Raw genomic sequence first — 59045 nt, 5'->3', positions numbered from 1 at the left:
TCCAAATGTGGGTAGCTATTTTCTTCTCCCGTTAAAATTTTGCTAATGTAATAAATGGAAAATTGCGTACCTTCATCCTCCCGGACTAAAATCGCACTTACCGCAAATTCTGAAACCGCGAGGTAGACTAGCAATGTTTCACCTTCTTTTGGTTTCGAGATAAATAGAGGGCTTGATAAGTATTTCTTCAGGTCCCTCAAAGCCTGCTGGCACTCCGGTGTCCATTCGAAATTACTCTTTTTTTTAAGCAATGTGAAGAAGCGATGACATTTTTCCGACGACCGGGAAATGAACCTGCTCAAAGATGTTAACCTTCCTATGAGTCTTTGGACTTCCTTTACATTTGACAATTGATCCGGGATATCGTCTATGACCTTGATTTTGTTGGGGTTTACCTCAATTCCCCTTTGTGAGATCAGAAACCCCAGGAACTCACCATAACTAACCCCGAAAGCGTACTTCGCGGGGTTAAGTTTCATGTTATGCCTCCTCAGGATGTCGAATGTTTCTTGTAAATGCTTAAGGTGGTCACCTGCATTTAAAGACTTAACGAGCATATCATCTATATAAACTTCCATGGTCTTTCTTATTTTGTTTTTCAAACATCTTATTTACGAGTCGTTGATAAGTGGCTCCTGCGTTTTTTTTAACCCGAAGGGCATTACATTGTAACAATATGTATCGAAATTCGTTATAAATGAAGTTTTTTCCTGATCTTCCGGGTTTATCTTAATCTAGTTATACCCGGAATAAGTATCAAAGAAACTCATAAACTCATGCCCGATCGTGGTATCAATCATTTGATCGATATTTGGCAGTAGGAACGAGTCTTTCGGGCACGCCTTGTTAAGATCTTTATAGTTTACGCACATGCAAAATTTATTGTTCTTCTTAGGAACTGCTACTACATTAGCTAGCCAGTCTGGATATCTTACCTCTCTGACCGAACCAATTTTAAGCAAGCAGGTTACCTCTTCTTTGACTAATTTATTCCTGGCCTCGGCAATAGGGCATTTCTTCTGTCGTACCGGTGGTATGTTGGGATCCAAACTCAGCTTGTGTACGGTTATTTCAATCGGGATACATGTCATATCCTCATGCGACCATGAAAAACAATCATCTTTAAGTTTAAGGAATTCAATAAAACCAGACCTGAGCTCAGGGTGCAGTCCCGTCCCCAAATGAAATTTTCTTTTTAGGAATTCTTCGAACAATGCCACTTGCTCCAGTTCCTCCGCCGTGGACTTCGTTGCGTCCATCTATTCTGGAACTTGGAAATATCTCGGCACCTGATATTTTTCTGACGACTCTGCTCCTGGGCTAACTCCTTCTAACTCGGGAAAAGGCGTTGGTTCTTATAATTGCTATTCCGTGCGCTTCTTCCCTTTGCTACTGAAAACTGAGATTACATTCATCTCCCTTGCTGCCGGCTGATCACCTCTTATTTGCTTGATTCTTTCGTGCTTTGGTAACTTTAGCAATTGGTTATATGTTGAAGGTATAATTTTTATCTCGTGTAACCATGGCCTACCCAGGATGATGTTGTATCCCATATCACCATCTACTACTTCGAAGAGAGTAGTTTTCATTACCCCTTCAGCATTCGTGAGCAGCAAGATCTCTACCTGGGTCGTCACGCTCGCAAGGTTGAATCTAGCGAGGAGCTTTGTTGCAGGAATAATGCTTCTGGTGAGTTTAGCTTGTTCCAATACTCTCCATTGTATGATATTAACCGAACTTCCTATATCCACTAGAACACATTTAATCTTAAAATCTAACACATTTAAAAAAATACCAGTGCGTCATTGTGTGGTAACAACAATCCGTCTTCGTCCTCCTCCGTAAAAGTGATATCATCTTCCCGGAGTCTTTTACTATGAGTTATCGATTCTTTTGTCTTCTTTGCTGCCAAAAAGGTGACCCCGTTAATCTCATTCTCCCCGAAGATCATATTGATCATTTGGCGTGGGGGTTCTTCTCCTACTTTCAGAAGTTCTGCGTTGTCTCTATTACGACTATAATTATTCTTAGCTCGGTCACTCGAGAATTATCTGAGGTGACCATTCTTCAATAATGTTGCCACCTCCACTCGGAGGTGTCGGCAGTCCCATGTCCGGTGATCGTTCGTCCCAAGGTACTCGCACCATAAGTTAGGATCTATCTGGATGGAATTAGATCTCATAGGTCTCGGGAATCGTGCATCTTTAATATTTCTCATGGCTGACACCAACTCCACTATACTGAAGTTGAAGTTATATTCCGATAACTTGGGGTAAGAAGGATCCCGAGACCCCGACGTCTCCTTATCCTGGAGTGATCTATTGTTTCAACCACGATCGGTTCCTCTATCAGAGATGAACTTATTCTCTTCCCGGAAGTTTCTGCCACGGGATTCGGTCAGCTCGTAAGGCAAAAACAGGCCCTTCGAAGTCCGTCTATCTGCGTCGTAGTCATCCTTTGTTTTTTCTCTACTTTTCTCCCATCCTTTGGTCGATGATGTAGAATCGACCTAGTCATCTTCGATCCTTATCTTTGACTCGTACCGGTTGTGTACATCCACCAAAGTTGTTGCTTGAAACTCAAGCATGCTCTCCTTCAGCTTCCGGGAAGTGTCTGAACTTCTTGGTGAATACTTCGACTGCCCATTCATCCGAGACGGACGGGAGAAACATTCTTTCTTTTTGGAATTGAGTAACAAACTCTCGTAATAATTCAGATTCTCCCTGTGCGATCCTGAATATGTCGGCCTTCCAGGCTTGCACTTTTATGGCCCCGGTATGAGCCTTAATAAAAGAATCTGCGAGCATCTCGAAGGAATCTATGGAATGTAATAACGGATATCATGTTAGAGCTCCCATCGTGAGAGTTTTTCCAAATTTCTTTAGCAACACAAATTTAATTTCGTGAGGAGCTAAATTATTTCCTTTCACCGGCGTTGTGTAGGTAATAGTATGCTCCCGTGGGTCTGAAGTTCCATCATACTTTGGAATTTCAGGCATTTTGAACCGCTTCGGGATTAGTTCTAGTGCCGCACTCGGCTTGTACGGTAATTGAATATACTTCTTTCAGTTCGGGTCTTTCAATACTGGTGGTGTGCCTGGGATTTGATCCATGCGGGCGTTTACTTCCTTCATGAACCGTAAAAGTTCATCCTTGAATGAATCGTTCTCGTTGTTGAGACCGGATTTGCTCCCCCCAGCCCCGTTAGAGCCAACTTCACCCTTGGGAGTGTTGTTGTCGACTCTCTGCGTTGTTTGGTATGCGGGAACAACGGGAGGAATTGGATCTCATCTGTTTGCATTATTCAAAGCACCTGATAAAGCCTACTTCAGTTCCGTCATAACCTGATCCTGCCACGTGAGATGGCCTAGAATGATTGCATGTTGCTCATGCAGGCCCCTCACCATATCCGCTACATGCTCCTCGTCAGCATCATCGGGAGTTGCCTCCCGAACCTGTCGAGGGTACCGCCTGTCATGCACCGACATGGCGTCATTCCCCTCACTACGGGTGTCCCTGATTGAATCCTCGAAATGAGGCTGATCCTCTCGAATTTTAGGGTTGCGTGTGTCGTTAACAATGTTATCTGCCATTTTTCATGATTTTCTTCTAATACAAAGTAATCAAAACACATGAGTAAAATAAGGTAAGGATTAATTTAATTGCACGGATATCTAGGCCTCACTGTGGGCGCCAAACTGTTTACCCGTAAAATGGTACGGTTGAATTTATATGTGGTTTCTAGACAAGTGGACTAATTTGACCTTGAAATAATGCAATAATTGAAGAAATACACAATACTTAGCCTTAGAATGTAGATGAAATAGCAAAGATGATGATTCCATGAACACGATTTTCGGGTACAGCGATGGTGAGATCAAAAAGCAAGAAGTAAAATTATATAAAGTTTTGTATAGAATAGAATGTAAGTTTAGCCAGAAAATTTGTGTCCTTTACAATGATAACTGAGCTCTCTATTTATAGCTATTTCTAGGGAAGGAAGTTCTAGGATCATGTCCTCCTTAAATATCAATTATGAGGATCATTGATGAATACGTAACGGTGAACATAAATGCCAAATTCTTTGTAACGGACCGTCGCTCTTAATGCTACAGAATATTTTCTATTAAATGTTACCGGGCGCAGAACATTTAAGCACATTATCTTTTCCGGTGACAAGCAGAATGGCTGCGTTCGATTTTTGACCATCCCTGTCTTAGGTTCCACTTGTCCTCCATTTAGGCGATCACGTGTCATATCATATTTCAACCTATACACTTCTCTTCTTGTACTGTTTTGTTCAAGAGATGCAAAGTATTATTTTTCTCCAGCTTGGGGAAGAAGACGTTTCCTGTTTCCCTGAAATGGGTCTTGTTAGTTTTCCAACTGAAAGTTAACTTTGGACTTATCTATTCACTTTTAGATACTGTATACGGTCAAAATAGATTTCGGCCTTCTTATGTTCGATCGAGTTCGAGTGTTAAGAAGTCGGAATGAGATTTTGGGAGTGAGCTTTGAGGTCGGTACTAACGAACCTCGAGCCCGAAGGTCGCTCGAGGAGGCGGCTCGATAATCTTATCGAGCCCGTGACCGAATCGATCCGCTAGGCACTGCTTTGAGGTCGGAAATGCGCGACGCCCATCTCGAAGGTCGAACTCGATCTAAGACCGAAGGGCCCGACCCGGTAACGAGTTCGAGCTAGTATCGAGCTCACAGACAAGAGCCGTTGCAACCACACCAAGAGAGAGAATCTTGGCGGGAATCAAGGAAGAGACAAGTCATCATGGGTCTTCCACTACATGTTTTACTTTATTATATTTTGGTAATGACCCTCTTCTATAAAAGGGGAATCCTTGTAAGCTAGAAGGGGGGAGAGAAAAAGATCACTTCTTATATTGATAGTTATCCCTTTGTGCTTGTTTTACTTATTCATTCTTTTTGCTTATTATTTTCGTTCTTACAGTCAACAATACACATATTTTCATTTCTCTACGCGATTTATATAAAATTGTATCGCATATCCTTAGAACCATCCACAAATCTAACGTTATCCGATTTTTCCGGTAAACAGTTTGGCGCCCACCGTGGGGCTAAGGGTAACAGTGATCGTTTGATATAAACCTAAAGTACACGCCAGTTTGCAACTTCAAATTAGCAATGGCTTCACCTATCGACCACGAAGCCGGCCTTCAAGATGAAACCAACAACTTGGCAACGGGGCCGGAAGGCCACTCGATGAAGGCGCTGAGGCTCGAATCGAAGCACCCGAAATTCAAGCTGAAGTATCATTGGATGTCAATTCACAAATAGCTCTAAAGGCGAATAAGTGTTCCGATTCGGAAAGAAGCATTCAGGGCGGTACTCGATCCGTAGCTCGAAACACCCATAATGTGGAGGAGATCGGAGTCAGCTTACGGATGATCTTTGAGATGCTACAAGCCCAGCAAATAGCGATAGCTCAGTTGCAGAGCCAAACTCAAATTGCTTCGTAAAAGCTCATACCGGAGCCATAAAGGTCGAAACCAAAAAGTCGGACCTATTCAAGGTAATGCAAAAGGATAACGAGATGCTAAGGGAGTTCGTAGCTCGTTTTCAAATGGAACGAATGGATCTGCCACCAGTCACAGACGATTGGGTTGTTCAAGCTTTCACTCAAGGTCTAAATGAGCGGAGCTCGAGGGCTTCGCGGCGGCTGAAGCAAAATCTGATCGAGTACCCAGCTATTACTTGGACCGATGTGCACAATCGATATCAATCCAAAATAAGAGTCAAAGATGACCAGTTGACTTCTAGGACCATTACGAAAAAGCAAAAGTCGACCAGAGATCGATACCAGCCATATAGTAGAAACGATACTACTGCTGAGTATCCGAGGCCTCTTTAAAATCAACCTCGTACATAGGGGGGCTTTATCATTGAACGCATCTGTGATGATTATCAAGTTCGGTGCAAAGGAAGTTACTTCGTTATTTCATGACAAACAGTGTCTCAACGGGAAACGTTGTAAGGGCCAAACGGTCAAAACGAACCATGCTTATATAGTTGGCCCCAGCCCTGACGCAAAACATGAACCCATGTGTAATGACCTGCAAAGAAAGCTCTCTTCTTTACAGATATTCTATGTTCAAGATTTATTATGCAAACAGGATCGAGTCCGAATCATTCACTCGATTGCCAAGCCTACGGGCTACCTTTATTTCGAGTTCGAGCAATCACTCGCTCAACCATTAAGCCTACGGGCTACTTTGACTATTATGCCTACGGGCTACATTGCATCGAGTTCGAATCATTCGCTCGATTGCCAAGCCTACGGGCTACCTTTATTTCGAGTTCGAGCAATCACTCACTCGACCATTAAGCCTACGGGCTACCTTTATTTTGAGTTCGAGAAATCACTCACTCGACCATTAAGCCTACGGGCTACATTGCATCGAGTTCGAATCATTCACTCGATTGCCAAGCCTACAGGCTACCTTTATTTCGAGTTCAAGCAATCACTCACCCAACCATTAAGCCTACGGGCTACCTTTATTTCGAGTTCGAGCAATCACTCACTCGACCATTAAGCCTACGTGCTACTTTGACTATTACGCCTACGGGCTACATTGCATCGAGTTCGAATCATTCACTCGATTGCCAAGCCTACAAGCTACCTTTATTTTTAATTCGAGCAATCACTCACTCGACCATTAAGCCTACGGGCTACTTTGACTATTATGCCTACGGGCTACATTGTATCGAGTTCGAATCATTCGCTCGACTGCCAAGCCTACAGGCTACCTTTATTTCGAGTTCGAGCAATCACTCGCTCGACCATTAAGCCTATGAGCTACTTTGACTATTATGCCTACGGGCTACATTGCATCGAGTTCGAATCATTCGCTCGACTGCCAAGCCTACGAGCTACCTTTATTTCGAGTTCGAGCAATCACTCGCTCGACCATTAAGCCTACGGGCTACTTTGACTATTATGCCTACGGGCTACATTGCATCAAGTTCGAATCATTCGCTCGACTACCAAGCCTACGGGCTACCTTTATTTCGAGTTCGAGCAATCACTTGCTCGACCATTAAGCCTACAGGCTACTTTGACTATTACTCCTGCGGGCTACATTGCATCGAGTTCGAATCATTCGCCCGACTGCCAAGCCTACGGGCTACCTTTATTTTGAGTTCGAGCAATCACTCGCTCGACCATTAAGCCTGCGGGCTACCTCGACTATTACGCCTACGGGATGCATTAGTTCAAGCAAAACTACTCATTTCTTCGAATTAAAACAAACACTTGACTATTTAAGCTGAAGGACGCTCGAACCAGATAAAACAAAGGGGACTACCCACGAGGCCCGAAGGCAACAGAGATTTAAATTCAAACTGTTTATTTAGTTTGAAAGGCCATTTCTCTTCAAAAAAAAAAAAAGAAGAAAGATTTGTATTTACAAAAAATTTGCACAGAAGCGGCGAAAACGCCATCAGAAGTTATCCGATTCAAAGCATGTTGGGTCTCGTTGAAAAGACAGGAAGCCGCTCCGCATTCATCACTGATTGATCTTCTCCGGTCACCAAGGACCGAAGGTAACTGGCAATTCCCACCGGGGAAGAGAAAATTCGGGTATCCTCAATGAAGTCGGGGACTATAAAGACGCATAAGATGATCGAGCATTACATACGTCATGGTCGGGATCGATAAAAACATTAGTGTATATCTGATCGAGCTGCTGGGAAATCATATCGTTTCTCGCTACATCCTTTTCCGAGAAACGAGGGGACTATCTATATACGGTCGAAATAGATTTCGGCCTTCCTACGTTCGATCGAGTTCGAGTGTTAAGAAGTCGGAATGAGATTTTGGGAGTGAGCTTTGAGGTCGGTACTAACGAACCTCGAGCCCGAATTTCGCTCGAGGAGGCGGCTCGATAATCTTATCGAGCTCGTGACCGAATCGATCCGCTAGGCACTGCTTCGAGGTCGAAAATACGCGATGCCCATCTCAAAGGTCGAACTCGATCCAAGACCGAAGGGCCCGACCCAGCGAGCTAGTATCGAGCTCACAGACAAGAGCCGTTGCAACCATACCAAGAGAGAGAATCTTGGCGGGAATCAAGGAAGAGACAAGTCATCATGGGTCTTCCACTACATGTTTTACTTTATTGTATTTTGGTAATGACACTCTTCTATAAAAGGGGAATCCTTGTAAGCTAGAAAGGGGGAGAGAAAAAGATCACTTCTTATATTGATAGTTATCCCTTTGTGCTTGTTTTACTTATTCATTCTTTTTGCTTATTATTTTTGTTCTTAAAGTCAACAATACACATATTTCCATTTCTCTACGCGATTTATATAAAATTGTATCGCATATTCTTAGAACCATCCACAAATATAATGTTATCTGATTTTTTGGTAAACAGATACATTAAGTGAAATACATTAAGGATGCACCTAAGCTTTGGCGTATACTTCTGTGCTGTTAAAAACTCGGTGATTGGAATCAAGGGAAGTAAAATTGCATATTAAAGGGAAGTAAAATGCTTAAGGTGTTATGCCTATTCATGTACTCTCCCTTAACCTTAAGTAGTACTACCAGTAATAAAATATTCAAGTACAATCAACTGATCAAGTTTGTTCGCTTTGTAGAAAAACTAGTACTATAAACTGTGAATGATGAGAACCATTTTTTTTATATTTGAAAATGACTACTTCAAACAAGATTTCTGTTGAATGGAACAAACGTCGATCCACAATTCGACTCAGGGGCGGAGCTACAGTAGTTGGTGCGGGTTCAGACGAACCCAGTGATTTTTTCCGAAATCCTGTATTTGTATTGAAATATTTACTAAATCTATATAAATATATACTGTCAAACCTAGTAACAAAAGGGATGAGGTTCAACGGTAAGGGTTGTGGGTTTGTTGGGAAAGATGGGGGTTCGATTTCCCCTAAAAATAATTTTTTATTTTAAAATTTAGAACTCACACACTTAAATCCCTAATTCCGCCTCTGATTCGACTATATATGAAATATTATAGTTTATCAATCCTGTCACTATCTTCGTTTACCAAAAACCAATCCCTCCTACATAGTCATTAAGAGATCGGAGCTCGACGTTTATCCAACTCCATCAATGAATACTGATATGTATAGAATGTAGTCTAAATGAACGCTAAAACAAAATCAAGTAGAAGAATGTAAATTGCAACACTTAAGAGTCCTTTTGGCCTCACCTTTACGGATAAGCAGTGTCCTGTTCAGACTTGGCTTTAGCTTTCTTTAGCCAAGTGGTCTAAAACCTTTTAGCACACCAGGAGAAATGAATACAAACAAATTAAACTAGTTCAACCACTCACGTCTTCATGGGAATTGACATCTCGTGATTTTGCCATGTCCATCTTGGACTTGGTATTGGGAGTTTTTGCATAAGACCACGGCTTAATTTTATTGAAAATAGTTTTTTTTTATTAAATTCACTACATTATACGTTTCCTAATGAAAATATAACTCAACTTTATTTAAGTACCATGAAAGTTATTAAATTATTTTTGTAATTCAAAAATCACTCAACTTTATTTATATAAGGCAAAACGTCACGAGGAGGACAAAATTTTTCGTGGATATATAAGCCATTTCGTCAACACTCGTAACAAAGGGGCAAAGTGTAAAATTCAGGTGAGTCTAATGCTTTTAAATTTGTAAGGATTTTTATAAAGAAGTAAAAAGATGTGAGAAGAAAAAAGGGAAAACAAAGGTGAAACATCTTTTCCACAAAAGAAAACAAAAATATGTAGAGACAAAGAAAAAAGAGAGATAGAAGGAAACGAAACACTTGTGATAGCCGTACACCTGACTAGCTTAACAAGCAAGGTGTTTATAAATATTCAAAAAATAACCAAATCAAAAATAATCAAACCATTAAAATAATTGATACTCTTTTGATTTTGTTTTGGTTTTGAATTTTAAAAATCAGACAAATTTGATTTGGTTCCGGCTTTAATGAAAAAATAGCCGAAAAAATCGAACCGAACCAAACTCACTATAGAGGTAGCTATTTAAAAATTATTATTACACCTATATATATATATATGTACATTTTCAGATAAAATTTCTAAAAAATTATGGTACATGTTAGTCGATTGCACTTTTAGTCTAGTTTTTTGCTATTATAATAATATAGTTCTTTGCTTTTACATTCTAGTTGTAGTTTTCTTTTGCTAAGTACGGGATTTTTTTTTCATGTTAAAAATAATCTATTTTTAATTGAGTCCTTAAATTATTCATCACTATTTGATTCAATTATCCTCAATATATTACGATAAATGATAGATTTTTCAAAGAGCAATTGGTATGATAGTGTTAGGTTGAAAATGTAGTCGTCGAATATGTGCTTGGTAGTGTATGTTTCGTCTTTAAGGAAAAAAAACGATAAAAAAAAAACTGAAAAACCAATAAAAACTGACATAAACCAAATCGATAAAAACACGATTTAATTGATTTGGTTTGATTCCAATATTTAAAAATTAATTTAATTAATTTAATTTTTCTTTTAAGAAAAAACCGATCCAAACCATAAACACCTGTATTAACAACGAAGCAGAACCGGTAAGAGGATAACTTAAACAGCGGATGGTGCGTTTTGAACCCAAACGCAACCCCTCCCCCCAAAACCCCAAAGGCTTTTATTCGCACGACAAATTTCGATTATTGTTAAAATCGTTTTGGATGTTGGTAATTTGTATTCAAACACATATTTAGTGATTTTCTGTAAAAATAAAAAAAATAAAAAATAAAAACTCAAAACTCCATTATTAGACCTTATAAAGTGTTGAAGAAGCCAAAGTTGATCTTTTAATTTAATATTTTTTGACCAAATTGGTGATTGAGGATTGTTTGTGCTGGTATTTGGAAGCTTTATTTCAAATTTGAGATCATTTAGAGCAAATTTGAGGTGATTTAATCAAAATTAAAGATGCAAATTCGAAGAACACTTTGTTTAAAAAAACACAAAAAGGTTATGTCAATTGGATAAATTTCAATAATTAACTTAACAGATAGGTAGAATGAATATATCATAAGCTCTATTTCGTGAGCCCTCGTAACAAAGGGCCTTGAGTGTTTAAAGTGTAAAATTTAGAGTATAATGCTTTTAAAATTTTAAGTATTTTTAAAAAGAAGTTAAAATATGTCATAGAGAAGAAAAAACGGGGAAAAAGAAATGGTGAAACAAGTTACCCGAAAAGAAAACAAAATAGAGAAACGAAAAAAAAAAAAAAGCAAAAAGAAGAAGTAGGAGGAGGAAGAAGAAATGCAGTTGCGGGTTTATATGGAATAGTGTGAGTGCTTCCTTTGACCAAATTTAGTAGATTTACATAAGCAATTATCAAAAAATTTAGATAAGTATTAAGTGGACACTCACAACTAAACTCATTTTCTTTCTTCTTTTGAATTTTTTTTTCCGCAGGCACTCATGACTTTAAAATCTTGAATTCGCCACTTAAGAAATGAACACATTTGTGCTAGCTAGCTAGCCATACACCTGACCAGCTTAACAACGAAGCAGAACCCGTAAAGTGAACTTACAACTTATTTGGATGGTTGTTATGTATCGTTTCGTAATGTATTGTATTGTATTGTATCATTTTGATGTATACAATATTTGGATAAATTGTATTGTTTGCCGTCGTTTCATGATATCATGCACTAACATAAGAAGAATAAACTTATAATACTATAAAGAAAAAGTAAGGTACGAAATAGAATTATCATATAAAAAGGTAGGTTAAAAGATTAAAAAAAATTATTTAATTATAAGAAAGGGCAAGATGAGAGGAAAAAAAGAGGTAACGACGCGACCCCATCAAATTGGTCGTTCCATAAAGTGACAATTATCATCGTTGTGTAACTACGAATTTAATAATATGATACAATAAAATTTAAGTAACAATCAAAACAAATATTATATTAAAAGTACTAATAGGATACAATACAAACATGTAACACTCATCCAAACAAGTTGTGAAACAATGCACCAATGGGGACGGGACTTCCGAACCTCGCTCCTTCCCCCGTTGCTGCTTTGGACGACCAAAGCAAGAAAGTGCGAAAACCCTATACCATTACAAAGTCTCGAGAGAATGAGATAGAGTGGCCCCAAGCACTATAAGTTCCTCGAAGTTTTCATATATGATAGAAAATAGGAGTTTACCCAACAATATAGAGGACCAGATTTTTTATAGAGGACCAGGTTCTCTATCTATTTTACGGTAAATATATAGAAAGTAAAGAACACACAATATTTATGTGAAAAACTTCATGCTCACGGGATTAAAAATCATGATCTATCCTAGTAGTATTTCAACTTCACTAACTGAGCAAACTTCAGATTACAACCTATTGCACTCTAGGAATTAAACCATGAATCCCTCACCTCTTACAATAACTCTATTGTAAGTTCTTTGTAATAATACTATTACAAAGCTACACTCCTAATTAACTCTAGTCAAACAACCAGAGCAATAATGGTTAAATGTAGGGGTGTATATGGATCAGGTTGGTTCATTTTTTATCAAAACCAAACCAAACCAAACCAACGATATTAGTTTGGATTAGTTTGATTTTGTCGGATTTTTCGAATTTTCGGGTTTTGTTGTTATATGAATATTATTTCAATCTTACTTTGTTAAATATTTGATAATTAAATATATGTTTAATAAAAATTGAAAAAAATGACAAACATATGATCTATTAACATATTCTTATGGGAGAATTTTCTTTGTTGCATATGATAGTTATTTTTTTAGTCGCCTGACAATAATAATTCATTGATGTACACTTTCAAGGTTAACTAAATTTAATAATTAAACATAAAAATCATATGATACCTATATAATGATATATTCTATTTAATTTTAAATTATTGAAATATCACTTTAAATTAAAAAAAGATATAAGAATTTAATAGATTTAGACATATGAATATGGAAGAACAAAAAGATTGACGCATCTCACTAACACTTGATAAGAAAGTGATCGTACAACTAATTATTTAAAGTTAATAAAAGTAGTGCACTTCATATCTAACTAAATATTACATCATCGCAAATATTTCTAGATATTTTTAAAATAAAGTTTTATGAAAAGTCTTAAAAGTATATATAAAGATTATATATTTATATATCAGTTTGGTTCGAATTTTTTTACTCAATACCAAACCTAATCGGATTTTTTAATCGGCTTGGTTTGACTTACGGTTTGATGTGATTTTTCGGTTCGGTTTGTACACCCCTAGTTAAATGATGTCCAACTAAATACTTCTAAAAAGCCGTGTAGGAATACAAGTAAATAACAAAAGACAAAGACACAACAAACTAAAGGACTCAAGACATATTCAATGTTGAGATTTGTTACTTGGTTTATAGCGGCTTTGTTCTTCAATGTACCCGAGGAAAATAGAGGTGGTTGCACACTTGAGAGAATATATGTTTTTGGGTGTGCAAATGTTAGGTCAAAACCTTGTATCATATTGTCTATATATGTGAGATCATAAGAGAAGATACAAGGGTATTTCCGGTTTCTAGCAAATTGCAGTTGTGTTGTTGCAAGTACAGTGCAACAGTTTTAACAACTGTAGAGTTGACTTGCGCGACAATCTGAGGATCTCATCCTATATGTTGCCTTTGCAGTTCCCGTATCGGATTTCCTCGAGAATTAAATCAGACAACAGAGTATGTTACAATGAGCACAAGGGAACTAATTGTATCAGGTTCCTATCTGGTTCTTCCATAAAGTTTGACAAATCATGAAAATCATACTCGCATAACTTATCAATCTGTATGTTTCCATTTCTATCCCTATATTCACTGCTTTCCCTTTTTTTTCATCGAGCTAGTCACTAGTCAGTGTGTAATGTGGGAAGAGGAGAGTCATGTGAACTTGAATGCGCTTTTATTACTACCATGGTTTGATGAGTCTGTAATGTCAGCGAAGGGAATTTCAATGAGTTCAAAATATTCTCAATTTGACGAGGCATTATTTGATTGAATGCTACTTCACTCAGAAATATAAACACCAAATTGACATATTTACTTCTCATGTTGATTAAAACAAAATGAGTACGCTCCGATGTTTTCTGCTTTTCAAAATTAACAGGAATCCAACAGGTCTTCAAAGACATCTAATGACATTTTACATGTTATAGTTAGATACTTAATGATTCTGCAAACGCAGTAGCTTATATATCCTGTTTGTTTTTTCCTTCAATTGTTGGAACGTAGCAATCCTATTTTGTAACATGCATGCAGTTTTGACCGTGGGTGGAAAAAGATTGGAGCATTTGTGGGATCAAAAACAGTTATTCAGGTAATATAAGGTATATGATCTTTTTGCATCTACATTTCTGTGATCCGATATTTTGTTTAGCAATACTTAGTTGTATTGCTATATAATGCGAATGCGGAATGATTACGCCACCGTATTAGCCCCAATTGCTAATTTTGCCGATATACACATGAGTCATGTTAACTTGATATAGCACTATGGCTAATGAAGAGTGTTGATATATAGGTAATATATATATTCAACCATCAATTCACCTGAATTATTCATGTTACGTTCCTGGATAAAGCTGGTGATATGTGGTGTGCACATGCACGTCATAATTAAGTTCCAATCGTTATGATAAACGGCTAGAGGAGTGGGTACATTTTCCACGAGTCACGCAGCTGGAACCAACAGATTTCTTTGTTATACTAAAACTTTTATTTTGGGATTTAGTCGGAAGACAATTTACAGAGTCGAAATATAATTTGTCCTTGATAGGTTTTGCGTATGACAGTTCTAACAGAGTCACTTTCTATCTTGTAATGGGCGTGAAAGGAAACTTGTACAAGTTTACACATATTATTGTTCATTTTGTTCTGGTTGGACACCCCGTCCTCCCCCCAAACAAAACAAGAAATGGCCATGATTTTCTTGTGCTAACATCATTCCATTGAGTTGCTTCCCTCCGAATTCTAGAGTTGAGATTTTTAACGAACAATTCTATGGTGTTCCTGTTATACACGAAGCATTGAGATGTGTTTCAGAGCAAGCCTTAAATGTGGTGGATTACGTAGCCATGCACAGAAATATTTTCTGAAGGTCCAGAAGAATGGAACAAATGAACATCTATCTACATCTACCCCGTCTCGCCAAAAAAGGAAAGCTGCTCATCCTTGCTTCCAGAAAGCGTAAAAAAGTGGTAGGAACCATTTATCTATCATTTTGTTTAAATATTTTATCGTCAGCTTAACAAAGAAACAAGTAGTCATTTTCTTGTTCTATATTTGCAGCTCTGGCTGTCTCACCATTGTCTCCATCTTTTAAACCTTCCCGTTTGTTACCAGATCCTGGGTTTGCATGAAGGTCTGATTCTTCTTTGTTACCTAGCAATTCGATTATTGCTTCCATGCCGTCATGGACAGACCACACTGTGCAAGCTGGCAGTTTATCCCAAATGAAGAAAGGTTCAGTCTTTGTTGTATGCTCACATTTGTGGCATCTTGAATTTTGTGCTGAAGTAATTGTCTGTTCTTGTGTATAGGCAACATGCATGAGAGGAACATTTCAACCTGTGACCAATAACTACTGTATCAGTAGCAGTGAAAGCACTCCAACATCAAAATCAACACATGAACTGATAGAGGGGCACAGGGACCTTAAATGAGAGGTAGATACAAATATATGATCCGTTGACTTACCTATACAGATATAATGATGCAGTTTTCACCCATTGCTATATTTGCAAAAAGTTGAATCTGCTTCCATAATCATAGCTGTAGTGGGAGCTCCTTGTTTTGACTTCTCTCTTTCTATGCTTTGGTAGCTCCGTATTCGATTTTGCTTATGCCATCTTATCCTCTCTACCAACAGATGGTTCAATAGTCGGTTGATTCTGCACAATTTTAATTTCCTTTCCAACCAGCCTTTAATTTTGAGATAAAGATGATATCTTAGTTACATATGGTTAGTGATGTTTTAACTTCAATACCACACACAAGAGGAGGGTGATTTGTGTGGTGTCCAATTTTTCGCGTGCACAGATTATAGAAGGACCTGATTCTTCTATGTGTTCCTTATCCTACTGTTGCGGAATAATAAATGCAAAAATCAAAGAACACAAGTATTTTACGTGGAAAATACCTGGCTCAAAAGGTGAAAAACCATGACCTACTTCCCAGTAGGATTTTTTCAAACTCTCCACTAAATCACTGAGCTAAAAACTTCATTTATAAAATACTTTTGTAAACCTAGGATTAACTCTTATCCCATTGTGGCAACCAGCCTCTAACTGCTGCGACAACTTCAAGTTAACTCTAACTTGAATACTCTGAGTACCTATTACAATTGCCTCTAGATAAAGCTGAAAGGTACAATATGAAAACACCTACTACAATTGAACTAGAATAAAAGACAGACACTTGGAGCTGGTTCTTCTATCTGGTTCATGTAACTTCAGGTTCGCACACTTGAATCACACACGAACTGCTTGCAAAATGCCCTGCTATTTTGCTCTCAATTCACGTTTAACTTCTGCTTTTGTGCGTTACCTGTAGAGTGAGAACATCCTACAATATATAGAGTTAGTAGATGAAGAAATAACTAGAGTTTTAATGCTACTCTTCCTTGGTGGAAGAGTTCTAGTTAATCTCAACTCCTAACTCCTTCCTTGTCTTGGATAGTGTTCTCGTTGATTAAGGAGTCCCTCTCGTTATCATTTATGCAATCTTTTCGATCAGGAGATATCTATTATTATGCCAGATTTCGTTTATCTCCTGCATGTGCATCTCACATGCTCGAATCTGCCCATGTCTATGCACACAAGGGATGGACCTGATTCATGCTTGAGCTTCCTTTGTCAATCTTCACAACTAGCCTTCACTTAGGCCAACAAATCCCCCCTTTTTGATGATGACAAACTCTTTACTTTTCATAAGCTTAGGCCCTGTTTCAACTTAGCCCAACATCAACACAACGTTAGAACAATTTTCACTTATCATAAAGGACCAGGTTCATTAGGTTATAAACATCACTGTTCAAAGTGTAAAGCACAACCTTTTCCCCCCTTTTGGAATCATCGAAAAGTTGCATAAAAAATGTGAGATAACCAGATTTTAAAACTTACTCATGGCCACTGGGCTACTTCAAATGCAATCATGGATTAATCATCATAGATCAAGCTAAGAATTTTAAACATCAAAGAAATATAAACAAAAGTTAGAGAAAAAACAGTGAATTTCATTGATGATTGATAAAATTCTACCACAAAGCATAAAAAGAAATAAAAACACTGGAAACATGAGCAAAAAAAAAAATCCCAAACTGGGTCACTGGTTGATCTACACTAGGCTAGGAGCTTAAGGCTAGGAAGAACTATTTATCATTCTTCTCCTTTTCTCTTGCCAGCGTAGTTCTGAGAGCAACTCTCTCTGTCTCCACCTCAGCCAACCTTTTCCTCAGCCTCTCAATCTCAGCATCCTTAGCCCCACTTTCTTGCACCAAGGCTCACACCTTGCTATTCACTGGTACCTTCTTAGATGAACCACGTTCTTTAGGAGTGACATGGATTTCATAGTCACAAGCAGGCAGCGTATTTGCCCCAAAATGATCCTTGCTTATACCAAACTCCCTTTCTTCTTTGGATTATAACTTTCAGTCACTCTCTTCAGTAGGTCTGCGAGGGTTTCCTGTTCAGATGAAACAAGTTTATCTATATTTTTCCCAAGTTGAACCAGCCCTTCAGCGGCTTCGCCAGACCCACTTCCCTCTGTTTTCTTTACACTCTTCTCTACTACAGCATATTTTTCTCCCCAAATAACCATTGCACATGTGTCTTTGGTTAAAATCACAAGAGTGGGTGAAGAATCAACCACTCTTTTACCCTTTTCCCTCACAGCACTTCAAACACCCTTGCTCTCTTTTTCTTTTTCCTTTTTATTTTTACCACCAATTCCTCCAGACTCTGTAGTTTCAACATCTGCTATAGACCCTACTAGTACAAACCTATTCTCCAAATTTGTACCTGTTCAATTTCATAAAAAATAGTTTCTTCCCCCTCAGTAGCAGATTTGAATGATTCATTAGATTTCTGGGGTTCTTCTTCCTTACCCGCTTTTAATATTTATTTTCTTGATTTGTTCTCTCGTTGCAACAACCTTGCGAGCAAGCATCTTTACTCTTTTTTCTTTTTAGAGATTGGGGTGGTGGAAGGGATGAGAGTGGGTGTGGAAGTCTAATCAAACTGAATTTCAGTTTTGTAAAGACTTTGGAGTGTATCCCTAAAATCTAGGCACTTCAATTCGGTTGGGACTCTTTTGAACAGAACTGGTTCACTTGTAACGGATAAGTCCAAAATGAGTTTGGAATTAAGTAAGACTCTGCTCATGATCCAAATATTATTATTTCAAATTATGCAGAGTGTAGAAAACATACCGTGTTATCTTGATGAACCAGGTTGTTCACTGATAATTCTCTTGTGTAAGTCTAAATTTTCCAAAATAGAGAAAATATCATTAGAGATTAATGAGTCATTTTAATACATGGAACAAGAGTATACTATTGAAAGTATAAATTTGAGCAAAAATTAATCTAATTATATACACATTTTCAGATTTTCTAACCAAAAACAACAATTTGTTTTTTAATTTTTTTTTTCAATTTTTTTTTCGTTGTGAATTCTGAACTGATCCTTTTAGGTGATCTTAATCATCCCTAATTCTAACATGTTCCTTTCAAGGTGATCTCTACATAGGGCTTTTGTGAAGATGTCAGCTATTTGCTTGTCAGTAGCACAAAATTCCACAGTGATCTACCCCTTTTCATAGTTATCCCTCAAAAAGTGATGCCTAACATCTATGTGCTTAGTTCTCTTGTGACGAATCGGGTTCTTAGTCATTCTAATTGTACTAGCGTTATCACAAAAAATGGGAATACAACTAACATCAATTCCAAAGTCCATTAATTATTGTTTGATCCATAACAATTGAGCACAACATGAGGCAACAACAACATACTCAGCTTCAGCAGTAGATAAGGCTACTGAATTTTGCTTTTTGGTAGCCCAAGACACAAGACATCAGCCAAGAAAGTGTACCATACCTAAGGTGCTCTTTCTATCCACTAGAAAATCTACATAATCAACATCAGCATATCCCACTAGATTGAAATTACTACCTTTTGGATACCATAGACAGAGATCAGTGGTGCCTTTTAGATATCTCAAAATTCTCTTGACATCAGTCAAGTGAGACTCCTTTGGATTTACCTGAAATCTTGCACAAAGGCCTACACTTAAAACAATGTCAGGTCTACTAGCAGTGAGATACAACAATGAGCCAATCATTCCCCTATACAACTTCTGATCAACACATGAACCAGGTTCATCTATATCCAACTTTGTAGCTGTTGCAATAGGAGTGTCAATTTCTTTGGAATCTTTCATTTTAAACCTTTTAAGCAACTCTTTTACATACTTCTGCTGATGGATCATAGTTCCATTTGAATTTTGTTTAATTTGTAAGCCTAAAAAGAAATTAAGCTCATCCATCATGCTCATTTCAAATTCACTCCCCATTAGTTTAGCAAATTCTTTACTTAACTTATCAGTAGTTGTTCCAAAGATTATATTATCAACATATATCTGAACTACCAAGAGATCTTTACCTTTTTCTTTCAAGAACAAAGTATTGTCAATTTTACCTCTCTTGTAGTCATGCTCAAGCAAAAACTTTGATAATCTTTCATACCATGCTCTTGGAGCCTGCTTGAGCCCATAAAGTGCTTTGTCAAGTTTGTACACATGATCAGGACTCTCCTTGCCTTCAAACCCCGCAGGTTTCTTGACAAACACTTCTTCCTTTAGATAGCCATTGAGGAAGGCACTCTTGACATCCATCTGGTAGATGGTGAATTCCATGTAAGCAGCAAAGGCTATAAGGAGTCTTATTGCTTCCAACCTTGAAACTGGAGCAAAGGTTTCATCATAGTCTATGCCCTCATCTTGGCTATATCCTTGAACCACCAATCTTGCCTTGTTCCTTGTAACTGTTCCATCTTCATCAAGTTTGTTTCTGAAGACCCATTTTGTGCCAATTATTGATTTGTCCAAGGGTCTTGGTACCAGATGCCAAACTTGACTCCTTTCAAATTGGTTGAGTTCATCTTGCATTGCATTTACCCAGTCTGCATCCTGCAAAGCCTCAGCAATATTTTTAGGTTCAATAAGAGATAAGAAAGTATCAAAAGCATAAAGATTCTTTAATGAAGATCTGGTTTTGATTCCAGAGGTTGGATCAATGGGATGAGAACTTTGATACTTGTAAAATTTCACAACCAACTAGTTTCCCCTTGATGTTCCTTCAGTGTTTTGTTGATGTGGAACAAGTTCATGGACATGTTCCATTGAGGTTTGGGGATCATTTTCTCTTAGTTCTGTTCCCCCTGTCATGTTGCTCTGGGTGGAAGAACCTGTTCCATCACTTGTTCCTTCTTCCAGTGCAGTTTCAGTCTGGGCTGTGGTTTCTTTTAAGTTTCTTACCAGCCCAATTGCTTCATCATCATGTTCCTGTCTCTCAGAAAGAATGTTAGTTTTATTAAAAACCACATGGACACTTTCTTAAACATACATAGTTCTTTTTTTATAGACTTTATAAGCTTTTATATGTGAAGAATATCCCAAGAATACTCCCTCATCACTTCTGGGATCAAACTTGCCTAGGGAGTCTTTACCATTGTTGTGCATAAAGCACTTGTATCCGAATGCCCTAAGATGGGATATATTTAGTTTTCTCCATTTAAGTAACCCATAGGGAGTCTTCTCAACAAGAGGTCTAGTCATTCATCTATTTATGATGTAGTATGCAGTATTTACAGCTTCTGCCCATAAGTTATGGGGTAGTTTACTAGAAAGAAGCATAGTCCTAGCCATATCTTCAAGTGTCCTATTCTTTCTTTTAACTACTCCATTTTATTGTGGAGTCCTAGGAGAAGAAAAATTATGATCTATGCCATGCTCATCACAAAATTTAGCAAATTTAGCATTTTCAAACTCAGTGCCATGATCAGACCTTATTGATGCAAGTTGATTACCTAGTTGTTTCTGAGTTTTTCTAACAAAAGAAGTGAACATGTCAAATGCTTCATCTTTAGATGTTAAAAATAATGTCCAAGTAAACCTAGAGTAATCATCAACAAGCACCATCACGTATCTTTTACCATCTCTGCTTAATGTTCTCATTGGACCACAGAGATCCATATGGACCAGTTCCATCGTTCTGGTGGTACTTACCACTTTCTTGCATTTAAAGGAGGATCTTACCTGCTTCCCTCTTGCACAAGCCTCACAAACTTTGCCTTCCTTGAACTTGATGTTAGGCAGTCCTATCACCAAGTCCTTGGAGACTAATTGGTTGAGTTGACTCAGACTTGCATGTCCAAGTCTCTTGTGCCAAAGGAAGGGATCATTTTCCAACACACTTAAGCAAGTGAATTCATTTTCTGACAGTGTAGATAGATCTACAATATATATATTGTTCACTTTTTTTCCCTGCAAAACAATCTTGTCAGTGGTAAGATTAATCACAAAACATTTAGTAGAAGTGAATGCTACCAAGTTACCTCTATCACACAGTTGTGATACACTAATTAGACTGTATTTTAGGTCATCTATCAAATAGACATTCTCAATCGAGTGAGAGTCAGTCTTACCTACCTTACCAACCCCAATAATCTCACATTTCTTTCCATTTCCAAAGGAGACATTACCTCCTTTGAGGTCCTCATGTAAAAGGAACTGGTTCTTGATTCCTGTCATGTGCTTTGAGCAGCCACTATCCATGTACCATATATGGATACTCCCCTTCACTTGGACCTGCAAAAGTAAAACAGGGGTTAGTCTTAGGAACCCAAACTAGTTTGGGTCCCTTTCTATAGGCAAAAGGATGAATCAAATTCTTTTTAGCCCAACCCGGCAGCCTATTTTTCCCTTGAGCAAACTTTTTATTCTTTTGACTAGCCTTTTCTTTTGCAGTGCATTCACTTTTATAGTGACCAGTCTTACCACGGTGTGTGCAAATTTTGTTCTCATGAAGTGTGATATACTTGCTTTTGGGATCCCATTTAGGTAGCAGATTCCCAAAGCCAATTCCTCTTTTATTGCTACTATGATGTTCATGTAGCCATGACAGTGCATCGGAGGACCTGCTCCATTTACAAGTTCTGTCTAGTTCATGCTTTGTTACACCCTATATTTGTTTTGTACGTAAAACTGCGTCGTGAGCAAACTAATGTAGGACCCAAAAAAAATGAGATCATCATTGAAAATATATAAAGCAATTTAATCATGTTACCTCGGAAGTTACAAATATTGAATATCATGAACAACAAGTACAAAGAGGGTTGGAAGGTTTAGAAACTAAAGGAATTGAAGAAAATAATGTTTCGTCGAAAGCCGACAAATTGGGAATGTTATAGCATGTACTTTTGGGATGAGACCATGGTGTTTTACATGATAAGGAGGTTATGTTACGAGTTATATTATTCTTATGATAGTCGTATGTTATGTTTTGAAGTCAAGCGAGTGGTGGAACAAAAGTCGATGAAAGTCATCACAAGTTACGTTCATAAATTTTATTAAAACTTTGGGTCAAATGTAACTGCAATTTTATCCAAATATACTTAGATTTATGGGGTGTTCCACCCATCAAATTAAATATCTATGAGTCTACTTTCCAACGCATTAAACCGTTTGTCAATACGATATCTGAGTAGAGAGATATGGGCATTTTTGCAAAACTGCGCAGACTGTCACCTACTTGCTTAAACGAGAATCCAAAACTGGGCATGTTCAGGTCGTCCAAAAATGGGCCAGTTCGGGTCGTTCAAAGAGGCATTTTTAAAGTCCTATCCCCTTCATATATTAGTCTGATAATAGGGCAAAATAACCAGACTCATTCTCTGCAAAACTCCTCCCAAATATTTCCCCCAAACCCCAATTGATTTTCTCCCCCTTTCAAGTTCTAATCGGAGCTAGAGCCTAGAGTTTGAAGAACCAAGATAGGAGTCGAGTTATCCAACAAATAAGGTAAGTTTACTGCTCTCTTTCATCCATTTTTTTATGTTGTAGATGTATATTAAGTCGTTCTATATTTGTAAGAACTCACGGGACGGTGATCGGAAGCAGTGAGTTCGAGTTATTCACTTGTAGCAGACTGTTTTATGGACTATTTTATGGTGCTGTTGGGCTGCGTGTTTTACTACTGTTTTGTGGAGTTTTGGAGGAGGAAGGGTGTGGAGAAACATCACATAAATGCAGGATGTTGGGCTGGTTGTTCGTCGTAACATTTTCGGGTTGTCGACACTACTACGATGATCGTTTTGTGTATGAAGAGATTGGGGTGTGTTGGGCTGTTTTGTAGTATTGTGTGGTGTGCATAAGGTTGGAAAATAATGTATATATGTTGTTATTGTTGTTTTTGGTATTGGTGGTGTTATCTTGAATTTGGAGGAAGTAAGAATTATAGGGGAAATGCTGTCCGTTTTAATACAAAATAAGCATGTCGTTCGTTGTGCGATAGTTATACGTTTCATAACTTAATGATAGTATTATTATAGTTGTTGTAGATTAAGGTAAGAAGAGGCGAGTTCAACTTGGTTATTGAAAAGAGTGTGATAAGGTATGTTAAGGCTAAGCTTTCTTTCATTTTGGCATGATCTCATAGCTACATGTGTTAGTAATGAGACAAAAAAGAGAAGTTCATATTCATGAATTTATTCACACTATTCTAGTCTCATAAGTTACAATATTATTCCTTATCGAGACTCTATATTCAATTTAGTATTGTCTTCTTCCAGTCAAGAGAGCAGCAAGCCTATATATACAGTATTACAGTATTTTCATTACCATCGAGCTATAATCGATGGGCAGGCCCCTATTAGGCAACCTCTGATCAGATAGAAAGTTATATACCAAGCCTACTGTGGCCTAGCGCCTATGAGCGAGCCCAGCATGGTCGAGATACATAGCCTAGTATGGCCGAGTGCCTATGAGCGAGCCTACTACGGCAGAGCAGTTATATATACCGAGCCTTATAAGGCCGGACAATTATTTTACTTACTATATTGAAGGAGTTGAGTCAGTATCAATAGGTAAGTATATCTCCAGATGATCTTTGACTCCCAATTACTTTCAGTTATTATATTATCAGTTCAGTTTCAACTTTCAGTTATGTTATCGCCTTATATACTCGGTACATTATTTTGTACTGACATCCCTTTTCTGGGGACGCTGCATTTCATGCATGCAGGTTCAGAAAGACAGACAGGTATACCTCCTCAGTAGGTGTTTCCAGAGTTCAGCCTGATCAATAAGCTCCACATACTTCGGAGTTATCGGGTCTAGCTTTTCGTGTACATCTTCTGTGTGTATGTATATATATTATGGGTAGGTCGGGGCCCTGTTCCGATCATAATATATCTATCAGTAGAGGCTTGTAGACATATTTTGTCAGTTAGTGCATTATGTTGGGCTTGTAGGCCTGGTATGTATATTTTGGTGGTTTGTCAGTTGTAGTAGTTATGACGGCCTTATCGGCCCAATTTTATATTGATGTTTAGTCAGCGCTAGTTTCCATTCAGTTTTATATTTTGCTTCGCAAATTGTCTTGCAAGGTGGACCCTTGGCCAAATTATGACATTATATGTTCAGAGTCCCTTAGTCGCAATTTGGTACACTAGGTTAGTTGAGGCACCGGGTGCCAGTCTCGCTTCCAAGTCGGGGCGTGACAAACTTGGTATCAGAGCAGTTCTATCCTAGGGAGTCTACAAGCCGTGTCTAGTAGGATCTTGTTTATAGATGTGTTGTGCACCACATTATATAAGCAGGGAGCTACATGGCATTTATTAGTTGGTTACCCTTCCTTCAAATCTAAATCGTGCTGTAGAACTAAGTTATAGGAAATTTGAGTTAAACTTACGTGTTTGTGTTTTCATACACATATGACGGTAACTAGGAAGACTACGGCTAGCCAGAGGGGAGATACAACAACAGGTGAAGGGACCAGCAGGGTACCCCCAGTAGATGGGTCCCAGTCTGAGGCCCAAGGCGAGACCCCTACTCAGCCATTACCGGCTCCTCCACCACCTGAGGAGATTCCTAGGGATACCGTACATCCAGTTCCCCCTCCACTTCCACCAGATCAGAACTTGAGGAGTGCGGTGCATTTGTTGACACAATTGGTAGCTACCCAGCAACAAGCTAGGGCATCAGCTAGTGCAGGATCTTCTGAGGAGTCTGGGAGTTCAAGGGTCCGTGAGTTTATTGCTTTGAGTCCCCCAGAGTTTACGGGGTCAGATCAGAGGGAGGACCCGCAGCATTTCATATATAAGCTTCACAGGATCTTTCGGGTTATGTATGCCACAGAGAAAGAAGCAGTTGAGCTAGCAACTTTTCGACTCCGAGATATAGCCATCCTTTGGTACGAGGGATGGGAGAGGTCCAGGGCACGTGATGCACCTCCAGCTAGTTGGGAGAATTTTTCAGATGCTTTCCTTGACCAGTACTTACCGCAGGAGATCCGACAGGCTCGGGTCGATTAGTTTCTAGCCCTTAAACAGGGCAATATGAGTGTTCGAGAGTATAGTCTCTGTTTTGACTCATTAGCCAGATATGCACCATCCATAGTTGCTACTATGCGTGACAGGATCCACAGGTTTATAGCAGGGTTAGCCCCAGAGTTGACCGAGGCATGTGCCACCGCTACATTGTATGATAATATGGATATCTCCCGGATTCAGGCATTCGCTCAAAATATAGAAAGGGGTAGGCGTCGACAGCAGGGTACAGAGAGGACTGAGCAAGGGCAGCTTAAGAGGATGCGATTTCCTAGGTTTAAGGAGCAGTCTCAGGGTAGTTATAGGCCCCAGTACTTTGGACAGCTACCTAGGCCTCTGCCACCTCAGTTGCAGGATTACAGGTATGACCGCTATACTCAGTCAGGACCAGGTGAGAGCTCACGGGCGTCAGTTTTGCAACGACAATGAGGTTCAAGGCAGACATGGTCATTTTCGTCGCGGTGTGACATCTGTGATGGAGGACACTTGGGCCAATGCCGAGCAGGTTCTGATGCTTGTTATACATGTGGGCGTCCGGCGCATATGATGCGAGATTGCCCAAATAGAGATTCTGGGGGTATGGCACAACCAGCAAGTTCAGCGACAGGATCATCTATGTCTGTGCATCCTTCTGGGCGCGAGTCTCAATCTTCGGCTGGTAGAGGTCGAGGCAGAGGTAGAGGTTCCAGTTTAGGTGTTAATCAGAACCGTATTTATGCTTTAGCGGGTCGACATGACCAGGAGTCTTCACCAGACGTTGTGACAGGTATATTGACCATTTGCTCTCACGATGCTTATGCCTTGATAGACCCAGGATCTACTTTATCATATATTACCCCATTTGTCGCGAGGAAATTTGGTATAGTGCCTGAAATACTAAGTGATCCTTTTGCGGTATCTACACCGGTCGGAGAATCAATTATTGCTAGACGGGTTTACCGAGGTTGTACGGTGACAGTTTGTAGTCGCCAGACCTAAGCCGACCTAGTTGAGTTAAGAGATGATGGATTTTAATGCTATCATGGGCATGGACTGGTTGGCAGCTTGCTATGCCACAGTTGATTGCCGAGCAAAGGCAGTCAGATTTCATTTTTCGGGTGAGCCAGTCCTTGAATGGGTAGGTAATACAGCAACACCCAGAGGTAGGTTTATTTCCTATCTGAAGGCGAGGAAAATGATCGCAAAAGGGTGCATTTATCATATTGTGCGAGTTAGAGATGCAGATGCTGAGATACCTACACTTCAGTCTATTCCCGTAGTCAAAGAGTATGCAGATGTGTTTCCAGATGAGCTTCCAGGTATTCCTCCAGAGCGAGAGATTGATTTTAGCATCGATTTGCTTCCAGGAACTCAACCAATATCCATCCCTCCGTATAGAATGGCACCTGCCGAATTGAAGGAGTTGAAGGAGCAGTTAAAAGATTTGCTGGAGAAAGGTTACATTAGGCCCAGTACCTCACCTTGGGGTGCACCGGTACTCTTTGTGCGGAAGAAAGACGGCTTGTTGAGGATGTGTATCGATTATAGGCAGCTGAACAAGGTAACTATTAAGAATAAGTATCCACTTCCAAGGATTGATGATTTGTTTGATCAGTTGCAGGGGGCTAGATTCTTTTCAAAGATAGATTTGAGATCGGGATACCACCAGGTCAGAGTTCGGGAGAAAGATATTCCGAAGACAGCCTTCAGGACCCGATATGGCCACTTCGAGTTCCTTGTTATGTCCTTCGGGTTGACGAATGCTCTCGCAGTATTTATGGACTTGATGAATAGCCTATTCCGTCCATTTTTAGATCTGTTCGTGATAGTATTTATTGATGATATTCTGGTCTATTCAAGTTCAGAGGATGAACATGTGGACCACTTGCGAGCGGTACTCCAAACCCTCCGTGATCGTAAGTTGTATGCTAAGTTTTCTAAATGTGAGTTCTGGTTGAAGACTGTAGCATTCTTGGGGCATATTGTATCCGATGAAGGTATAAAGGTAGACACTCAAAAGATTGAGGCCGTGAAATCTTGGCCTAGACCTACCACTCCGACAGAGGTTCGTAGCTTTCTAGGCTTAGCAGGATACTACCGGAGATTCGTAGAGGGTTTTTCTTCCCTTTCTGCACCATTGACGAAGTTGACGCAGAAATCAACTAAGTTTCAGTGGACGGAGGCTTGCGAGCGGAGTTTCCAAGAGCTTAAGAACAGGTTGACCTCAGCACCAGTTCTAACACTTCCAGAGGGTCGAGAGGGTTATGTCGTGTATTGTGATGCCTCAGGTGTTGAGTTAGGATGTGTCCTGATGCAACATGGGAAGGTAATTGCTTATGCTTCAAGGCAGTTAAGGAAGCACGAGAAGAATTATCCAACCCATGATCTCGAGTTAGCTGCGGTTATCCATGCACTTAAGATATGGCAGCATTATTTATATGGTGTTCATGTTGATGTATTTACCGATCATAAAAGTCTGCAATATATATTCAAGCAAAAAGAGTTGAATTTACGACAGAGGCGATGGCTTGAGTTATTGAAAGATTATGATGTTAATATTCTCTACCATCCAGGGAAAGCTAATGTTGTAGCAAACGCCTTAAGTCGCCAATCTATGGGTAGCTTAGCACATATAAAGGCCGAGAAAAGACAATTAACTAGAGAGATTCATCAATTGGCTTGTTTGGGGGTTCGGTTAGTAGATTTCGACGATGGTGGAGTTGTACTCCAAAACACTGCAAAATCATCTCTCATAGCTGAAGTCAAGGAAAGGCAGTACGATGACCCAGAGTTGGTCGAGTTAAGAGAACGAGTTCCGCAGCAGAAGAATCCATTGTTAGAGCTCAAGGGAGATGGAGTTCTCAGATATAGGGGTCGTTTGTGTGTTCCAGATGTAGCAGGGCTACGAGACAGGATTATGTCAGAGGCACATTATTCGTGGTACTCCATTCATCCTGGGTCGACGAAGATGTATCATGACATTAAGGATGTGTACTGGTGGAACGATATGAAGAAGAACATTGCTGAGTTTGTCACCCAGTGTCCTAGTTGCCAGCAGGTGAAAATAGAGCATCAGAAGCCCGGAGGGCTAATGCAGACTATAGAGATCCCGACATGGAAATGGGAGGCGATAAACATGGACTTTGTTACGGGTTTACCTCATTCTCATCGTAAGTTCGATTCTATATGGGTGATAGTCGATAGGCTTACTAAATCAGCTCACTTCCTACCGGTCAGATCTACATATACAGCAGAAGATTATGCAAAGTTATATATTAAGGAGATAGTGCGGCTACACGGAGTACCAGTTTCTATTATATCTGACCGTGGGGCTCAGTTTACAGCACATTTTTGGAGGTCATTTCAGAGAGGTCTAGGGACTCAGGTGAATCTCAGCACAGCTTTTCATCCACAGACTGATGGACAAGCCGAGCGCACAATTCAGACGCTCGAGGATATGTTACGAGTATGTGTGTTGGATTTTAAAAGAAGTTGGGATGAACATCTACCTCTTGTCGAGTTTGCATATAATAACAGTTACCACTCCAGTATTCAGATGGCTCCGTACGAGGCTTTGTATGGGCGTAAGTGCAGATCTCCTATAGGGTGGTTTGATGTTGGGGAATCTGGGTTATATGGGCCAGACCTGGTTCAACAGGCCATAGAGAAAGTAAAGCTTATCCGGGAGCGACTGTTGACAGCTCAGAGTCGTCAGAAGTCATATTCTGACGTGCGGCGACGAGACTTAGAGTTCAGGATTAATGACTGGGTATTCTTAAAGGTATCACCTATGAAGGGCGTGATGAGGTTTGGCAAGAAAGGCAAGCTTAGCCCACGGTATATTGGGCCTTATAGGATCATTCGGAGAGTGGGCCAAGTAGCTTATGAGTTAGAGTTGCCCTCAGAATTGGAGTCTGTCCATCCGGTTTTTCACGTATCTATGCTACGGAAGTGCATTGGCGATCCTACCCGAGTGGTGCCCACGGATGATGTACAGATTACAGAGGACTTGTCATACGAGGAAATTCCAGTTGCCATCCTAGACCGACAAATCCGCAATCTACGAAATAAGGAGGTAGCTTCCGTAAAGGTTTTATGGAGGAAGCAATAATGTAGAAGAGATGACATGGGAAGCAGAGGAAGAAATGAAGTATAAATACCCCCATCTATTTCAAACTGAAGATATGGCTCGAGATGGGATGCTATAGCACAACTCTATTCAGGCTAGTAGGTCATCAGGCAAGCTCTTATTTTCTAACTTTCAGTATTTATGATTTACGACTCTTTGAAGCAAAGTGTTGTTATTTATAGACATTGGCCATGTGTGGCATGCATAGTATGTTTTCTGGCTGCATGCAAGTTGGTTATAGTCTAGTGTACGAAGGAAACTCTGGCAAAATTTTTTCAAAGTCTCTAAAAGTAAACATTCGAGGACGAATGTTCCCAAGGGGGGAATGATGTTACACCCTATATTGTTTTTGTACGTAAAACTGCGTCGTGAGCAAACTAATGTAGGACCCCAAAAAAAATGAGATCATCTTTGAAAATATATAAAGCAATTTAATCATGTTACCTCGGAGGTTGCAAATATTGAATATCATGAACAACAAGTACAAAGAGGGTTGGAAGGTTTAGAAGCTAAAGGAATTGAAGAAAATAATGTTTCGTCGAAAGCCGACAAATTGGGAATGTTATAGCATGTACTTTTGGGATGAGACCAGGGTGTTTTACATGATAAGGAGGTTATGTTACGAGTTATGTTTCGTATGATAGTCGTATGTTATGTTTTGAAGTCAAGCGAGTGGTGGAACAAAAGTTGATGAAAGTCATCACAAGTTACGTTAATAAATTTTATTAAAACTTTGGGTCAAATGTAACTGCAATTTTATCCAAATATACTTAGATTTATGGGGTGTTCCACCCATCAAATTAAATATCTATGAGTCTACTTTCCAACGCATTAAACCGTTTGTCAATACGATATCTGAGTAGAGAGATATGGGCATTTTTGCGAGACTGCGCAGACTGCCACCTACTTGCTTAAACGAGAATCCAAAACTGGGCCTGTTCGGGTCGTCCAAAAATGGGCCAGTTCGGGTCGTTCAAAGAGGCCTTTTTAAAGTCCTATCCCCTTCATATATTAGTCTGATAATAGGGCAAAATAACCAGACTCATTCTCTGCAAAACTCCTCCCAAATATTTCCCCCAAACCCCAATTGATTTTCTCCCCCTTTCAAGTTCTAATCGGAGGTGGAGCCTAGAGTTTGAAGAACCAAGATAGGAGTCGAGTTATCCAACAAATAAGGTAAGTTTACTGCTCTCTTTCATCCATTTTTTTCTGTTGTAGATGTATATTAAGTCATTCTATATTTGTAAGAACTCACGGGACGGTGATCGGAAGCCGTGAGTTCGAGTTATTCACTTGTAGTGGACTGTTTTGTGGTGCTGTTGGGCTGCGTGTTTTACTACTGTTTTGTGGAGTTTTGGAGGAGGAAGGGTATGGAGAAACATCACATAAATGCAGTATGTTGGGCTGGTTGTTCGTCGTAACATTTTTGGGTTGTCGACACTACTACGGTGATCGTTTTGTGTATGAAGAGATTGGGGTGTGTTGGGCTATTTTGTAGTATTGTGTGGTGTGCATAAGGTTGGAAAATAATGTATATATGTTGTTATTGTTGTTTTTGGTGTTGTTGGTGTTATCTTGAATTTGGAGGAAGTAAGAATTATAGGGGAAATGCTGTCCGTTTTAATACAAAATAAGCATGTCGTTCGTTGTGCGATAGTTATACGTTTCATAACTTAATGATAGTATTATTATCGTTGTTGTAGATTGAGGTAAGAAGAGGCGAGTTCAACTTGGTGATTGAAAATAGTGTGATAAGGTATGTTAAGGCTAAGCCTTCCTTCATTTTGGCATGATCTCGTAGCTACATGTGTTAGTAATGAGACAAAAAAGAGAAGTTCATATTCATGAATTTATTCACACTATTCTAGTCTCATAAGTTACAATATTATTTCTTATCGAGACTCTATATTCAATTTAGTATTGTCTTCTTCCAGTCAAGAGAGCAGCAAGCCTATATATACAGTATTACAGTATTTTTATTACCATCGAGTTATAATCGATGGGCAGGCCCCTATTGGGCAACCTCTGATCAGATGGAAAGTTATATACCGAGCCTACTGTGGCCGAGCACCTATGAGCGAGCCCAGCATGGTCGAGATACATAGCCTAGTATGGCCGAGCACCTATGAGCGAGCCTACTATGGCAGAGCAGTTATATATACCGAGCCTTATAAGGCCAAACAATTATTTTACTTACTATATTGAAGGAGTTGAGTCAGTATCAACAGGTAAGTATATCTCCAGATCATCTTTGACTCCCAATTACTTTCAGTTATTATATTATCAGTTCAGTTTTAACTTTCAGTTATGTTATCGCCTTATATACTCGGTACATTATTTTGTACTGACGTCCCTTTTCTGGGGATGCTGCATTTCATGCATGCAGGTTCAGATAGACAGACATGTATACCTCCTCAGTAGGTATTTCCAGAGTTCAGCCTTATCGGTAAGCTCCACATCCTTCGGAGTTATCGGGTCTAGCTTTTCGTGTACATCTTCTGTGTGTATGTATATATATTATGGGTAGGTCGGGGCCCTGTTCCGATCATAATATATCTATCAGTAGAGGCTTGTAGACATATTTTGTCAGTTAGTGCATTATGTTGGGCTTGTAGGCCTGGTATGTATATTTTGGTGGTTTGTCAGTTGTAGTAGTTATGACGGCCTTATCGGCCCAATTTTATATTGATGTTTAGTCAGCGCTAGTTTCCATTCAGTTTTATATTTTGCTTCGCAAATTGTCTTGCAAGGTGGACCCTTGGCCAAATTATGACATTATATGTTCAGAGTCCCTTAGTCGCAATTTGGTACATTAGGTTAGTTGAGGCACCGGGTGCCAGTCTCGCTTCCAGGTCGGGGCGTGACATGCTTGACCTTGCCTAGATCCTCTGTCAGAATTCTTACCTTCTCATCCTTCTTATACAACTCATCTTTTAGTTTACCTACATTTTCTTCTAGAGTGAGTTGTGTGCAATCAACTGTCTTTTTACTTGTTCCTAATTTCAGTTTTAGGTTTTCAGATCTAAGTTCTAGGACATTTGATTCAAATGTATGAACCTGATTATTTAGAGCAGTATTTTCACTTATAGTCTCACTAACTCTAAGTTCCAGATTCTTACACTTTGCTTTTAAAATTACACATTCCTTAGACAACTGTTCCTTTTCATTGTTTATATCCTCAGATTCATCAATGAAATCTAAAAGTAACTCAGATAGCCTTTCTTTAGACAAAAACTTAATCTTGTCTTTTAGATGGATTATACTTACTTCGGATTCCTCATCGGATTCTCCAATTGCCATAAGTGCTTGTTCATCTCCATATTTATCATCTGAGTCCTCATCTGAGCTTTCTCCCCAAGCAGCAACCATAGCTTTTGTTGATCTTTTTTTCTTTTTGGGATGAACCTGTTCCTTCTTTCTGTTTCTTCGTTCAGCTCTTTCCTTCTTCCATTTAATTTCTCATTGAGGGAAGTTTTTGATGTGGTGATCAGTTTTCCCACACTTGTAGCAGCCCTCATTGGTCTGTTTTTCAGTAACCCTTGGTTTGCTGTAGCCTACACTTCTCGAAGAACTCTTTCCTCTCATCAGGTACTTCTTGAAGTCCTTTGTGATCATAGCCATTTCATATTCCTCTAGATCAGAACCTTCAGTGATTCTGAGTGCCAAGCTCATTTCCTTTTTGGGTACATCCATCTTCATGGTTTGCCTTCTAAGTTCATAAGCAGTGAGATTTCTAATTAGCTCATCCAACCTAAGAGTAACAGAATAGTAGTGATTTTGTTCTCCCATGAGATTGGCAGAACCCTTGTCAAAATCTTCTCAACTTTGTCTTCTTCAAGAATAACCCTTCCAAGAGACTTAAGTTCATTTGTTAGTGTGGTGAACCTTGTATACATCTCTTGGATGGTTTCCCCTTCCCTAATAGTGAAATTCTCATATTGAGAATATAGTAAAGTTCCTCTGGACCTCTTCACCTGAGGTGTTCCTTCATGAGCCACTTGCAAAGTATCCCAAATTTCCTTAGCAGTAGTACAACTTTGAATTCTGCTGTACTCATCTGGACCGAGTCCACAAACAAGCCATTTCTTGGCTTTAGCATTCTTCTCCCATTTCCTCAAGTCGTCAGCAGTGCAGTCAGCTCTTGTTTTTGGCACCTCTTCTCCTTCGGCATTTATCTTCATGGTAGCCAGTGGACCATATGTGACAATGTCCCATAGCTCATAGTTTTCTCCTATGATGTGATCTCTCATCCTGTTTTTCTACCAAGAGTAATACTGGCCGTTGAAGAGTGATGGCCTAGCAGTGGATTGCCCTTCCCAGTTTTCAGGTGGTGCACTTATCTTGATCTTCTCCTAAGGTGTTAGCCTCTTCAAGGGTAACCCGCTCTGATACCAATTGATGTTTTAACTTCAATACCACACAAGAGGGGGGTGATTTGTATGGTGTCCAATTTTTTGCATGCACAGATTATAGAAGGACCTGGTTCTTCTATGTGTTCCTTATCCTACTGTTGCGGAATAATAAATGCATAAATTAAAGAATACAAGCATTTTACGTGGAAAACACCTGGCTCAAAAGGTGAAAAACCACGACCTACTTCCCAGTAAAATTTTTTCAAACTCTCCACTAAATCACTGAGCCAAAAACTGCATTTACAAAATATTTTTGTAAACCTAGGATTAACTCTAATCCCGTTGTGGCAACCAGCCTCTAACTGTTGCGACAACTTCAAGTTAACTCTAACTTGAATACTCTGAGTATCTATTACAATTGCCTCTAGATAAAGCTGAAAGGTACAATATGAAAATACCTACTACAATTGAACTAGTATAAAAGACAGACACTTGGAGCTGGTTCTTCTATCTGGTTCATGTAGCTTCAGGTTCGCACACTTGAATCACACACGAACTGCTTGCAAAATGCCCTGCTATTTTGCTCTCAATTCACGTTTAACTTCTGCTTTTGTGCGTTACCTGTAGAGTGAGAACATCCTACAATATATAGAGTTAGTAGATGAAGAAATAACTAGAGTTTTAATGCTACTCTTCCTTGGTGGAAGAGTTCTAGTTAATCTCAACTCCTAACTCCTTCCTTGTCTTGGATAGTGTTCTCGTTGATTAAGGAGTCCCTCTCGTTATCATTTATGCAATCTTTTCGATCAAGAGATATCTATTATTATACCAGATTTTGTTTATCTCCTGCATGTGCATCTCACATGCTCGAATCTGCTCGTGTCTATCCATACAAGGGATGGACCTTATGCTTGAGCTTCCTTTGTCAATCTTCAAAACTAGCCTTCACTTAGGCCAACAGTTAGTACTACTATGCTGCCGCACTACTAAAAATACGGGAAACACCGTCCACAAAAACCGGCCAAAGTTGGTCGGTAATGGCCAATAACCGTCCAAAACGTGACCATTTTCGTGTAGACGATATTTTGAAGGTCGGAAGGTCATACCGACCAAAGTTGGTCGAAAATTACCAACCAACATTGGTCGGTATGCTCTACACGACCATCTCACATTGTATTTGGCATACCGACCAAAACTGGTCGGAATATTATTTTATTAATTTAATTTTACCGACCAAACTTGGTCGGTGTATTAAGTTTATTAATTTTTCCTACCGACCAACTTTAGTCGATGTTGGAAAATATATTTTTTGTATAAATTATTAAAATTTAAAAAAACCAACCAACTTTGGTCGGTACTGTATAATATATTTTATTTTAAATAATTAAAATGTAACAATACCGACCAAAATTGGTCGGTAAACTCGACTGGGTAGGCAGCAAGCCGACCAAAGATGGTCGGTAATGTTGAATTCTGAGAATTCATTGTACATTAACAGACCAATATTGGTCGGTAATGTGCAATTTAATTTTTTTTTATTAGTACCCGACCAAGGTTGGTCGATTTTCTGATTTTAATTTTGGCAGAATATACCTGTTTTGGTAGCTACACCACCTACCAAATAGAAACAGCATACCAATACCCCCAATTCAAATCTAATTACCACCAATTCACCATAAATCCAACCAAAAACCTAACAACAACAATAACAACCAAACATCCAATTAACACTTTAAAACTAACAAATTAAAGTTCAATTGAACATCACAATCCAAAACTAAGCAAATACTAATTACAACAAGTTCAAAATTATTCAATCTAATCCAAAACTGGTTCTATTAATCTAGTTCAAAGTATATCAAAGTAATTGTCCAGGGGTGTTTTCTATAACATCACCATCATCGTCTGATGAACTTTCATCTACAAGACGGTATAGAGAACGGTCTTGTGGAGGACGGGAAGAACGATCACGGGGAGGATGAGAGGAACGATCACGAGGAGGACGGGAGGAACGATCACATGGAGGTCGAGCCTCTGGCGATGACTCACGAGACCGGGGCAACGGAAAAGCTCCAGTAGATAAGAGAGTTCTGATTTGAGCTTACATGCCAAGGAATTGAGCATCTCTAAGACTTTCTCTTTCCTTGGCCGCTTCTAGCTCGGATGTGAGCTTTGTCATTGTCTCCCGCATAGCCGAGAGGCTCTCCCTATTAAGTTCCTTGCCTTGCGAAGAAGTCCTTATTCCTTGCATTCCACACCTATAGCGATGGAATTTTTTAGTAGGAAGCCTGTATACCTTCCCCCATTTTGGACCGCCAACAGCCTCCAACCATATTCTTTTAGCATCCTCGTCCGAAGGTTGGGCTGGCTCGCCCGATTCACCAGCTTGCTGACTACGAATGAAGTCCTCCACGTTTTATTGCCGAAAGTCCTAACTTAGAAACCAATCTCTTTGCCTTATAGAAATCACCAAGTAAGTTGATATTTTGGTCAACTAGTTCACTTATAAGGTCAATGAAAGAGTCCATGGCTGCTTGAGAAATATTCCAATCAGATTTGATACTTAGTAATCTAACTGCAACAGACAGCTCAGAGTGCGGACTTTCTTCACGTAGTGGACAACTAGTTTCCTCTAACTTTTCATAAAAATGTTTTATATCATCATTAGGAGTTTGTTCAACATTTTCATTGGGCTCACCCCCGAAGTGCATCCCAAAGGTATCCGCAACCATATCCTGAATTCTAGAATCATGATTTGTATTCTCCACTGACCTACTACTTTCACCAACAACTATGTTGTAAAATATTCCAAGGTTATCATTGATCTCTCCATGATTAGTCCACACAAAGTAATTCTCTATAAACCCCTTCCTATAAAGATGAAGCGTAACTTCCTCCGATTTTTTAAACTTCACACAATCGTACGTGACACAAGGGTACCTAATTACTCCTTCAATTTGATATGGTGAAAGTGACATTGCATGTCTAATAAAGTCATCAACCCCTTCTACAAAATCCTCCCACAATCCCCGCCGATTAGGATAATTCCTATTGTACATCCAAGTACGATGTTTCATCTATACAAATAAAATAAGAACAAATTAATTTATTCTACAATTATAAATTAATTATTTTTTTTTAGTTAATTAAGATAATTATTTTTTCCTAATTACACAAAAAATAAATTATAGTAAATATAATTAATTATAAACTATAAGTTTAATTCATATCCTAAGAGTTTAAACATAAACTAAAAGTTCAATTCATATCCTAAGAGTTTAAACATAAACTAAAAGTTCAATTTATATCCTAAAAGTTCAATTCATATTCAAAAAGTTCAATTCATATCCTAAAAGTTAAACCCATACCCTAAAAGTTCAATTCACAAGAACAAATCCTAAAAACTCAATTCAATTCATATCCTAAGAGTTTAAACATAAACTAAAAGTTTAATTTATATCCTAAAAGTTCAATTAATATCCTAAAAGTTCAACCCATACCCTAAAAGTTCAATTCACAAGAATAAATCCTAAAAACTAAATTCAATTCAAAGTTAATAATTCAATTCTAACTAAACTATTCAAAATAATACAAACTTAAACATTCAATTTACACCATATGTAACCAATTAAATTAAAACAAGACCTAAACTCTAGATTTCAATAAAATGCAAAGTTAAACAATCAATTGAAACACTAATTAACTAATTAACAAAACATTAAATTTATACACAAAAGAAATAAGTTGTAATTCAAACCTAGAATTTTTAGGAGGTGGAGAAGGAGGGGCGACAGCTGGGCAGTGGCTAGCAGCGACAACGGTGACGGCGACGGCGACGGCGGGGGAGGGCGACACGGGGCAGTGGCTACATGTGGTGGGCAATGAGATTTGTGTGAGGGAAAGGTATTGAGTTTTGGAGAAAAGAGGTAAGAGAAATGAGGGGGAATCCCGTATTTTCAGATCTAATATTAGAATTACCGACCAAAGTTGGTTGGTAATTTTGATCGGTACATTCTGTTGACCGTTTGACTATTAACCGACCAACTTTGGTCAGTTATTTTTTTAAAAAAACTAAATTATTATTTTTTTGTGTTTTTATTTCTTAAAATATTATAAACTATAAAACAATTATTACAAACTATAAGCATTTATTTTATTCACATATACAATTATTATAAATAATTATAAACTATAAGCATAATCTTTATAAATAATTATATTAACTAATTACTTTTAATAAATTATAATAGCATTTATCTAAGTAAATTTTTTAAGTTATAATTAAGTATATGAGTAATTTTTCACACACACACACACACACACACACACACACACACACAACATTGTAATTGATGATCAATCGCATACATTACTACGTACGAAAAATTTATCAATTGATAAACTAATATTATTCTATTTTAAATATGTTTAGTCGTTAATTTGACCTATTAACTCGTTTACTTAATGCTAATAACTTCTTTCGTTTCTTTAATTTGTAATCCATATATATATATATATACATGTCAAAGATATTTAGTATTAATTCTTCTATATTTCATTAATTCATGTCAAAGATGTTTATTATTAATTCTTCTATATTTCATTAATTCATCACTAATAATGCATGACATAGATTAATCGATACAGGTCGAGAGGTTTTGTTTTTAATATTCATCGATATAGGTGAAAACATTTTGTTTTTAATATACATCGATGCATCTAAGTAAGTTATAAGTCGATGAATTAATTTACAAATAGATATATTTGATGATGATCAATTATATATGCTAATTATATTATTGCTTCTTCACAAGTCTATCCCCAAAAGAACCCGACCAAGTGATCCTAGCGCTTTGTATTCTTATATATATACGGCTGAACATATATATATATATATATATATATATACACACACACACACACACACACACATATATATATATATATATATATATATATATATACACATACACACATATATATATATATATATATATATATATACACACACACACACACACACACACACTTCGTTGTACTACTTTAATTATATATAGCTTGTTATAGTATATGTTAGTGTATTCATTATTTGTATTACAAAATAAAGTGTTAACGGATTAAATTTATATTATTTAGATAGTAATATTAAAGTGATTCAAAAGTTTGGCCATGTTTGACCTAATAACCGACCAACTTTGGTCGGTATATTTTATTTCCTGGAAAATAACCGACCAAAGTTGGTCGGTAAATGCTTCCCCTGCAATAACCGACCAACTTTGGTCGGTAATCTTAAATATAAATTCTTTAAATTTTATAAAATATTTTAAATAATAATATAATTATTAAAATTTAAAAAATTGGGTCCACATTACCGACCAAAGTTGGTCGGTAATCAAAAAGTTGCTTTGACTAAGCAAGTCTGACCACTTCGGTCAACTTTTTGACCATTATACCGAACTTTGGTCAGTATTTAATTTAAAAAAATATATAAAATATTTTTTTTTTGTTTCCGTCAGTGTTTGACGGTTTTTTGATCGCTTTCTTTGACCGACCAACATTGGTCGGTATGGCTTGCTTAGTTTTTCCCTGATTTTCCGCAGTTTTGCCCGACCTTGCTCAAGTATATTACTTCATAGGCAGCATATTCGATTCGGCAATTACTCGACAGTTGCAGAAATTGAAGAGAATGGATTACATTGACGTTGACAGTATATATTCTAACTTGTATCCTCTCTTGCAATCTGGATCCTGGTTTGTAGATGTGCACCATCTTAGGGCATCCTTTGGAATATGGACCTTACGCAAAGGTGAGTTCGCCTAGTTAATTTGAATTCCATTGTTTTGGCCTCAATTAGTTGCCTTATCTTTTATTAATGAGTCAAATAAATTTGATTAATATGATACTCAGTGGGCAAAAAGTCATTCATATACACATAGAGGTCGTTTGGTAGCTGGTTAGGATAAAAGTTATTTATGTATTGGGGGTAACATAACTTATACAATGTTTGGTATTCATTACTAACTTTGTATAAAATTCAGCATAACTAATACCATATTTGGTTGGAATTTTACAATTATACATAAATAATACATGTATAAGTTATGCGTTAATCTGTGTATTATTTTATGCGGGGTAAAAAATGAATTAACTAATGCATGTATTAGTAATACATGGATAAAATACTAAATGACAAATTTAGTCCTATCACTTTATACATAAAAGGCTTCCTTCGATACTGATCTGTATCAAACCCTTTGTAGAGCAAGAATGGAGATACTGATGCCTCGCTGCTAGGCTCTTCCTCTTCTCAATCTATTAGAGACAAAATCAGTAAATTGACATATATTTCTCTCATCTTGCTCCTACAAATTTTCTCTTATTGAGGTTAGAAGTTTTTGAAGCTCTAAACTTTTCTTATTTCTTCTTCTTTTATTTTTTCTTTCTTGTGAATTTGCTGAGAGACGAATTTATGGATGAAACCTTAATTTTTTCAATATTTTCTAATAAAGTTGAAGTTTTGAGTACACCCAAATTTGATACGGATTTTGTTTTGTTTGTTAAAAGAAAAATCTTTTTCTTTCCAATAAAAGGGGGTTCTTGTATAATCGGTTTCTTTAGCTTCAGAAATTGCAAGATGAGATCAACCTTGACTTTGTGTTTGAAGTATTGTCATTTCTTTGAAGATTCAGAAACAAGGTAATAATTCTAAGGCATCCTCTTCTAAAACTAATGAAAAAGGTAAATGCAAAAGAAGAACAACTATTGAGGATGAGAATGAAACTGTTCTTAAAGGTCTAGTGGATGTGATGAAACAATTTACTGAAAGTCATGATAAAATAATGGGTGCTTTAATTGACAAGTTAGGGGAGCGTGACCTATCTGATAACCGTTGTAAGATCTTCTCTATCCTTGGATCCCCAGCATTTGAGTTATACAGCTCGGATCAGCGAGTCAAGGCAGCAATGGGAATTACTCAAGATGTAAAAAGAATGAATTCTTTTTAAGCGTGGGTGAACTTGATCGTCAGTCCATGGTGCGGATGATTATTAATGACAAGCTTTAAAGCTCTCGATGGTTTTTATGTAGCTACTTTGTGATATCTGGATGTTGTATTTTGTTACCTCGTGAATATCCACAAATGTAAATATATGTGGATGTTCTGGCCTTAACCCTCAGGAGTTGGCCTGGTGGCAATTGACTTGAGCCTTGGGGTTTGCTTCCTTTCAAGGTCTCAAGTTCGAAACGCACTGGGTGCAAACAATTTCTGAGGGCCATCGGACTGGGTAAAACCTGAATTAACCGTGGTGCACTTGCGGGAAACTCCTTGCCGAGGGCCTGTGCACCCCCGGGATTAGTCGGGACTCAAAGAGACTTGAACACCTGGTGCAAATCAAAAAAAAATGTGGATGTTCTAGCCTTAAAATAGGTTGTTTTTTTATAACAAATGCACATAGAAATTTGCTAATATTTTGGCGTAGTGTTTTGTGAAGTAGCCAACACTAATTTGGTATTATTTTCAGCTGGTTAAATTGTTGTTGCTTGTGCTCAAATTTAAAATTTGGTATTGTAGGTCCTTGTATGGACTGATTGTGTTCCCCACAGGGAGTTCTGTTGCTGAAATAGACCATTGTGGTGCTTACTTTGGTGAACAGAGTAGTTCTCCTTTGGGTTCTTTTGTTGAATATATCTTTTGTTAATTTGCTTATTTACTTTGTTGTATCTATAAAATTTCAGTCATTTCCTTATTGTTGTTCCTTATGTTGGCAAAAGGCTTCTGCTTTGCTATGCAAGACTTCAACATGCATATAATCCTCTTATATATAGAAGTGGACAGAGAATAATAAAATAAAAAGAAATATGATTAGTAGTTCTTTAGTTAAAGGTGCATAGGATAGCTTCACGTGGAAAGAGGCTATGCTGCAAATCATTGAAAAGCTGATTTAATGATTTGGTTCACTTTGGTAGACCAGTTTTATTAATTTAAACGATATAGATTGTGTAAGTTGCAAATATAAATAATAGAATACTAGTCTTGTCCAAATTGTTGCATCATATGGCTTTTGATAGTATAAATTGCATTTTACAGCTTTAATTACATTACTTTCACTTGCCAACTATATACCTTGCCTGCCTTATTTTTTAATAACAAATTAGAAAAAGCGAACCGGAAAAGTCACTAGACAATGGGAATACTAAACCTAAAGAGTGAAAATCAAATATGCCTGCAACTTCACATAGTTGTAGTATGAGGAAGAAGTGAAAGTAACACCCAAAGTTCCTAACTAAATTGTTGCCTAATAAATGCAAAGAGAAAAAAAACAATGCAAAAAAAAGGCCAAGGGTATATTCTATGCCTCCTTTCTCTCCTCACCTTCGGACAACTCCAAACAGTAGGATTACCATTGAACTCTTTCTTACTTTTCCCCATCAAATGATTAACTACCATTGCCCGCTCGTCATTCTAGGAGTATTTGATCCCATCCTTGCTTTTTGTACAGATGTCATTATCATCAAACTAATGTCTGCTTATGTAGTATTCTTTGACATGAGCTAGGAAAGAGGGAGGAGTGTGATGAAGAAGTTTCTTTCTATTCAATGGACAAGTCATCTCCAGAAATCGGAGGGGAGGGATTCAAAGACCTTCTCGATCCTCTGATGTATTTACCATGCCCTGAATAGGATTCCAGACTACTGCTTCCCTTTCCAGAGCACCAATGAACGTGGTGCTAATGGACAAGTTGCTTTTTTTTAAAACCATTTCTGCTAACTGGTCTAGGTAACTGGTATATCTTAATTTGCTCTAATTAATTACGCCTTATAGAAGAAAGAAATAGTTGATATTCTTTTTCCTCCTTGAGTTTATTTTATTACTCCTTGGATTACAATCTAAAGAACATCGGAGTATCTAACTATAAACAAGTTAGGAAGTCAAAGAACATGATACTTACAGAAATTGTAATTAATTATAGTCTTTCTACGTAAACAGTCAAAATACGATATCCAGGGATTAGATCTAAAGTTTGATTTATTTAATACCTTGATGAATGTTGTGTTCTCCTAAGTCAGTTCCTTTTCCAACTAAAACAAGTGTCGACAAGCTGCCTTCCTGTCTGAATTTAATGTGTTGTGTATTTACAAACTTCGGCAATGGGTGAGTTCTTGTCAACCAGCAGTTGCCCATTCCATCAAAATGATTTTCTACTACAAACTAAAATCCTACGGTCATGATCATCCACTACAAACTAAAATCCTACGGCATATTCTTTGCTGTAGACAGTGGAAGTTAGCTGGCTGCAATAGAGTCTCCTTTTTGCTTCTACCTTCATGTCAACGAGCCAGTTGCATATCAGCAGCATCCGGTTAATCTGAAAAATGAAAAGGACCTTGAAATCTTTGTCTCCAGATGAATCTAGCTGATGAAATAGACAAACGAAAGAGTAGGCATGCCAGTGAAATATTGTCAATCGCTTATAGCATTCTGACTTGATGCTGAAGCAGTTTTAAACATTTTTATCCAGCATTTAACTATAATAAAGGCATCAAAGTTGAAAACTATTGAGAAGATGGTCTTACTGTTTACAGGGTGCTAAAGTTAATGTTTCATCTTCCCCATAACATGTGCTAAAGCAATGACCAATTTTGAGAAGAAATCAGGGACTGCTAAATTTGCCATGGATTTAGAAGCAATACTCTAATCGTATAGCATTAGACTCCAGATATACTGCTCCATTTGTATAACATATAAAAGATACGTATTAACTGCTTGTACAGAAGAGTTATATTAGTTGAAATATATATAGAAGGAAAACCGGAAAGCTGAAGTTACTGCAAAGATAATTAAGTTTCGATATCCTTGAAATTTTCAAAGAATTGGACTTCCAAGCAAGCGAAAGTAAGAAATTGTTGGAGCACACGTTTGAGCTTATCTTCTAACCTAAAATTGATGGAAACTTGCAATGATGAAGAGAAAGTGTGTTAAAAAAATAAATAAAATAAAAAAAGGGCAGCCCGGTGCACAAAGGCATCCCGCATTCACGCAGAGTTCGGGAAGGGCCGCACCCCATGGGTGTATCAACTCCCATTTGCTGGAGAATGACAAGTTATAAATAATCCAGATGGACGACAAAATATTTTTGCGTTTAGTACCAAATGACGAAACAGAGTGACAAATGAAAACAAGTTCCTGCCTTTCTCCAACAACAGGGCCCTTAAGTCGAATTTAGAGGTCAAAGAACAGGGCTGGAAAGCGTACCTCACCTCATATTGGAAATCCAAATCCTGGGTAGTGTGATTGTTGATAAGTCTCAGGCAATAGTTTCACAGTATCCCATTGTTGTACAACATCATAAATGACTTGCTCATTATCTGGCTGATGTAACATTGGATAATGTTCAAGATATTCATATTTCTTTCCATTGGCGGGTGTGGTTTTCATGGAAGACTCATGATGAATGTCAGACCAAGGGTACCAATATACTGCAGGGTAATAATGAACGTGTTTTGGTTCATTTATGTTCTGGAAACTACTGCAAGTAAAATAAAGATCCAATGGATGGAGAGTTGGAATTTCTGAATTTACATGGAAACACGGGGTCTGAGAAAAGAACTGGTTGAGACATGGTTTCCAGTGAGTTGCAGAGCTCGAAAAATCAGGAGATGATGGAACTTTCACACCAGGTGGAGACGACTTCTCATGACAATGAGCAACTTCTCGGTGTTCAGTGTTGTCAGCAGTGAAGTTAGTCATCACTTTATCAGTTCTACCAGTACCAGCAAATGTTACCTCTGAGCAATTAGCATCTATAGAATTGTCAGCAGAGTCAGCAGTATCAGTTTTCCACCAACTTCTTGCAACCATGTGCTTTGTTAGATTGTCAGCAGAAATCAGACTGTCTTCATCAGGCAAAATGATTTCATCTTCCACAAAATCTAAATCAGTAGAAGTGTCCACAGGAGGGATCTTGGGCTCTTCTGGCTCATCCTCATAACTCAGTAAAATCAATTCATCTTCATCCGGTAAATGTAGTGGAACTTCAGATTCGATTATGTTATCTGTATCAGCCGAGTAACTAACCTTAGATTCTTGCTCCAAATGAATAACTGCTAATATCTCAGTCCAAAAATCATCAAAAGGAGATGTGCTCTCCTCGATCTCATCCAACTCAAGCTCACAATCAAAGATAGAATCCCTAATCCCTTCACAATCTGTCCCAAAAGCTCCACAATTGCGGAGAACTGGTGCTAAGAAGAATTCATAGGACTCTAATTGGTAGGTTTTCAAATTCCTTTCGTACAAATTTCCCTGAGAAGGAAAGAATGTTTCATCTGAAAGCAACTCATTACTGATTTCAGTTTCAAAATCATACTTGGACTCCCGATTCAGTTTAAGATTTTCATGGCTTCCGATGTTGACTGTACGAATACCATTCTCCCTTCTGGCAGTACATGGCCTCCTCAAACATTTTGTTTCAGTGCCAGGAAAGTCAGTATGTGGCAGTGACGGTTCCTTCTGCAAAGAAGATAAAAAGGACAAAACTGCACCACTATCATTGCAGTCATGCGCAATTATCTGACTGAATAAAAATGTATTCCAGTTCAGCCTCATTTCATTTGTTTTTTCGATCTTCCTACCCCTTCCTCAGTTGACTTAACCAAAGTTTCATCTAACTGTCAAAGGAAACTATGGAATCGGATACTTGCATTGACGAATAAGCTCTTAAATCTAGGGGGAAATCCCAGACACTACTAAGAAAGAAACTGATAATTTATCACAAGCCTACGAAGAATAAGAGGAAAAGTATCGATAATAAAACCGATACTGGGACTTAAGTATCTCTTCTTTGTCAACATCTAACCATGTCCAGAAAAATACCTCAGGTGTGTTTCCAAATTGTATTCTTTCAGATTCTTCCAAATTAGTCGCCTTTAATGCTTTATCATCTGAATCAGGATGTTCTTGCTGAGAAGTAGCAATAGCAGCATCCTTATAATCAGGTGCTTTGCACTGTGACTTATCTTGATCCACAAATTTGTCGCCCGATTTTTGGCTTTCAGATAATTTCGCAATCTGCTTGCTCCCATGGGTAGCCAGAACATCAGAACTTTTATCCCCGACTACATCGTTTTGAAGAGTATCATTGTGCAATTGTACATCCTCTTGAGCAGTACAGGCCTTGTTAGCCAGAGACTTAGTTTCTTTTGATGAGTGGCTAGCATATGAATTGAAATTGCCAACCTGCACAATAACAAGGCTTAATTTACAAAAACTATATGCACTTCATGGAATGGGTTGGTTTATTCTTTAAGCATATTGTGAATAAAGAGTTTTTGCTTTGCACTAGAGACATACTAGAGCATTAAGGAGCCATAATCATGACCAATCTTGAGTGCATAATAACCTGACCTTGTAGGACTGTGGTGGACGATAAGGGTTCTTGCTCTTACTAAGAATTGATCCTAAAATCCCAGAACGATCATTCTGCACCCTGGAATCTGCGTTACATGTCTATCATCAGAATAGGGCTATGGGTAGTATAACAGGTTCTTATCCACTTATAACTAGTGAACCATCTATACACTGGGCATTTGAAATGTATGCATGCAACATCCAGATACATGAAGAAAAATAAAGTGTGTTATTGGAACATCGATTTAACCAAGTGAATACAATCTAGCAGAACCTCCTGTTACAATAAAAACCTGACTGTTTCTGAAACTAACTTGATTATACAATTCGAGCGCACTCTGGATAATAAGTTTGACATATCACGGATTGGATTTAATTGATCATACAGTAAGAGAACTAATTCAATGCATCATAACAACTATTGTCAAGGACCTGAATCACAGCTTCCCTGTGGAGTACTCTGTGTGTTCAACCGTGAACATTGTTTCTCCCATCTTCCACAAGATCCTCGAGAATCAGCAACCAAATCACATCTAATAACAGTTGAAGGACCAATATAACAATTGTTTGAAGCACATGGAGGTAGGACCGCAGATGTCCGTTGCATTTCCAGCTTATACTCAGATCCACCATCAAGTTCGCTGTTAGGGAAGCAATCACAAGATGCAGAAAGAACTAGTCACCAAAAACAAATTAATAGTAACAAGTTATTAAACCTGTAAGATCAGCGTAAATCATCACGAGTCAACAAGTCAACCTACGCTGTGATTATTCTATTTCTTTCTTAGTTTCATTTTTTTTTTCTTTTTGTTGCGATTAGCAGAGAAATTGTTACCAGCTAATGAATGTAAAAAAGCGGTACATAGTTTTCGACATCAAATTTCTAAGTTGTAAATGGAAGTGTTCATCTTATTTTAGAACCGTTGGTCACAAGTCACGCGAAATATCTCCTTTTATAAGCAATAAGCAAGCAGTTCGGCACTTTTTCTCGCAGTTAAAGCATAAAGAACTCCTCAATTAAAGCATAAAGGAATCAATAATGCAATATTATCAAGAGACTAAATCTAGCAATTAAAGTTGCGACATTTCACTTACCGTAAAACTGATGAATCAAAATCCTTGGGTAATTCCTTACAAATTTGCAGGTTAATCAATGATAACATGAATGCTTTTGTGTACGTAAGCCTCGATTCTCTGCAGCACAAGTATCAAAACAAAAATTTATGTTAATCATTGTAATACTTGCAATCTTCCGATATATAGAAACGAAAATAAAAATAAAAGAGTAAGAAAACGTTAATGTCACTTTAAAATCTCTGTAGTGGTTCTCTCCAATTCCAACCGCTCTCCTGAGCTGTGTTCTTCAATTTCTGCACTCATTCCGAAGTCGTTGCTCAAATTTTCACAGTCCGTACAAGTTCGTACAACTGTAGCCCCCTACCTCCACAGCTTCCACCTCTAACTTTCCACTACAGCTTCCGAAAATAAGAAACGAGTCAAATCTTAGACTTGGAACCGAATCAACTCTTCGTTGGAAGACATAACGCGCTTCTAAATGGTCAATGTGATGTATATCTTCTGTAAAAAGCCCTAGCTATTGCACATTTATATCAGAATGTACCAGTACAGAACAAGGTGATGAAAAGGCTTGATTTGAGAAAATGAGGGGAACTCCAGGTGAATATGTAGAGACGATTACATGCTCACATTGTTTTGCACTTTGCTGTTATGGAGATGTGAAATTTTTACTGAGGGCTAGAAAATGTGAACTTTTTTATACTATAAGTGGAAAGAAGATTGCAGAGCAAGAAAAGAAAGGGGAGTGGGAGGTATTTGTCTTTATAGGAATAGCTTAACCAGAGGAACTTCATTTTTCCACCTGCGTACTGACATATGGTATGCGTGCTTGGGTGGGGTTAAAACAGTCTTTCAACATATATATATATTTTGAATAATTTTTTTTTTATTTAGAAAAAATACAAACGAGTTTACATGATTAATTTCATTTTGAAAGTTTTGCTATTTGCTAGAAACTTTCATAGCACGGTCTCAGAACTGTTATTAATGACTGAAAAGACTTCTGTTGTGTTTTAGAAAACTTTCTTCTAAAGGGCTTCGAAACAGACGCGAGGTTGAAATTGCTGTGCGAAAGTTCTTCAAAATAGACGCAAGGTTACAGGTTATGGTAATTTTCCTTGCCGTTAGTTAACACTCCAAAAGAAAGAAAAAACAAGCAAAGAGGAGAAAGAAAAAAAGAACCTGAAAAGATGGCCTTCTCCTGTGATAGGTGTACCTATCATAATACCAAAGATATTTCTTTGTTCCTTGAAGAAAATAGAACATCTTCATTATTGTTTTTTTTCTAAAAAAAATTTGGCATGCACTAAGAGGAGTAGTGGTTCAATTTTGTGTAAGATGTCAAAATAGCTTCCTTTTAAAGATTAAGTAACATCATACTTTAATTTTGGTGTACATTAATCTTTTATTTTCGTTGTTCTTCGGTGGACCTATTTTATATATTCATATCTTCCAATAGTTTATCGTGAAGCCTCGGGCATTATACCATTTGCTTTTATCAAATTTCTGAAGTTTGTTAAGCATAAATGTTGGACATTGATGTACGCTCTTTTAAAATCGCTATATCGGAGCATTAGTTAGGATTTTATTTTGTTTAAATGTCTCGATCCATAGGTGTTCTTTCAGGCATTAGTTATTTTGGACATTAGTTATTCGTGAAATGTTCCGAGGATTAGTTATTTTGGGCATTTAACTCTAGCTCAGTTGACCAGTTTAAAAGGAGAGAATCAGCTAGAAGAGTAATACGAGGCGCCCCTGGAAGGTAATTATCGGAATTGTTTTTCCATGGGCACTCTACTTAGTGCTTACCCTGTTACCCACCATATCTAATTTGCCGGCATTCTTGTTAATTTGAAAATAATCGCTAAACTGTGTATTCTGGAAAAGAGTACAACCGAATATAGAAAGGGCAATATCTATGATCGAAATAGTCTATTAACATTCAGAAAACGGATGACAAACTCAAATAGTAACACTTGAACGAGACACAAACTAGGTGACACAGTTGCCTACACAAAGGGGTCAACCGACCCATCCGACCCACTAACCAAACAGGTATTCCTAAACAGAAGAAAAGAGAAAAGAGAACAAGAGTAAAATGTATGTTCAGAATCCAATGTAAGACATCTTCAAACCAAGCAGCGTGCTTAGTCCACTTCTTCCATCTTGCTTTCCTCACCAGTTTCCTCCAGTGCAGGCATGTCCGCATCTTCAACAGCTTCCTCTTCCTCGTCAATGCTCAGACCCAACTTCAACATCCTGTGAATCCTTGCAGCAAAAGTGTTAGGGTCATCAAGACTAAAGCCAGATGTCAGCAGAGCCGTCTCAAAGAGCAACAACACAAGATCCTTCACTGATTTGTCATTTTTGTCAGCCTCAGCTCTTTTCCGCAGTTCTTCCATGATTCCATTGTCGGGGTTAATTTCCATTGTCTTCTTGCTGGACATGTAAGAGCTCATGCTGCTGTCCCTCAAGGCCTGCGCCTTCATGATCCTTTCCATATTGGCTGTCCAACCATATTCGCCAGTAACCAAGCAACAAGGGGAATCAACAATCCTATCAGAGACAACCACCTTCTCAACTCTGTCGCCAAGGATGTCTTTAATGATCTTGCAAAGGTTCTCAAAAGACTTTTTCTTCTCCTCCTTTTTCTTCTTCTCTTCTTCACTGTCATCATCAAGCTTCAGTCCCTCCTTTGTAGCAGAGACTAGCTTCTTACCATCATATTCTTTCAGCTGTCCCACTGCATATTCATCAATGGCATCAACCATATAGAGCACTTCATAGCCTTTCTTCTTGAGACGCTCCAAGAATGGAGAGTTCTCTACTGCCTTCTTGCTTTCTCCAGTGATATAATAGATGTCTTTCTGGCCCTCCTTCATCCTGGTGACATAATCCTTCAGACTGGTCATCTCATCACCGCTCTTGGTGGAGTGGTAACGAAGGAGGTCAGCCAACTTGGCTCTGTTCTGACTGTCCTCATGAATGCCCAACTTCAAGTTCTTTGAGAAAGCCTCATAGAACTTGTTGTAGTCCTCCTTATTCTCAGCAATCTCATTGAACATCTCAATACATTTCTTGACGAGGTTCTTCCTAATCACCTTGAGAATCTTGTTCTGTTGAAGCATCTCACGAGAGATGTTGAGAGGCAAGTCATCAGAGTCAACAACACCTTTCACAAATCCGAGATACTCTGGGATAAGTTCCTCGCAGTTGTCCATAATGAACACCCTCCTGACATAAAGTTTGATGTTGTTCATCTTCTTCCGGGTGTCAAAAAGATCGAACGGAGCTCTCTTGGGCACAAAGAGGATTGCCTTGAATTCAAGCTGCCCCTCAACGGAGAAGTGCTTGACAGCAAGGTGGTCCTCCCAGTCATTGGTCAAACTCTTGTAGAAAGAGGCATACTCATCCTTGGTGATCTCCTCTGGTTTGCGCAACCAGATCGGTTTCTGCTTGTTGATGAGCTGCCACTCGTGAGAAACCTCTTTAATCTTCTTTTTCTTGCCTTTCTCCTTCTCTTTATCCTCATCGACCTCCTCAACAGCACCCTCCTCGTCTTTCTTGGGCTCATCATCTTCGTCATCACTGATTTCTTTCTCAGTAGTCTTCTCAGTCCAGAGGTAAATTGGGTAGCTAATGAATTCAGAGTGCTTCTTTACGAGGTCCTTTATTCGCCTTTCCTCCAAGAACTCCAGCTGCACGTCACAAACCAAATTATATTACGATTACTTCTGAATTAGGCCTAACTAACTAATGAATTTATGCATAACCATTCCTATAGGAAATACTGCTGCTTACCTGATCTTCTTTAAGGAAGAGAGTTATTTTAGTTCCTCTGCCCAATTGCTCTCCATTGACATCCCTTGTGACAGTAAATGAACCACCGGCTTGTGATTCCCAGACATACTGCTCATCATCGTTGTGCTTGGTGGTCACAATGACTTTCTCTGCTACTAGGTAAGCAGAATAGAAACCAACACCAAATTGACCAATCATGCTCACATCAGCACCAGCCTGCAACGCTTCCATAAATTCCTTTGTACCGGACCTTGCAATTGTACCCAAATTGTTGACCAAATCTACTCGAAACCACAGAACAAAACAGAGTCATCAGTATATCTGGAGAACCTTAAGAATCAATTCAACCATCCTCTTCCTAGAAATATGCGCCATTGGCATCAATCCATTGGTAGTAGATAATAAAACTGCATGCTTCGATTTGTGAAATTAAACTTCCTCCAAGGATCAATGGGAAAATCATGACAATAGCTCTAGCGCTTGGATATGAATATACGTTTTCAAAATCCAGACAGACAGATTAAATTCAAGCGGAAATTACAAATTTCTCCATACGCTCATGCACTTTCCTAACATTAAACTATAGCAAAACATGCATACAGATAAAAATTTCATTGAAACAAAACGCCACGAAAAGCTAGCGCCGAGAAAAACAGAGCGATTTATAACACAAACAACAGAATGGCAATAGTAGAAGAACAATGTGATTACCTGCTTTAGTCATGCCGATTCCGCTATCGATAATGGAGAGGGTCTTGTTAGCCTTATCCGGAACAAGGCGAATGAAGAGCTCAGGTTGAGCATCGAGCTTGCTCTTATCCGTCAAACTCTCGAATCGAATCTTGTCCAATGCATCAGAGGAATTGCTAATAAGTTCCCGAAGGAAAATCTCCTTGTTGCTGTAGAAAGTGTTAATGATCAAACTCAACAACTGGTTAATCTCAGCCTGGAATGCGAAGGTTTCAGCCTCAGCCATTTGAACATCCGCCATTGAGATAAGCAAAGAATGTGAAACTTGTTAGAACGCTATGAAGAGAGAATTCTTATGAACACTTTGGATCTGATTTTCGTGAGAAAGGGGAGGGTGGTTTATATACGAATTCAGAAGAATTCTAGGTTCTTCTATCAGCGAAAGAAGTTGCCTTGAGGGAGGAGGTGAAATCTCTGCTTCTCGAGTCTTCTACGTCCCTCTACACAAAAAAGTGCTCTCTCTCGCTGACGTGGAAATGAGTATACGCACACAAAAAAAAGGTTTTGTCCACCTAGACATCTGGAATGTTCGTAACAAAAAAACTTCCCAGTTCCTACTTGTCATCACAACAAAATAATAAAACTTTAAATTTATAGATGGACTTGTCCTCTATTACGTAAAATAATTTTATTTTCTTACATTTTGAGAAGGAAAATTATCTTACTCCATAGGAGTAATGTTTGTTTATTGGATCAAAACTTTATCTTACTCCACGTGATTTTTTTACAAAAATAAATAGAAAAACAACAAAATAATCATGGAAAAAAATAAGCGAGGAGTGGATGGGAGACCGAGAATATTAGTATTTCTTATAGGAACTTTATCATTTGATATGAAGGAAAAATAATAGAATGAGAAGATTCAATTAAAGCTATTTGGCGGGAAAGAACGCTAGAATAGCTGCACGGGGTAATCGAAAAATGGTCAAATATACTTTTATATTACGAGAAAAGGTTTAAATATACCATTGTTATACTTTATGTCTAAATATACCCCTGCCGTAATACTATTAGTTCAAATATACCCTCTTTTGTTAAGTTTGTCCAATGTGGACATCTAATCATATGTGACACTTACATTTGATTAGGTGGATGCCACGTGGCATGCCACCCCTAACCCATTTTACCCCTCCCTTCTATTTTTTTTTTCACCACTAAAATACCCCTCCACGGTCAAATTTTAATCCCCTCTACTAAAACATCCCAAATCTTCTTCAATACTTCATATTCTTCCTCTTCAGAAACATACTCCTAAAACACAAGTTCAATTAGTGCATATAAAGATAATAGAAGTCATCCAACAGAAGAAAAAGAGATCAAAGTGTTGTTATAACTAATCAGCAGAATCATACAAAAGAGCTAGCAATGGTTCACTTTCAAAGTTTCCATGTTGTAATACTTCACATACTGATAAACACATTATTATAATGTGATAACATTCCTCTTTGACTTAAAGAAACGACTATTCGTACCTTCTTCAAAGCCTTGACAACAAGCAATATGTAATCTTTGCGGATATGCAAGCTCTTCAATAGTAGTTCAAATTGCAGACGAGCCACCTCTTTATTAACCCCTAGCAATTGCACCATAGTTTTGAGCATAAAATTCACTTCTTCTGCCATGTTTGTCATGACGGATTCCCAATCCAACACATTATAGTTAATGTTATCGAATGGTGTTGTTAACCCATATTGATGCTCCCCGCAAACTCCTGCTGGAGTTTGGACAATATTCGAGATCAAATTGAAAGAAAAAATTAATTGACGTGGAGGGGAAGAAAATTTTAGTGGTGAAAAAACAAATAGAGTGGAGATGTAAAATGGGTTATGAGCACTGAGGTAGAATGCCACGTAGCATCTACCACATTAAATGTTAGTGCCACGCAGAGGCGGACCCAGAAATTGAGCATGACGGGGGCACCATTGTCTTAAGCATGCCAATTACTAGTGATAAAGTTCGGCGTGTAACTCTATAAAAACATAATGAGTATAATAATTTATCAGCAAAATATAAACTTTAAGTTTACGTTTTGGCTCTAAACCTCTTTGCAGAAAGCAAAATTTTGATACCAAATTATTTTGCTATGTTAATATTTTGAAAAGAAAAAAAATTGTTCAAAGAAAATTAAAATTTACTCAAATAAACTTATTGTTTCAGCTGAAGAAGAGTCTTAAACTCAATAATCATTGTTGATTCGGACTGTCGAAGTCGAGTTCGAGCATACGCAGAATAAGGTTAAGACAATCGTTTGAAAAAGTGTTTTTATTTTAGTAGAAGGGGTGAGCATATGGTTTTAATTTTGTTTGAAAAAGAGAAGTGAGAGGCGGAAGGGTTACTTTTTTTTTGAGTTTGAAAAAGGTTAAAACTTTACAAGTGTTTAAGAATTCAAAAAAGATAAAATAAAATTACTAAGACCTAAGTTAACAGTCGTTGAATTTAAAAAAAAAAAAAAGAGAGAGAAAGTGCAAGAGACGGGTTTCGAACTCAGGTCCATCAAGTAACTAAAGCTCTCAAACAAGCTATAGACACCATTTCTTCCGTCCTGGTTTTGTTGTTGAATGGGCCCGGAAAATTATTTAAGGGGTCCCCAGTGTATATACAAATATATATAAAATATATTTACTGTATTTTTTTCGAGGCTAACGGGTTCTCGTGACCCCCTAACCCTAAGATAGGTCCGCCTCTGCTGCCACATAGGATTGGATGTCCACCTTGGACAAACTTAACGGAAGAGGAGTATATTTGAACCAATAGTATTACGTCAGGGGTATATCTGGACCCAAAGTATAACGAGAGGTATATTTAAATATTTTCTCATAATGCTGGGTATATTTGGCCCTTTTCCCTAGGGTAATTATATATCTTCTCAATTTCTCATTTTTCGCAATTCTATCTATTCCGTTCCACAAAGGCGATTTTTGGTTAAAGCCAATAAAGCCCAAGGTCCCAAGCTTTAGGCCCCTAACTTTAGGGTGCCCACTTTTACCCGTAAGGTCATTAGCTTATTTTTAAAAAAAAATTAAGATACCTTCAAGACTCAAGTAAAGAAGTACAATTGTACAACGTATAAATTTTGTGTAAAAGAAAGGGTACATTTACCCGTAAGGTCATTAGCTTAAGTCAGTCCGAAGATCCTCCCTTTTATTTAGTCAAATAAGCCTTAGAACCAAATTCCAACATCCGAAATTCTCTACCATGCCTGTTTCCAACATACGAACACCGTATCAGCCATAACTCGTTGTACCAAAACATGATTGTATACTTGTTCTAAATTCACATCATGCACTGCATAATTCACATGACAATAATAACATTCTCAAACAAAAATAGCTACAACTCCACGAATCTGATACCCACAACACACCTCATGACACATATAAGTCCTGCTCCAACTCTTGCAATACTGCCACGACGGAAGAAATATGTAGAAACTCATAACCACCTGCCGAATCACCAATCATGGAGTCTCTCCTCCTAACAAGAACCATTACTTCATTCTGAACTGAATAACGATATTTTCCCTTTAATATACCCTTCCTAACTCCGATCGCACTGATACCAAGTCCAATAACCTCGTCTCACCCAGTACAAGCCGCTCAGGCAGTAAGCCATCTCAGACACTGCCAAAGGTCTCATCTGACGCTATCAATGTGCCGACAAGCCACGACTCAAATATGATATATAAGGAAAAATGAACCCTGGGAAAGAACTACCCAACACACGTTACTAATATGACAGCTGAAAAGATGTTATGAATCTTTCTCAGAGAATGAGAAACAAAATGCACAAGAATAGATATAGGGAACCACACCCATCATTTCGCTGTTACGGCGTACAACCCGATCCACACAAGATACTGTTGTGGCATGTAACCCGATCCAACCATGATACCCGTGGCGGCATGCCACCCGATCCAAACAACATATCCGTAGCGGTGTGCCACCCAATCCACACATAATAATAAATAGGGAAATACCCATCAAGCCAGAAATGTTTATACCTACGAAATACCCGAATATCAACCACAAGCACGCGAAGTGCATAATACAAATCCTGGGGAGACGGATAGCGCCATACGCTACGAAACTCAAGCACAACTAAGGTATAATAAACGACTTGCATCCTGAGAGCCATCCTTCTCTCACAACACCACAAGCTACACAAGATCTTAATACAAGTGCGAATAATCAAACTACCTCACAACCCACATGGCACGATAGAGATTACACTAAATAGCTGAAGACAGAAATAACATCCCAGGCCCGAAGACTCTTCCATTATGAATGTTATGCTGAATGAACACACCCAGGCTGGTGTAGAGTACACATCCACATTTGGACCAATCAACGGACCTCAAACCGATTCTGATCATACCATACTTGGGCAAATAACCTCTCAAGGATCCACAATGACGCTTTTTCCCATGACACGCAAGAACAATCATTGAATCCGGAACAAACTTCCACAATTCACAACCAACTTAATAGAGCGCCTTTTCAGGCTTAAACCCTCACATTAGCGATAGTACAAAAATCTCCATACTTGATTTCAATATTTAATCAATCAAGTGACTACATGTCACACTTATACAATCTTCCTATGGGATACGCTCCCACGACCTTCCGCACCAGGTAACAAATCTGCACCTCCATACCACCAGCCACATTAATGTTGTAAAGCAAATCAATAATCCGCAAATCAGTACACAAAGCCTCTTACACAGGACACTGATCTCAGGTAATGCTAAAGATAATACCAGCTGATTCTAACCCTCTGAATTCTTTCCTGCTCGTCCGAGCTCGTGACATTTTTGTCAACACCGAACCGCAACTTTGATCCTCAGCTTCCGATTTTCATGCCGCTCACTGCATCTTCACATGACAATACGTGAGAGTACACGAATTTCATCATAACTCCTGAACCACTAATAGAATAAACACTTCATCATATAGAAACCTTTCACTTAACTCATTTCAGGAGGACCATTGCAACACGCGACCGAATTCTCATAACCGCAGAAAATACAACCCCAAGTAGTGATCTAAACCACTACAACCCTTTCGGGATCCATCTACACATAACAGGCCATAATAACTCGAATGCCTCTAAGTAAAAACAATTACGGTGGCCGTCAAGCCTTGCACGTACCGCCACAACCACCTGTAAAACTTAACATGTTGAAGGAATTGATCATTGCCACATTATGCCGATTCAACCATTGCTAACCAATCCAACTTCTTCTAATTTATTCTCAACTTTCCTTAGGGATAATAATAATAATAGCTCCATTCGTTAACGTAACAAAACCCAACAACACTCATCCCGAGTGACCCAATCCACAAGACCACATCGTCTCGATACCCATGAACCATGTCATATTCTCCTTAAGCGCACAAGCGCCAACTGGTACACCCATTCTGATAATTCCTCTATGAATCCGAAGTTATTTTCTCCCATTCCTCCAATGCTATACTGCAGACCAAAGATAACATAAAACACTCCAAGCCCCTTTTCCTAATCCGCTGCAAAAGCTCGGTACTCAACCATACTACGGACTCGAAATTCTTAGACACCGCACTTTAACATTTTGAATCCACTAGGACCGTTACTGAGAGTCACTCACTCCGACTTGGTCCCGAATATAATTGACTCCAATGCCCTGCTAGCACATGAACACCCTCTCAAGGAAGCACCCGGCTGAATCACTTTCCTTGTACATCACATCTACACGAAGCATAAACTCTGAGTCTTCCCAAAGCCTGAACATGAATCGACAAGGCCACATATAGCACACATTCCCCCAAATCCTTTGCTCAAATTACCATTGATGTTTTCTTTATTTAGTCGTAGTAACCCGCCAATATGCCAATAACCAGAAACCTCACAAGTAGACAACCATGCAATCCAATCGTAGACGGTGGGGCTCTCCCACTTAGCTTGAAGCTATAATTGCACAACCCCGAAACCTACCATGATTCCTTCTTCCTCACTACATGACCTCATGCAATCGACCCGCCAAATTCCTCGAAATCTTCTTGTTAACCATTTCATGAATGCTCTAAATCCCTAGCCATATTTACATGTTTGACCTATTACCAGGTAGCCAGTAGAATTCTTCGCAGAAGCTTCGTCAACACCACACAACCGTTAACCTGCTCACCGGAAATAACCCACATGTGGAAATTCCATGCCGACATCTTCCAAAAACACTGCACCGAGTACAATTACCACGAAACCAATAAACCATCCTGAGCCCGTGCTCATTCACTAGCTGTACAAGTCTGTTCACTCTTCATAGACATCAACTAAAGGTGCGACAATACATTCCAATCCAAAGTCATGTTGTATCCTTCTACATATCAAGCAACTCCTTTCCGCTGTATCCAACCTTTCTTCGTATAGCAGCCAATATTCCAAATTAAGTTCGTAGACTTAGTCACTGTCCACCATGAGTTCCAAATCACTCTAAACTTTCCTCAAAGCGTGTAGCTATCCTACCACAGAACCTATATGTTACCCGTCCACTCTCCCACTTTTGTCAATCCCTCTCTTTTAAGCAACTTCCCGACTTCTGCTTTTCATACTTAACCATTAGTAATTCAACAACTGCGAGACTCCCTTTCGCCATGTCCTTTCTCATCCTTCGCTGCCCAATTGTTGCCTTAAATCAAAATCCATCTATGTAGCACTTGGATCACTAGATCGCTACCAACTTTAAACTACCCTGAAGATCACCTTTCTCGAGCCATCAACACTAGGAACACCAATTCGATTCTGAACCAGAGCACACCGTGATCTCTGAAGGCCGCTTCCCTGGAACCATTCCACCATACCCTGCCCCAAAGGCGAATTGAAGAAAACCATAACATCGGCGAACTTAACACATTCATCGAGGATAACGACACCACATCACAG

At 38.4% G+C, this 59045-nt stretch overlaps 2 protein-coding genes and 1 long non-coding RNA gene across 4 annotated transcripts; 1 reads left to right on the top strand and 2 right to left on the bottom strand.

The window, feature by feature from the left end:
• The first annotated feature begins 39756 nt into the window (after positions 1 to 39756).
• LOC138908776 (uncharacterized) lies at positions 39757 to 41846 on the top strand. The gene is made up of 2 exons (XR_011415179.1): positions 39757 to 40480; positions 41018 to 41846. It is a non-coding gene; the product is annotated as an uncharacterized lncRNA (long non-coding RNA).
• Positions 41847 to 43166: 1320 nt separating this feature from the next.
• Positions 43167 to 48366, bottom strand: LOC104101845 (uncharacterized). 2 transcript variants are annotated; one of them, XM_009609370.4, is made up of 7 exons: positions 47809 to 48366; positions 47598 to 47696; positions 46935 to 47143; positions 46500 to 46588; positions 45969 to 46331; positions 44349 to 45605; positions 43167 to 43461 (listed from the first exon to the last, which is right to left on the bottom strand). In XM_009609370.4, exons 1-6 carry the CDS (start codon positions 47880 to 47882, stop codon positions 44355 to 44357), a joined length of 2085 nt encoding a protein of 694 aa, XP_009607665.1. In that variant the 5' UTR covers positions 47883 to 48366; the 3' UTR covers positions 43167 to 43461; positions 44349 to 44354. The 2 variants fall into 2 exon arrangements, with proteins under 2 accessions (XP_009607665.1, XP_009607666.1); XM_009609371.4 differs by having other exon boundaries at positions 44354 to 45605.
• A 1114-nt stretch (positions 48367 to 49480) lies between these two features.
• On the bottom strand, positions 49481 to 52520 carry LOC104101846 (heat shock protein 83). The gene is made up of 3 exons (XM_009609374.4): positions 52092 to 52520; positions 51381 to 51661; positions 49481 to 51277 (listed from the first exon to the last, which is right to left on the bottom strand). The coding sequence occupies exons 1-3, from the start codon at positions 52369 to 52371 to the stop codon at positions 49727 to 49729; spliced, it is 2112 nt and encodes a 703-aa protein (XP_009607669.1). The 5' UTR covers positions 52372 to 52520; the 3' UTR covers positions 49481 to 49726.
• Between the last annotated feature and the right edge of the window lie 6525 nt (positions 52521 to 59045).

The sequence above is a fragment of the Nicotiana tomentosiformis genome, chromosome 3 (genome assembly GCF_000390325.3).
Source record: "Nicotiana tomentosiformis chromosome 3, ASM39032v3, whole genome shotgun sequence".
Classification (NCBI taxonomy): domain Eukaryota; kingdom Viridiplantae; phylum Streptophyta; class Magnoliopsida; order Solanales; family Solanaceae; genus Nicotiana; species Nicotiana tomentosiformis.
This window is presented reverse-complemented; position numbering and strand designations above follow the sequence as displayed.

Bases quoted from the DNA above. Each gene is read 5' to 3' on its own strand.
- LOC104101845 (XM_009609370.4), bottom strand. From the start codon at position 47,882: ATGAGTGCAGAAATTGAAGAACACAGCTCAGGAGAGCGGTTGGAATTG. The intron at 47,697-47,808 runs GTGACATTAACG...CTTGTGCTGCAG, and splicing joins ACCACTACAGAGATTTTAAA to AGAATCGAGGCTTACGTACA. The intron at 47,144-47,597 runs GTAAGTGAAATG...CTTCCCTAACAG, and splicing joins TTTGATTCATCAGTTTTACG to CGAACTTGATGGTGGATCTG.
- LOC104101846 (XM_009609374.4), bottom strand. From the start codon at position 52,371: ATGGCGGATGTTCAAATGGCTGAGGCTGAAACCTTCGCATTCCAGGCT. The intron at 51,662-52,091 runs GTAATCACATTG...GGTTTCGAGTAG, and splicing joins AATCGGCATGACTAAAGCAG to ATTTGGTCAACAATTTGGGT. The intron at 51,278-51,380 runs GTAAGCAGCAGT...TGTGACGTGCAG, and splicing joins TCTTCCTTAAAGAAGATCAG to CTGGAGTTCTTGGAGGAAAG.